The sequence below is a fragment of the Crocodylus siamensis genome, chromosome 13, assembly GCF_052110815.1.
Source record: "Crocodylus siamensis isolate JL-2025a chromosome 13, ASM5211081v1, whole genome shotgun sequence".
In the NCBI taxonomy this organism is placed as follows: domain Eukaryota; kingdom Metazoa; phylum Chordata; order Crocodylia; family Crocodylidae; genus Crocodylus; species Crocodylus siamensis.
In genome coordinates this window covers 34575978-34647586 of record NC_143407.1, presented here as the reverse complement: position 1 = coordinate 34647586, position 71609 = coordinate 34575978, and the positions used below count along the sequence as shown (strand labels likewise).

Genomic DNA, 71609 nt, shown 5'->3' with positions numbered 1-71609 from the left:
TCAATTCCCCTCCTCTCGTCGTCTTAGTTAGGGGGTAGGGAGCATCTTGAATGTACAAACTGTGAATCGACACGCATGATTAAAAACACCTTTTATACAGGGCTCCAGTGTGTAGGGGGTTTTATTGACCCACGAATATTAAGCGTTTGAGAAATAGTAATTTACTGCAGCAAAATTCTCAGGAAAGAAAGAATTGAACCATGCCAAAAAAACCCTGACAATGGTTAAATCAGCAGGAAGTTTCCACCCGTATTTGTATGGGAGGGGGTTTATGGTAAGAGCACGTTTTGTCCCTGCAATGGTTGTTTATGAGGGGACAACTTGCTTGATCAGTGGAAAAACTGCAGTACTGTAATTTGACGGGTCCAGACACAAGCAGCGACCTGATCCGGCAAGCCTTGTTGGGAGACTCCTTGCAAATGCTGTAAGCAAGGGAATAAGTAATTGGTTGCTCGAAGAGGTCCTGATGACATCCTGGTTTGATATTGGAAAACTACTTTGCAAATTGCTCACCTTGGAAAGCAGACCTCCATCAGAATCCTACAGCAGAGAGGCTTCAAAGTGTGAGTAAAGACTGGCCTTTCCTCTTTGTGTTCAACGTGTTCAGGGAAATGGGACTTTGCCCATTCTTTCTAAATGAACTAGACGACCCCAAAGAAATGCTTGATGCCATCACCAGTTTATCCTCCTAACAGAAACAATCTGCAACGCCAGCTTCTAACAAGACCAGATATAAACCTGAAATCCGCAGTTTTCAAATTGTTTCTTGCCTTTTCCTACCTGAGCAGTTAGTGGTGTATTCATGCTAAATTTCTGGTGTCTGAATGGATGTGACAACAAACTGGGTTTTGGTGTTCAGAATTCTTATTTTAAACACCCACCCGACATGGTGAACATCATGGAAAATGACTGGACAAACTCGTATGTGTGAATAGTTTCGTTTTTACGTAGTTGTTTCAGTTTCAAACTCTTTTAAGTTTCAGTCAAGCATTATCAAAGACTGACTATCTGGATGGACCAGGTGCATTAGAGACTTTCAACCTCTTCCTGAAGCCACTGCTAAAAACCCTCCGAATCTAAATCCACCGTTCCACCAGCTTACTGTTGCTTATCCTGTGGCATTTATTTGCTTCAGCTTAGAGTTAATACTTCATACCAAAAAGTATATGTCAGGATTTTTGGCATATGAGATGCTGAAATAATTATTGTATACAGTAACACCTTTATAGAAATCAAAGGAGGATCACTTTAAAACCAACTGCCAGGGTGGGAGGAAATGATTATAAAGTGACCTCTGAACATCAAAGACCTCTCCACCACAGCCAAGTGCACTGCCAATAGTTAATAGACTTAGGTAGCTAACAAGCATGCCCAGCACTGGGCATCTTTAACACACTCATCCCAGGGTGTGTTTGTGGGATTAAATATGATTTTATAAAGGAAAAGAAACAATTAATAAATGACAGTAAGATAGAATTGTGAGGCAGCACGGAAGGAAATTCAGATAATGAAGGCACTAGCCTGGGACTCTGGACCTCTGGGTTCAGTTCCCATCATTGGTAGATCTAACTTCAAATCCTGCTGTTGTCAGGGTTATTTTGTACAACCTTGAGCAACTAGTGATAATGAAGACCTTTCCTGCCTACTAGGGATGTTGTGAGGATACATATACTGCCCTACTACTTGGGAGATCCTTGGCTGTGAACTTAAAATTGAGTCCAAAACTGCCATGGGATTTTTACCAGTGGAGACTGTACAGAAGAAACACTCACCCCTGGTGACTTCTTTGGAGTCCCTGGGTGATATTTCTGAGATCTCAGAATTACTCACCATTCACCCTTTTGCTTTCATTATGCCTTCCAGACTGCTCTTGAAGTCCTCCAGTGGATGTAGAAGTTAATAAGATTGTATGTAGACATATAAGTCCACCTACATGGATGCATCATAGGCTTGTTGCAGGAGTTACTGGTGACATTCGATGGTCTGTATCACAAAAGGGGGCAGACTGAGATGTTTTCTTCTGGACACCTTTTACATCTATTACTTTTTGCAAAATTTAGGATCTTAGGAAGACTTTAAGTCTGAATTCCTACATTGGCTGTCTAATCCTGCCTACATTTATTATCTCCCCTTTGACCAGAGTATTCCCTTATTTCCATGCATTTCTCCCTTCTGTGCTTGTCCAGAACTGCCACGGGCTGAGGCATCTGGTTCCCTCTGTCTGTTTGTCCTTACCTCCCGGTCCCATCTGGATTCAGAAATGAGGTCCCCTGAGGGGGTCTGCTCCAGCTGGTGTGCTCTGAGCATATCTAAGACATGCCTACAGCGTTGAGTCCAGCACCATACACAATAGCCATGGCCACTTCCATTCCAGGCTATAGGCCAGAGTTACTGGGAGCATCCTCCAGCCTTTCTGTTGAAGCTGGCCAATGTGTAAGCCATGAATGCAAGATTGGGAGGTGGGTTTAGAAGGAAATTGGGAAAGGGGAAGCCTGATGCTATAACCCAGGGTGGGGAAAGTCCTGTGCCCCAGGTCTCTGCTTTCAGGAGTGTTTCCAGTTTTAATTCAAGGTCTGCTTCTTGTAAAATCCATAAATTTTCCAGGGAGGGAGAAGTGGGTTTTTGGACTCCCCATTCCCCATGGAGTCTCGTCACTAAGCAGCTCAATGGCGGCGGTGAGAGATGTGGACTGGAGGGCCTCTTCCCCAGACCAGGTGTGGCCCCCCCAAAAGGGGCCTAGTGCTCCCCTCTTCCCAGACTTCTCTGAGAAGGGAGTGAAGCATAAATTGACAGCCTGTCCCCTTCCCAGGCTGCCAATTTGGGAGAGGACAAGCTGCCAAGTAATGGACTCCCTGAAGTTGGGGGTGGCCCAGGGAGCAGCTGTTTAGTGTCCCCTGCCTGCGAGGCTGGCCCCCTGCAAGGTATAGTTTTGGGGGCCCTGACACAAAGTAGTTGGCAGTGGGGGGGATGGCAAGTGGCTGAAGAAGCCGGTGGTGACGGGGGCATGGTTAGTGGCTGGATGTGAGGCTGGCAATGGCAGTGATGCGCAGTGCTCAAGGCCGCAGGGGTCCCTTGACTGCGGGGTCCCCTGTGATTGCAGGTTTTGCAGGATAGGGCGGGCTGGCCCTGCTTGGCTGGAGAGCTTGCCTGCATAGCTGTGCAGCCAGGGGTCTTTTCCATGGGTAAGAAATTCTTACCAGCAGGAATGAACGCCTGCCCGTGGCCTCATTCTTTCATTGGGCCTGGCCCTTGATGACTAACGGGCCGTTCCTGCAAGTGCTGAGCACTCTCAACTCTCTCCTACTTTGCAAACTGAGATCTTGGATTGGGAGCGAAGAGGAGGTGTGAGGACCGCCTTATTTGTTTGTCATACATTTAGCCCATAGGAAAGCCCACACATTTTACTCATTTGAAGGATATTTTCACACGTTTTGAGTATTTGATAGAATCACATTTGTAAAAATGTCTTTCAATGAATAGAGCTCTTTATGTACAAAGGCAGGGCTTCCCCCCCCCACTAAGTACAGTCGTTTTAAAATACTTTTTCTTTTGTAGGTCTGGCTACTTCCATCATCTGTTCATTATTGCTTACTGCTACAGATCCCTCAAGAACTGAAAACAGGCTATTTAGATTACAATATATCTTAAAAGAGTTTGCTGATCCATACCACGTGTTTACCAGGACTGCTGGAAAAGAGACGTAAAAAATTTTATCTTTAATATCAACTCAAATAGGGCTATTTTTCAGTGCCATTGTAAAGACTATTTTTTTTTTTTTACTTATGTGAAATAGAGGGAAGCCACTATCTGGTTAAAAATTCTAAGCCATTTTAATCGGGGAATTACGGTATTGTACTGACTTCAAGAAACAAAGATTTCACCCCATATTTAGAAAGAAATCTTTTCTTCTTTTTTTTTCCCCTCCTGGAAAAAAAACATTCCTGGAAGCGTTGGTAGAAATGCATATAAAAAAGTACTTTTCTTTTCATCATCTGGCAGTCTATTTACTTGTGGGCACTTCAGAACATTTCCTTGTTGTTTATCGTTAATTTTGAGAGAGCTTTATGTTCTGGTTCTCAAGTTTTTGCAGGCCCTGCATTGCAATGCTTTGGCTATGAACACTATAGAGGAATGTTCAAACACTTTGTACTGCTGGCATTTAAACTGATATATATATATATATATATATAAAATGCTGATGCATTTTAAACCTTTTTTGCATTTGTCATTTTGGGCCCAAACTGAGAGTCCCTTAAAGGATAAGCAAACTTTCAGTCCTTTTTGTGAGCATGCCATATATGGATATGTGTCCATGTCATTTCTGCCATATCAGTGTCATTTTAGAGTATGCTAAAAAAAACAACAACTCTATTTGTCTTAGGAAATATCGAACTTTTATAGGGAATTTGGAAAATATTTCTGGCTAGCATGAAAGGTAAAATCCTGCAGCACAAAGTACAGACATGGGCACAGAGACTGAACAGATGGGCTGCTGTAAAACAACCATTTAATAAGGCATTAAAATGCCATCGACTTGGACACATAAAAAAAGCTATGAAAACAAATGCCTTTCAAATAATTAGGATCTTATGCTTGAGACCAGCATTGATCTACACAGAGATTTTCCTGCTGAAATCAGACCAGTCTAAGTCTGATTGTCTAAGGAAGGAATTAGCAGTGTGTAAATCGACTGCTGCTTGAGATTTTTAGTTCTGTTTCTGCCATAGAGAGCCAGTCATGTAAACTATCATTTTTAAATGCTTTATCTCCATCTCCCTGTTTCCTGCTGTGTTTTGAAAGACTTTGGGGTTATTATGCCAAAATATTTTTTTTTTAATTGAATCCCATATTTTTATCGTGAATATGTGAGAGGGTCGAATCGCTCGCGTTTATTCCCTGGGTATAAGTGAGTGTGAGCCAGTCGAGCAGATGGATTCAGAACAGCAGCCGAGCCCATTTCTGTCCTAGGAAATGCAGTGTGATTTTACTTTCACTTCAAGTAATGACAAACATTGATTTTAATACTTAACAATAGTTTGCAAATGTAGTTGCTGTGTAAAATGCATCATTTACTTGTATAAATTTACCTCTTGTAATGCAATAATATTTATTCAGGAGCCATTTTCAGCAGCTCTAATGCCTGCAAGTACAAAAGTAATGATTATATAACTGCCCATTCATGCCCAAGTAGTTAACGCTGGGTAACTGTTGCTGTTAAATCCCCAGTTTGTACAGCTCAGAAAGGCTCCGATATTCAAAACAAAGCAAAATTGTGGAAAGCAGGAAGTCTACAATATTTTAATTAATTCCACAGTGTGTGAACAGGCCAAAATTAAAAACGTTCAGACAATGACCATAGTACGAGAATATTTTGTAGAGGAAGTTGAATTCACAAAACATTCAAGTAAGAGTGAGGTTGCAAGACGGAGTAACACAAAATTGAAGAACACAAAATTGAAGAAATGTCTCAAACTGTCACCTTTTACTTCAGTTTCGTGGATTTGTCCATTTTTATCGCAAATATAGACTTAAATTGGTATTGTTCTTATTATGTGATGTGTTCCGTTTCCCATACGTTAGCTTTAAGAATATGGAAGAAATGACTGAATATGTCTTTCAGAACTTGTCTTATTGCTCGTGTGTGTTGGCATTCAGTAACCTAGAAGAAAAGTATGTATGTTTTAAATGTCAAGTTCCAAGCTGTTCCTTTCAGAAATGTTCTTGCAGATGCCCACTTTCAGAAACATTCACAAACTTTGGTTTTTAACGCACAGTATTGGGTCAGGTGATCCGGGTCCTGTGACTTAATTTAGTAACTGGTCAGAATATAAGATTTTGGTCTTTAGGGTGCAATGTCTTTTATTAATCAGGTGTGATGTAGCTTTGCTGCTAGCAGTGTTTTTAAAGGTATGAAAAAATTGCATGGCAGAGGCATTTTGTAAATGGCAGTCATCATTTTTGGAGTTCATCAGTCACTGCTCTGGTTGTAAAGCTTAGGGCAGAATTTTTTAAGGTCCAGTGAACTTAGGTGAAAGCTGTTGTTGCCATTTGGCTAGGAGTACTTCAGACCAGTAGCGGTGTATAGTGTGGAAGTTGTTTTTTTTTCTTTCTTTTTGGAGTCTGTTGTAAATGATTAGTCCAAAAGAGTAGCATAAAACGTGGAACTAGTCCCCTGCAGGAGTCGGCTGGAGGAAATTAAAGGATCAACAACATAAGGGAAGCACTGAGGTAGGATTGTTCCAGGCTGCAGCCACAGGCTTTCACGTGCACTCAGGAAATTGGCTTCATCAAAAACTGAGGATGCAGGAATGAGGATGAGGATGATAAGGCAGGTGATGATTCTAAATCATGTCTCAACATCACAGAAATTTTGAGGGTCCCCCCCCGCCCCCCCCTTAAGCAGCATGTTTTCGATAGAAAGGTTGAACCTCATCCTTAGAAATTAACAGCTCTGCCCAAGCATGAGCAAAGTTTTGCAAGGTGGCTTAATGAATGGAGACGGCTCAATTTCTCCCTAGAGACATGGACATAAATAATGAGGGCTTTAAATTTTTGCCTCTTTCCAAAGCATTGGGTGCTCTGTCCATCTGCACCATGGAGGACTGGCCTACTGGAGCTTGTGTTTTTAATTCAGGCAGAATATTTTCTTGAATGTTCATACATCAAAAACTGAGTGACCACTCTTTGGGGCTGAGACTTTAACAGTGGAGCTTGAAAAAACTTCTGAGAAGAAATGCCTGAGCCAAGCAGGGGTCTAAGCAGGCTAATGAGGAAAGATGGGAGAAGTCCCAGAGCTGGTGCCCTTGTTTCCGGGGCAGATGGGAATATGTTCGGCTTTGCCCCCCTTTTAGCTTCCAACTTTCTGATTCTCGTAACTTCTGTTACAAGAATGAGATGTATGATCATCAACGAGCAAGAACGATCCAAGTAGGAAGCAAAAATAAAGAACTTAAAAATCACACAGAACAAGGTTTTCCCCACAAAGCAGCTGGCATCTTTTCTTGCTTTAATCAATGTGAACTAGTGAGTGGCTTCTTTCAGACCAATACTCCCTGCAGTTTCGCCTTCAAAATTAAGTTACAGCCCACCAACCAAGCTATTGTAGAAAGGAAATATATCTTCATACGCCTACATTCAAACACAAAACAAAACTGTATTTATTCTCCGCTTGGAACTGATGCAGGCAAGGTTAATAGAGGGAAATGGATACATTTGAAACCAAGGACAAACACAGAATTTCACCTAGAGTCTCCAGCGCAGGTTTTGGGCATCTTCTGGACTTCAGCCACCTGATAATCATGCAAATGTCCAGGGCAGAAGATTTATGGCACTTATGGCAGCAGATGTCTCTTCACCGGGATCTCCATTTGCGAATGCTTTGGGTTTTCTTGCTTAAAACAGGAGTATTGCTGTTGTAATTCTTTTTTGTGGGGACATCTTCAGTGTCAGAGACATCATACAAAAATGGAGCAGCTTGTGGTGCTTTGCAAGTTGTCAAAAACTCTCTTCAAGGGACTCTGTAGTGGCATCCAAGATATAATAGGAAAAAAAAACTGACTTTGGTATTTCTTTTCCGGGTTGGTTAATCGTTCATCTCAGGTCTTACAGTCAAATTTTTGTGTTTGTTTGTTGCTTCATGCTCTCAGTGTGTGGGGTTGTTTTCTTTTTTCCATTCCAGCTCATCAGCCTGTTCCCTACCATGCTTGTAAATCCTTTATCAAAATGTAGTTTGCAATTAAATCCTCGGATGCATTCAGCTGATGTGTAGTTTGCTCAATATCCACTTCAGCTTCTTGAAGCTTTTACTTGTGAAGTTGACTTCACAAAGCTTGTTATGCTGGCGTACCAGACCGCACGGGAATGTATAGTTTTGTACTCGGCAATTCAGCATCACTTCAAGTTTTGGTCCCCGCCGATCTCTCTTTAGGTTTCCATCATTGGCAATTGAAACTAACAGGTCATAGACTTCTGACACTTGGTACCAAAATATGCAGATTGCATCAATTTTGGCTTTTGCATCTTGTTTCATTTAAAAGGTTTTGGAAACAGGTTGGTCATGTGTTAGTGCATTACAACCTGGAGCTGCAGCGAGGTTGAAAAAAAATTGTTAATTCTTTGATCCACATCCAAAAAAATATCACTGCTTATGTGCGACAACATTTGGCTTCATTGGGTTGAACACTCTTTGAATATGTGTTGCCCAGGACAAAAAATACTGTAGTTAATGTTTGAAATTCTCTTCTGAACTCTGCTTTGTTTGCCCCATTGTGGTAGCCTTGATCTCTGAGAGTTTCACTGAACGAGATTCCCACTTCTCTCACTTGTTTGAGGAGAGCTTCTGTCATTCCCACGACACTTGCAGTGAAAACGGTTTGATCATAATACTGCCCTCGCTCACCTCTTGCTTTGTCTGGAGAAAGAAACCTAAGGATCGTTGTAACCTGCTCTTGTTCACTAATGGCTTGCACGCAGTCAGGTATAATTGAATAACACTTGACAACTTTCAGGGAAGGAATAATTTCCTTCTTGATCTTGTGCCGGAGAATTTGACTAATTTAGTTTGCGATAATTTTGCCCAGGTAATGATCCTTAATTTCCTTTGAGGTCATTTATCAGAGATGATCTTTCGTCACAAAGTCAGGTTTCCCGAGAAACTCCACAAATTATAAAATAAATAAATAAAAAATTCCACTGTGGTGTGAATACAGCCTCTCTGTTGAACCTTGTAGGGGAAAGCTTTCTGTGTTGCACAGTCTCTGGCATTATAGAATTTAAGCCTGAAGGTCCTGCAAGGCAGAAGCCATCAGCTGTATGAATGGTCAGGTCAGAAAGAGGGTTTCATCTCTGGTGCACCCAGATAAAGTAGTGATATGAGGCTGGTAAGACTAAAGTGATTTCAGAGAGGGGCCAAACTGTTGATTAGGGCCAGGGTGGGAATTACACTTGTACTCTTGAAAGAATATTAAACCGTTTCATTGATTAAGTCTACCTAAGTGAAGGCACAATCTATTTGGAGGACACCCCCCCCCCCCGGATTATGATTTTCAAATCTTACAGGGGGGCTCAACCCCTCCTGAGCTCCCTCTTAATTCACACCATCATTAGGACTGAGGTCTGGGACCCAGAGGCAAAACAAAGGCCAGGACCAGCTATAAGGGACCAAAGTTAGTCCAGGCTGGGTCATCCAGACATTACTTTGTCAGTAGACTCTAGCCCAAGTTAGCCATAAACTAGACCCAAAATCCTGACAGAGTGCGCATACTCATGGGATTAACCAAATTTGGTGCCTGTTTTTTGCTCCATGATTCTTTCCAATTCTTAGAGTGTTTAGAAAATATCTACGGAAAGAGTTAATTCCCTTTCTCCCCTTCTTGGACATTACGAAGGGAGCAAGGTAGAAATAGTGCAGATCACTCAAACCTTCTTGTAACAAGCGTGTGTTCAGTTTTAACTGTAAAGCATAAATCTGGCCCTCCTTAGTGATACTGTACAGAAATCCCAGTGGAAGTTTTCCCTGCTGCTAACCTGTCTACTTTCCTTTACAATGATAAATGGCTGGGGGGGGCTGGGGAGAAAAGAAAGCTATCTAATCTTCAAACTGGTTGCTTTCTAAAAGGACCGAGAGAAAGAATGCTGATTCATCCAAGACAGAATTTCTGCTATACAGCTGCATCATTGATATACGTTTTGTTTCTCTTTCTGACCTTTGATGCTCTTGTAAGGAAGTCTTGGACAAAGATGTCTGATCAGCTAAGACAGACATGGTTATTTTGGTCTTCTTTTTAAATGTAATTGATTGCCTATCCTCACTTCCATTTTCTTCTGCATGCAGTTGCTTAGTAGCTGTCACCTTTGCTTTTAGTCTAGGTAACCATTCCATGCTGACTGGTTCACATTACTTCTGATGCACAGTGCAAGTTCATCACCTTTTCAGGATATCTGGTGATTGATTCCTTATGCCTCGTGGAGACCTGCACTATATTTGTGGCTGAAAAGAAGTTGCTTGAGGAGATCTGAGATCTAGTTCTCAATGGTCTCTGTGCATTGCATTACTTTTATCGTTGCTCAGGGCCATTCACTTGTACATTAGACTCTGATGTTTATTAAATGTAGTAAAATTAGTTAAACGCAGGCTGTTGCTGGCTAGGTAAATCCCTGCAGCAAAAGTCCCGATACAGTGAGAATGAGATAACCATACACCGCACTGCATGGCTTTGCTACACATCAAAAGCCTTATATCCTGTGCCTCGTATATTAGCTCTGCATTGCACATATGGAGTGTTGCATGTTAGTCTTCTTGACTATGAAAAATAAGGGCCTGGTCATGCCCATGGATTGCAATAGAAACAATATTGGGATTTAAGGGTTTTGTGATTGTTTTTTAAGGCGTGTTTTGGAAATCTTCTGCATCTGAAAAACACTTATGTGGAATATGCACTGCTGTCTGGCTTTTATGTACCAGAAAACTGGTGGGCTGCACCTGTTATTCTCCACTAAGGGGCTGTCTCAAAGGTTTCTCAACTCCACAAGATTTGCTGGTCAGGGGTTGTCTTGCACCAGTTCAGTTAAACTAGTTATATCACCGTATAGTTTCTTCAAGCTCCTTTTTTACTAACTTGTATGCCCCTTGCATCTAGCTTTTCCTCCTGCAGCTTAAAAACAAAACAAGGATGTAAAAATCTACCAGTAAGCATGAGAGAGCAGTCCCCAAAGGAGTCAGGAAGGTATGTTTTGTGCTGATTTTTGGTTCCCAGCTGATTTCTGAGTTTAATTTAAAAAATTGTTCTGTCTGAGAGAGAGGGTATATTGGCGCTGCAGTCATATTGCAGATATAAAGGACTGGCTCAGGCACTGGGCCCAGAACCTGGACTGCCTGGATATTTAGCCTGGATCTTATCAGGCATGTTTTGAAGCCTGTGCCCCGTTTAGTTTAGTTTCATTGCTGCAGGCTAACTTAGCTGTGCCTCCGCTACACTGCAGCAAAGGACACGTTTTAACCTGAAGCTGCCTGGCATAGGCAATTACTGGCATGGCCCTTGATTCTTGTACGAGAGGTTCACCCTGTGATTTATTTGCATGCCTTTTGATTTTGCCCTACGTCTCCTGGTTCTTCTTTCTTTTTTAATTTAAATGTTGAACCTGTCGGTGATGGGAAGAGAAGCCATCCTCTAATCCCTGCTCTCTGCCCCAACAAATGGCCCGTCCATTTGCAAGCACCGTTAGGGCTTCATCCAGCAATAGGCTTATCCCCTTGGTTTGTAATGAATTCACGCTCCCCCACGTCATGGACGGTGCCCAGCACCGCCTGCCGTCAGGCCCCGACTGTCTCAAATTGTGTTTTCTGGCCGTTCAAACAGTGGTGGGGAGCCCTGATTGGCTGCTGCGGAGGTGACTTTTTCTTCGGCTGGAATGTTCCACTATAACCGACCCACCAGGGGAGTTCTCGTCTTCAAAAGAGACATTCTTTCTATACAAGCTGCAAAAAGAATTATTTAATGACATCATAAATTAATACAGAGAGGCACAAATTTTCCAAAATGTGGAGAGACAAAAAACAGCATTTGCCAAAAAACACCCCGGCTCTTCCAGACTCTGGCCTCTCTGGGGCCTGCGGGCTGCCAACGATACCAAATTCGACGGTAGGGAGGAGGGACGGGGGCTTGCATGGATTAATTTTAGCTTGTTTAACTTCTGGCGCATACTAGTATTAGTCACATACTCAGCAAAATGCGGCAAATATTTGTTCTATGTAAAGTAAAAGCCAAATTCAATGTTGGCATGAGCCAGTAGCAAAGTAGTAGAACTGAGCCCACTTGTGCCAATGGTGCATTTGGAAGCACTACCTTTAATTTTATTTTTTTTATGTGGAGATTATTAACATATCAATGGAAAACAGCCTCTGCCCCTTTCCAGCTTTTCTTCCCCTGGTTTTTTCTTTAATTTTTTGGCCTTAATCCCTGCACTTGGATTGTGGAGCCCTGTTACGACTGTGGGGTCAGCATGAGGACTGAGAAACCCCTTTCACAAGTGAGGCGCCTTTCCTTCTTGATGAGAAATAGCTGTTTAAATTGCAGAAAATAAGTACTAGATGGCAGTAAGTGAGCTCAGGCTGTGTCATCACAGGACAGATATTAAGATGTGTTTGAAAAAAAGTCACCTTTTCTCCCCTCCCGAAATAGCGAAGCCTGGACTCTGCAGCTCTGTGGAGTCTCCAGCCACAGGTTAGACATGAGCGTCCCAGGCATGACATGGCAGCAATCAAGACCCAGAGACAAGGCTTGCCAGACCCCTTCAAGCCAAGCTGGGGCCATGTCAGGTAGCCAGGACTGAAATGCAGAGCAAGGGACTGAAGCTGTGGGGCATTACCTGATCAGCGATGCATGCCTCCCTCCTGCTCACAGAGGCTGGCAGCCTGCTAGGTCAGACACCTTTTTCATGAAAAAACACAAAGGTCCAAGCCTGTCCCTTCCCAGCCAGTTGTCCAGTGGGTAGGGCACTCAGCTGAAGATGTGGGTTTAGGTTTGAGTCAATCTTGAGCTAAAATCTCTGAGCAGCGTGCTAGCTAGGAGCTGATACTTAAAGCTAAAAACAGAGGACTGGTTTAATTCCAGGACAAAGACTTTTATGCTAGGATCCTGCAGATGTGCAAGCTCATTGTCCCACTTTAAGTACCTGTGAAGGATCTGAATTAATACTCTGCCCCAGGAAAACCAAGGCTCATTTGAGTTCATTGCCATTCGCCCTGTGTCTCTAAACCATTTTGATGCCACAGTCAGTAAAGTGGTCATCTGTCCAGTTGTCTAATTTTAGCCTGTGTGAATGCTGACCAATGGAAACTGGCACCTATGATGTTAGGTGGCAGCTCATTAGCAACATGGAAAGTATCAGGGATGCCGCAGCAGTGAACTCAGGCACCTAAGTAAGTACTGCAGAGGATCTGGACCTAATGCTGAGCATTCAAAGTATTAGGGCAAGAGGAAGAGTGGTGCATGCACATGCACTTGCTAACTCCATAGTTTGCTTAATAGGTTGTGTTGGTAACTCCTCTAGAGTGTTTTGTAAGAGGAAGAAACAAGGCTTGACATTGGATTTTTTTTCCTGGAGATTTCTCACAGTCTCCAGTAGGTGTCTTATGTATTTATGCTCCTAAACACTCAGTCGGGAAGCATTGCCCCCAGAAGATGCTCATTCTTCAGTACTGTTGGACTTTTAAACCCCAAGTTAATATCCCTAAGGTTGCTGACACAATAGGACATTTTTGGGTTAACTAAGAAGCTGTGCAGCTTCCAGAAATTATGTTAAAACCTATTTTTAAAAAAATAAATCAACCCAGGAGGCATGGAGCTGGTTAAACCTAGAAAGAGCCTCTGTCTTTAAAGAATGCAAAAAGCCATATTTGTAAAACAGGCAAAACAGCTCAGAATAGATGGGCAGAAGTAGGCTTGCGGTCCCATAAATTTTAGGAAGTGGTGGCAGCACCAGTCTCGTCTAGTGTTGACGCAGCGTCACTATGACAAATGGAAACGCACACTTCGGCTTACAGCCTGTGACATCTGGGCACCTTCGCTACCTCTTTTTGCCTCCTTAAGTCTGGAGACGTTTATAACTGATGTTTAAAGAGATAATGCAGCATCATTTTGGGATTTTCACACAACCTTTAGAGTACTGAATTCACCCCTTCCCGTCACATGGTTGCTTTGCACCATTAGTCTATAAAAAGGCTTTGTTTCTAGAAATGGTGTCAATTTAAAAAAAAAAACCCACTTAACCATGAAATAGATGCTTCAAATAAGACAGAGGGGCTGTAGCCTGTTAAAGGTCAAGAACGCATACTAGGAAAGTAAGATTTATGCAACTAGAGGGGGGAGAGAGATGGGAAGATCAGACGTCCAGTGATTCATCACAGAACATTTTATGCTAATTATTGAAATGCACCCAGAGACAGTTTATAGTAGTAAAAGGCTTTATGTTCTGATATGTAAAATAAAATGTTCATGCTATGTAACAAACATTTAAAAATTCCACACCACCTGTATCTAATGTGGTTTCTAATAAAGATTTATCTGTAGTATATATGTTTTTATCTAACCATTCTTAGTTTTTACATCAAAAGTGTGTAATAAAAAAAATCTTAAATAGATGTCTTTCCAAAAAAAAAAAAAAAACCCCTTTGCAACATTTGTTTTTATTAAGTATTTCATTTGTAAAAAGCAAAGCTGAATTGGACACGTGGCCTGCATTTGTGATATATATATTTATATATATTTATATATATATATAGATATGTATAAATAGCTATTCAGCATGCAAGAATTGTAGTGATTTCCCAAATATGATTATAAAATCCACACCAACCACACACACAGTCTGTTGAATGGGTATATATGATGGTCCTGGGTGTAAATACCCTCCACTTAAGTGGCTTTGGGGTTGTCTTAATTTTAAACAACTTTCATTCACCAGCCTCTCTTCATTGGGATGGATTCATCAAAACACTGAAGTATTCTGATCTCTCTTTCTTTTTATGTCCTCCACCCATTTGTTCATTCCTTGAGAAGCAGGAAAAATATACTAATCAAGGCAATGGACTAAATTCTTTGTTCCTTAATGGAACCAAATTCCCATTATTATTGGACCAGTGTCCACAGACTATGTGCTGTACAAACTTATAGGAAGATGCAATCTCTGCCCCTGTTTGTACTACTCTGCTGAAGACAATGGGAGTTTTGTTCCACAGAAAATCCCAGCAGTATCCTTCCCACAGTAATTATATGTAGTGATTTCAGGCTTTACCTGTTCCATTGATATTTGTCTGTCACCCAATGTCAAGAGTGGCTTAAGAATTTTTCTCTGTTTAAAAAAAAAAAATTGTTACATTTTTTAATTTCATTTACATTTTTTAAACGGGATCAGAAAACTTGAGCTGATACAGCCGGAAGCTGGGGGAATAAGCACAGACATTGCATTTCCCTTGGGACAGAGCCTTTTCCCCTGGGAGCCTGCAGAGGTACAGCCCCTTTGCCCTACTTCTAGTACCTGTGAAATGTATGTGAGAGCACTTTTTTCCATCGAGGCTAATTGGCATTTGTTCCAGGGACATGCTGAGTGTCTAAAGGACTGTGCTGCTCCCAGGTTTGACTCGGAACAGTCAGGACTGACTCAAATGCCACATCTGCTTTTACCCAGGGAATCAAAAGACATGAGTTTCTCACTTCACTTTGTTGCCCCAGCTGGAAAAGTGGGGATAATACTTTAGCATAAGAGAAGGGGAAGTACTTTAGCTCTGGGGATGAAAAGAGTTAAAAGCAGACATTGCTGCTGTTACAGCAGACATTGTGAGCTAATAGACCATTTCCATCTCTAAGCCTTATTATTCTGTGACTTTATAAGCACACAACATACAATGAAAGTGAAGGTCATACTTTTCACAAGTAGCCAAGACTTACTATGAGCATACAGTATTTTAATGAAAGGAAAATGATTGGCACGTTTCGCTTCCTTCGTCAACAAGCTGGTTCTTGGCTAAGGGAGGTGGGAGGACTGACTTTATTTAGAAGTTAGTAAGAGATTGATGAATCCAGGCCATTGAGCCAAGGGTTATTTTGAAAAGAATTGTTCTTTCCACTGAACTGTTTGCGTGTGCAAAGATACGAGCCCTTCATACACACACAATCCTTGGAAATGCGCATTTGTGTAGGTTTCACTGAAGTGCAAGTTACCCACAGGTATTAACACTGAATTAACATTGTCCTGGAGCAGGAAAGCTAACTGTTTCATTACTCAGACACCAGAGTCATCCATCAGTCCAGTTTTCCACAGTTCCCATTCCTGAATGATACTGTAATGAAGATTCTCTCGACAGCGAAAAGCTTTGTGAGTACAGAAATTCGTTTGCTGCGTTTAGGTGTGGAGACGGGGGTTTCCTCTCGCACACAGCTGGGTGCACCCTTTCCCGTGGGAAAGATGAAGAAGGAACTCGCTCCCGAACCTGAGACTGAGAGAGTTGATTGTAGACGCTGAAGTGGCTGTTACCTGGTGGTTGCGAGCCTTGACTTGTGATGGAGGGGAGCCGTGGCATCATGGTAGTGGCCGTAAAATGCGCAGGGAAAGGCTGGTAAGGCACAGTTTCCATTGTCTGAACACTGTAGCTGGTGTAAGGTGCAACCGAAGTCCACATATTGCAGCTCAAAGGGGGAGGCGGGGGTGGCAAGTCATCGACTGTGGAGACGCCTGCGATTTCAGCCCCAGAACTAGAGTACATGCATGCTTCCCTAGGCGTCACCTCACTGCAATAGGAAGGGCTTAACATCTGCTGGTCATATGGAGGTGGTGAACGGAAATAATGGTCTTCTCCGACGGAGGAGGTGGCTTCCAGATAGGAGCGCTTGCAGGGCAGGTCGAGATGCCGAGCAGTTTCTATAAACACAGAAATAAGCATTTAGGGAAAAGCTTCCAGCGAAAAAAAAGCATTAATTCCCCCCCCCCCCAAACAACAACAAAAAAACCAAAACAAAAAACAAACCACTGGTCAGGCCACTTGATATTTCTGTGGATTGCCTTTAAAGCCCTATAATTAGTTTGCTAAGTTTCTTGCACTGTTTTTCAGGCTGATCCAATTAATCTACTTAAAAGAGATTTTGGAAAGAAATATTTAATATCAAAAAGGAATTACAGTGCCAATATTAGTCTAAACCAATCAGCCCTAAAGCATTTTTGGCTACATTTTTTTATCAGTTTTTTAAAAAGTGACTTCGGCTACTGCTTTTACATCCCACGATTACTTTTCACTCATCCAGATAACTGAGGACCATGACACGTTTGTAGTGTTCCTCTTGACATACTCAAGAAGTCTTTTAAAATGTCTTATCGCGACCTTTCTTCCTGTCTTAACAAAAATCACTACACATTTACCAGATATTCATGTCAAAGGCTGCAGAAATATTTCAAGATAAAGCGGGGGGGGCCTCCGACTGGTGAATGTTTCTGAATGTGCTAGGGCGATAGGCCCCTTTCCTCTGGCTGCGTTCACCACCATTTTCTCTGGAGGACCAGTTTTAATGTGGAAGATCTTGTAACCCCATTGATCGGTAGTATTAAAGAGTTCATTTTAGTTCTGCACCTTTGCCTTTGGCTTTTTCATTTCCCTGTGAACAGAGGAGTTTCACAGCTGAGATGAATAAGCAGCTAATGAGACATGCCAGTGCTGGGATATTTTTCTGCACAACTTCCATTCAGTGTAAAGCCTGGCATGATCAGATCTCATCTGATATCAGGCTGAAAGGAGTAGTGCCTATTTAAAGCCTGGTCAGCAGGGAAAGAAGGATGTCTATAAATAGCTACTGTAATAATAAAAATGCATAAACATTAAGATAATTAGTAAGGCTCAACCCTGAAAAGTGCTGCTCATGTGCAACCCCCGTTGACCTCAGTGGCAATGACATGAGCCTAGGCCCTGTTTGAACAAACTTTCTGAGTAACTATGCAAATTAACGTAGGCATCTATTTGCAACTGGACCAATATTATTGATGAGACTTAATGAGGAGGCAGATGCTGCTCCACAAGTTGACCTCGTGCACCCATGTGTGCAGAGCAAGCTGCTATGAACTGTGCTGAGAGGATCCTTTCCATACAACTGGCGTTGGTGCCTAGGCAAATGGAAAGTGCATAAAGGCACAGACACAGCCACTTCATGCAGATTTAAAGTACGGGTGTTTGGGCTTGTGGTCTTTATTTTTAGCTCAGATAATTTAATACCTGAAGTCCCTAAAATAATAACACAAATAAGAAAACCTGTGTAGTTGCATCTTGCCTACTGCCCCCCAGGTGTGAACAGCCTGCTCTCTAGGGACCTGGCCAAGCACAAGGCCCTGCTCCCTTAATTCCCCGGCTTGTGCAGGAGCTAGGAATGCTCCCTGTTTTCTGAATGCAAAGGGTCACGTGAAAAACTCCAGCAGCGCTGGCACAGTTTTCTCTACTTTGGGAAGCCCAGAAAAAAGAGATCAGATTTGATTTGGGGTTTAGGGAAGAAGGTTTATTTGCTCTTTTCTGCCCAGTTACCTCTTCTTTTTAGGCAGTGGTAGAAAAGCCCTGAATCCCTCTGAGCTGTGAAGGTGTTGAGAGACAGATCTTGAGTATCTGAAGCTGCAAACTGCATGTGAGCCCCGTTCTCATACTGATAATGTTGAAGGGTCTGGTGATTCCCGTGGAGCGGGTTCACATCAGGCTTTGCTGAAAGCTGCCCATGAGTGGACACCAGCCTCTGCCTCATGATGCTTTTGGAAATGACAGGGTACTCTTTGCTGCAGAAGGTAAGAAAAGTTATTTAGCACTTTGACAGCAGTCTGTATGTGCATGCAAAACTTTGTTATCCTGCTTGGCTAAATCACAGCATCTTTTGTCCACTGATTTCAAGGCGCTTTATACAAAAAGGATTCATCCTCCCACCAGCCTTGTGGAAATAGGTCAGTATTGTTCTGAGACACTAAGAAAATAAGGAATAGATTTTTCAAAGAGAAAAATGGCACGTAAGCACTTGAATGCCCAGTGAAATAGGTAGTTCGGCGTCTGAGTGCCCCTAAAAGACGACTACTATCGATTTGTTGTACATATTTAAGCAAAGTCAGGGTTGGAATTCAGGAGTCCCCTGCTCTAACTACAAAACCACTTTTCCTCTCTCTTCCCAGTCAAACCCAGGTATTACTGTATTAAAGCAAGACATAAATGGCATGGCTTTGACTGCACACTAACTGCCATACGTGGTGATGTGCATCTATAACCACAGTCTGCACTCAGTACATCCACACATGCTGTATCAAAGCCCTTGGAGTGTGAATGGGAGGAGAGATGCTCGAGCCGTTTACTGTATTTTAACCAGCTGACATGTCATTGCTCTTTTTCTCCGCACCTTTGTAGCCGCGCCACACGCAGATCGCTGTCGTCACTTCCCCGGAATCCCTTTGCAAATGGGTTGTTTTCAATTTTCAGCTGGGTTATCTTTAAAAGAATGAAGCAAAACATAAGTCATTTAACAGTGTATCAGAACCATATGTTCAGTGGCCAGACTAGATTTGCAGAGCTCAAAAGATGCTTTTTTTTTTCTTCTTTTACATATAAGATGCATGGTTTCATCCCGAGTCCAGCAGTGGTTCAGCTACTAAGAGCTGTTATAGCAGAGGAGGGGCTTGGTAAATTCAAAGCTGGGGGAGAGGCTCAAGATACAAACTTTAGATCTAGATCTGAACTTCTCCAAAGCTTTTATGTTCACTTACACTCAGCTTGATGGAGCTTCTGAAGCCAAGGTTTTGGCTTTGCCTGTTGTTGAGCTAATTGTGAACTATGCCGTTAGGAGCTGAAAGCCAGCTTCCCAAGGTTAGGACTGTTTGCATGCGGGACCATCATGACTGAAAATGTATCTTCTGTGGTCCTTGCGCAATAATGAAAAGTCCTTCTTATACCTTGATGATAGAGACCTGCAAGATTGTAAATAAATGTCACCCCCGCACCCTTACCACCCAGGCACCATGCTAACAGTCCTTTCCTTCTGCATGAGAAGATGCAAAATTCAGTACTACTGGGTGTGTCTATATGTGCTTAAATTTACTGCGCAGTAAGTAGGAATGGGCTGGTGTCTACACATGCAGGTGTTAAAGCGCATTAATGCTGTGTGTAGACTGACTTGGGACTAAAGTTAGTCCCAAGTCAGTCCACACACACATGCACACAGTGTTACTGCACAGTAAGCTGTCTACATGTGCGTTATGGCACAGAAACTAATTGATACCTGCATCATGCAGGTATCAAATTTACACCCAAGTCAGCATAAGTCACAATATTTACTACACGGTATAGGTGTGCACCTGTAGACAGATGCCTGTACCACGCAGTAATTTCAGTGACTGCGCAGTAAATGTGCACGTGTAGACGCACCCACTGTGTTGTAGGGAGGGAAGCAGTTAAACAACAGTAGACTCTCAGTAGCTTCCCAGAGCTGGTGTGTAGCACAACACTGAAAAAAACCTCAGATTTTTGAATAGTTGAGTGAAATTGTAACCAAGGGCTACAACTGACAATAGAACTGACCCGTGGCTGCAGAATTGAAATAGTGTAGCTAAGCTGATGAACAAAATTGTGTGGGGTAGAGGAAAAATGAATTTTAAAGTGTGTACCGCTTTTACCCTGCTTGAAACACTAGTAAATCTGTGTATGATACCCACACACCCAGACATCAGAGTCCTATGGAAGAGTTTTTGTTGTTAGTTTAGTTGTTTGTCTGTAGTGCTCATTTAGTAATCTTTTAACAAAAGACTTTTATAGACAAATGGGAAGGGAGTGAGAACACAGACGGGGGCGGTCACTGGAAAATTTGGCGTCATGAAGCCAGGCAGAAAGTTACAGCAAGAGTAGCTTATGGAGAAAGACTGTAGTTACCATCGTAAGTTGGGCAACCGGTCATGATTATTACTGCTACCCCAGTGAAAATGCCAAATAGTCTTTGATTAGGAACTAACTCAGTTCTACTTCTCTTCAGAACTAACTGAAAATGGATCCTGGAAAGGAGAAAATGAGTTCATGGTCTTTTCAGGCTGGAGAACTTCAGTTCGAAGTGTGTTCTCTATGCCGATCTATATCTGGTGGTTAACATATTGCTAAATCATTTCATCTAGGCCCGTATCCTCCAGTGATGTCCAGTGTTACAACGCCTGTTGAATCACCAGACCTATCTCCTACTTCAAGGGTCGCAGTCTTACTGATAGTTATGGGACTGGACAACACAATTGCTGCTGCTGAACCTCCATGTGATTTTCCCCACCTAACCTCGTACAAAGAAAGCCCTGTAAATCTTCAGTCCTTTCTGAGCCTATCCAATATAGTCTAAATGCACTGTGTGGGGGGCTGGGGAGAGAGCGGGGAAACACCCCAATCCAGGTACGTCCGATGTCTCAGGCAGGAGTGCTGCAAATGCACGCTGGCCCAAAGCCAGTAAGGTGGCTAAGTGGCATTTAGGGCTGGTTATGCAGACGTTGGAGCCTTGTATCCGTCCTGTCCTTCTGTGTGATCTGCTCTGCCCCTATACCTCTCTCGTGTTCTTGTTCTCTCCAGGAAGGCTGTAATCCCATGCAAGCCTTGGAAAAAAAAGGAGAGGAGCAAACAGAAGCAGGACAGGTCAGTGGTCTCATGCTTGGTGCATTTGCCCAGGAGGTGAATGTCAAGCCCAAGGTGTTTATTCACATTTTCTACTTGAACCCTTCTCTCTTGCTTCTCAGAGCAGTGCTAAGTAGGCATAGGACCTAACAGCCACGTAACTGGCCCTAAATGCCACTTAGGCTGCTTTTAGCAGACTTTTTGCTGCTTACTCTCCTGAAGGGGCAGCTGGATTGGGGCCATTGAGCTGGTGGGGTTCTTCACCGAAGCACAACAACCCTGAAAAGCACAGCCCTTAGCAAGTAGCTGATGGCTTTTTCAGTTCACTAAGTCATACTTCACATGTCCATGGCAACAAAGGCAAGCACATAGCCTGGATTCACAAAAATCTTAGCTATTAATGAGCCTGCCAGTATTTCTGGTGTAGAGACTGGGCTAGACTCTCGGATGTTCCTTAGGCATATATGGAAAGGGACATTATTCATGTCCGTGGATTTACTCCAAACTCACTGAGGGCACGACTGCAGCCAGGTCACTTGTGGGGAAGAAGCCGGGGCTGGCTTCGGCTCACCCTCATCACCTGGGGCCAAGTTCAGGTTCCTACCCAGCAAAGGAGGGTGCTAGACATGGGGTGTGAGGGAACATTAAAAAACTACCCTCTTCTGTTTAAAGCTGCTTGTCTGCCCCTGGACTTCAAACTGCACGTGTGTCTTGGCATCCTTCTCCGGGCGCTTTCATGGTTTTCTGAAGACAGGCGAAGAGGTAGAAGAAAATCGGTCTCAAAGCCAGTTTGTAAAGCATTGCTATGCACTTGGACACCTGCCTTTGACTGACTGCAGTGGTGCCGCTCGTGTGCTTTTTCAGGGTTAATCACTGCCTCCTCAACCTCATCTTGTTTTTTGCATGCGACACAATGCAAAGAAAAGAAAAAATAGGTAAGAAATGTAGATTCAATGATAAGCAAAGAAGTGACTTGCAAGTGTTAGTGACATCCGGCTGGCTCTAGGGCGCTCGCTTCACACGCGGGTGGGTGTTGGCTGGTCTGGGTTGGATGCGCTTACCTATTGTTTCCATACTCCTTCAGTTTTTCTCCTCACTGCTTCCCATCATCTACAGCTTTGGATTCTCTGGCTATTTACTGCTGTTTCTCGCTCATAAAAAATTCAGTTTCTTCAACAAATCTCCATGCAGTTCCATCTCCACATAAATCCCTGCACTTCTTTCCTCTCCCCACCTCTGCCTTAAGCTTTTCTCAGTTTTTGCTTTTTAGTGCAGCCTTTATTTCTTCCTGTTATTTACCCTGAATCTCACCTGGCCTGCGTGCCAAGTGACATGTTCCTCTTTTAACAGTAAGTTCTTGTGTCTCTCCTTCCAACGCTGGTCTTTTCTCAAGTGGTGTCTGCTTTTGTGCTTGCTTTAAATGTTTGCCTTCCAGTGGGGCAGGGCCCTGCCTATTGTTAAACTTGTCAAGTCCAGCAGACACCTCTAACGTTTTGGCCAGGAGGAGCCATTTTGGTGGACTCTCCATGTTGCCCTTAAATTGGAAGCACAGCTCTTGAAAGGCTACTGCTGTTCTTATAGTTTCATAGATGTTAGGGGCTGGAAGAGACCTTACACATCACCAGGTCCAGCCCCCCTGCACTTGGGCAGGAAAGACGGCTGGGGGCAGATGACCCCAGCAAGGTGGGCATCAAGAGATTTCTTGAAGATTACCAGGGTGGGTGACTGCACCGCCTCTGGGAGGGAGCCTGTTCCAAACCCTCAGCACGCGACTTGTAAAGAAGTATTTCTTTATGTCTAGCCTGAAGCGATCTTCAATCAGATTATTTCTTGTCCTCCCCGGGGGGCCTTGGTTGTAGATGCTCCCCCAAGCCCTTGATATACTTCTAGGCTGCCATCAAGTCCTCTGAGTCTTCTCTTCTCCAGTCTTTCAGTGTCTCCTCGTACGACCTGTTCTCCAGAGGCCTCTAATCATGCGTGTGGCCCTCCTTTGGACTCTCTGAAGCTTCTTGATGGCTGCTCCCACTGGCACTCAGCTTCTGTAGCCTCTTCTGTCTTTCCCATCTCCCCTTCCAGCAGCCCCCTTCCTTCCCTACTTCCTTCCCTCTGTTTGGAGAACAGCAGTGGTTCATTCCTGGGGCAGAGTGTCCACAAATCTGCTTCTCCTCCTTCTTGGGCCCCTGCTCACTTGGTAGTAGATTATGAGCTGCTCTCACACCAGATCATTTGGGACTAAAACACTAGGCTTGTCCCTGAGAATGTCCCTCAGATCCTTTCCAAATGGGCACATCATACATACACCCCTACACACTTAAGCTGCTAAGGCCCTTTGGCAGCAAGGGTATATATATATAAAGGTTTAAGAAATACCATAGATAGAACAAACCAGACAGAAGGCAAGACATACACTCTTGCAGAGTAGTTGCAGTGCATAAAAGGGCAAAAAACGTGGCATGTACATATGCCCTGTGTCCCTGGACTCTTAGGCCTACCTCTGTGACATGGGCAGAGGCAGAATATGGGTGGCCAGCTCGCAGCTTCAGTCCTGCTGCTTCCTGGCCTGGGCTTGCTGGTAGGTACTTCCACCATCCAGCATTTTTGGCCTCTGGGGCTCTCTCTTTCCAAGGACTTACAAGAATGTTGTTATAAACAGCACCTGCACTATCCTTTTGGATATAAATATATCCTTTACTCAAACAAACGAATGAATGAGAAAGCTCCTGTCATACTAATATATGCGATCGGGTGATGTACGTGATTGGAGACACGTGAATTTAACGAGCCGTGGGGGGCTGCTTTTAACAGGGGTGTCAAGATCTACTCTAGGCAGATTGTAAACACAGCCTGGGACTGATGCTCCTGGCTCTGTTTTGGATGGAGCTGGTATTTTTTCTCCTTTGATTCCACAGTGGATTCTGTGGTAGCCTAACAATCATCTGATGAACCGCAAGGAGCTTAGGGGTTTTGCCCAACCCCCCACCCACAAACCAACGTGCAGCCAGGCAAGTTTTAATTTCATGTCTTTATTTAGTAACTCTGTAGCCTGCACTTGGGTTTGGTTCTAGTTCAGTCACAACATAGCTTCAGCGAGCCCTTTCTTGCCAGAGAAATGCAACATTTTTTTTCCCACAGCATTCCACCTCTTCTCTCCTTTTTTTAAAGTCATTTGCAATTTCCTTGTGGGCAGAGAGATGTCAGAACTCAACTATTTCTGCTTTTGGGGTGAAAATTCTGCCCTTCACTATAAAATTTTTGCTCTGAAGTGAAATCCTGACTCCTTTAAGGTTGACTTCAGTAGAACCAGATTTTGGTCTTTGATAGTACGTTATGAGTTGCTCATACGGTTTCATCCAACCCAGAAAAGAAATATGGGGGCAATGTGCCAGGACATAAGCCTTCATGCAGGGGGAATTTTACCCATGTTATACCCTCATTTTTGGGGGGCTTCATAATAAACAAGAGCTTGAGTTAAACAGTTTCTCTTAGGAAGTGCCTCTCTCCCTACCTGAATACTCCTTCCATAGAAGCGTTTGGCTTTCTGCTGAAATCCAGGAGACCACACCCTTTCAACTACGAGTGGGGGCTTTGTGTATTTCTATCTGAAAGAATGGATGTATACTGGAAAGCTCACTGAGCTCAGGGCTGCTGGGTGGGTGCAAGGCTGCAAGCCCTTGCTGCGAGGCCTCTAGCTGAGGCTGGTTCCCTCGGGAGCTGCAGTCTCCAGCCCCAGGCAGCACCGAGTTAAAATCCAAGCAATAGCCAAAAGCCCTTTATCCATTTAGGTTAAATTGAGTGCCATTCTTTTTTTTTTTGTAGGGATGCTTTGGAGGAGACGTTAACAAAGCCATTTGCTGCTGAACGGACAGATTTCCAGGAAACCTCAAGTCTAAAATGCCATGTTTTCTACAGGACTTGTCAGCCCCGGCTGCTGCTCTCCTGACACCTGCAGAGTGCCCCTGAGTCCTATCGAAAAGCTGACCCAAAAGATCCTTTGTCCCTCTTCATAAGACCAAGCGTTTGTCCTCCTGGATCTACCCTCAGCCTCCCTGCTGCACACCACTTCCCTACCGGCCTCCACCTCCGAGGCAGCTGCACATCAATGACTTTGGAAATATAAAGTTTAGGAAACACTTTGGGATCTTTCGGGATGAAAGGTCCTATTGACATGTAAGAATTACAGGCAGCTAATAAATATGCTCTTCCGTCCCTTCTTGGTTAACCATGTTGGTCACCTGACACTTAATAACTACAACTTTGCAAGGAGGACTCACATTAGTGTTTGGCCCGTTTCATTTTGAACACAGATCTGTGTTTCCCCTGCACTTCTACCTGGCTCCCTAAATGCATAACTTGCACAGGCTTCTGCCATTCAAATGTCAAAGCAGAACTGAACCTACTTCTGTGAGGAGGCCCATCAAACAGACCAGACGGGACCAGGATGTCTACATTTGCAATGTGTAGAGGAGGAGTTGGTCTGGGAACATGCTGTGTAGCTTTTACCCTTCGCCAAAGCAGCCTCCAGCTACAACGCCTGGCCTTTTGTTCAAGGGTCTCCACACAGTTTCCAAACCTGCTTAGCATTACATGTTCGGGTACACGGGATGGCAGATGTCAGAGACAATTGCTGGGAGTTACGGGACGGTGGCACCTAAGCTGCGACAGTACCATCTGTCCAGCCTGCTTGGAAATGCTGACGATTATAAGATGCCCCCATGTCCCCAAGTCCATGGCCCCTTTCCTTTCGTGGGCGTGGTATGTGGTGGGGAGAGGCAGGAGCTTAATGCTACATATTACATCCCTGCCCCACCACTGCTCCGCCACAAGCACCCAGGGCTGTAGGCAAACGGACCTGTTAGAACCAATTTGCTAATGAACGTGAGACTGCCGGAGGAGTCGGGGAGGTCTAGGACCCTACCCTCAAAACGGGGCCAACCTCTGGACAGCTTCAGCTTACACCAACAGTTCCTCTAAGGATTAAATACATTAAAAAAAAAAGCCACAAAGAGGAAAAGAACGTCCATTACTTTATGGGTCAAGTTCCTCTTTCTTTTTTCTACCTCCAGCTCTCCCTTTACATTCTCCCCTCCACTTATACTGTCCACATCGCCCATGATACACATGCCCTTTCAGATAAACCCTACCAAATTTGGCTACTCCCTACCTGCTCAAGAACAAACAGCAAGTTCAATGTTGTGCGATCTATGACAACCCCTAACATATATCCAAAGACACCGCTGAGTCCTGTGTATTTTATGTTCCCCCCAAAAAACAAAACACACAAAACCCCCTCCTTCCTCCTTGGTTTAACCACAAGGAAAAGCTCTTAACTACCCTTTTTTGGGGTCACATTCCTTGTATGTCTCACTGAATACATATACCATAATTACTTTTCACTGCAGATTTATGAGCAAGCTTTACTCGTCATTATTAGATCTGCATGCTATTTTGAATGACAGCTTAAAGTTTATGAGTGCTCCGATTCATTAGTTTCTGTATTAGCTGAGGCTGCCAAGTATTTTTACCCAATACATTTTTTTTTTTCTTATTTCTCCTGAGCTACATCCTCTGCCTCTGGCCTAACAGGCGCTGTGCTTGGAAGGGCACTTACTCAGCTGGAAGAGTTCATTTTCCTGCACAATAGCAATATGTAAAATAAATATGCTATGCTTTGAAGTGCAATACCCACACTGATGGTTACATACCTGTGCCTGTAAAAAAAAAAAATCACAGTCCATTTTGGTCTGGGTTAGGAAGACTGCAAACTTCAAAAGCAACAACCAAAATAAAGCAGATTTTGTTACAAAAAAAGCCATACCTTATGATTCTGATAGGAGGTCACTGATATAAAGGATGTTTCAGGAAACACATGTGTGCAGAAGGCTGTGTTCTTCGACCCAAAGGCATTGTTTTCATCTGCCTTCACGATGTGCAGCCGCGGCTGGTATTTATGCATTGAATTGAGAATGATCTGAAATGCAATTAATAAAAATGATATATCTTTTAAACTAATTGTCATGCGTCAATAGAATTAAAAATGAGAAATGCAAGTGTTAATAAAAATGTCACAACAAAGTATGAGCTTTGATTGCAAATAAGGGCAGGAAGAGAGCGACAGAGAGAGAACTGAGCTCTGTAAGTTGCCACTTGGATTTTTTTTCTTGGCTGTGTCTCTAGTTCATATGCATCATAATTTACAGGGGGCAGCTTGGTGGGTTTTTTTTTTTCCTTCGTTTTTTAATATTCTCATCTCGGCACATGTTGAGGGTGCACGATGTGTTTGCCAACAGCTTAGCGTGGGATCCATAAACAGGCATTACAGATCCATTACCATCCTCAGTAACTTACAGCATAACGCAAGCATTGGTCCTGGCAGCTGTAGGTGCAAAAACAACGTCTGCCTGTCACATGCGACTTGAACACAGGAGATCGGGCACCACGTTGGTGCGTTCGGACCATGTGTGCGGTGCACGAGGGACTGCATGCAGGGACCGGGGGAGCTGAGTCTAGCTCCTGTTTGCATGCATCTCAGAGGTCAAGCCCCCCTCGTTCCCCCGACACAGTGTTGGCACTGATGCCTAAAGCTGGCCTCTGGCTTGGCGTGGAAAGTTGGCGGTGGCGGTGGCGGTGTAGCGGCAGGAGGCGCAGAGCAGGCTGGAGGGCAGTAAGGGCAGTGCCTGGGAGATCACAGTACTGGAAGACCAAGGTAGCAGAAATGGGCCGAGTCGAGGTGTTGGGGCGCAGGGCAGGGCTGAAGGATTGCAGTAGGATTGAGCTGCACTCACAACCCCTTGGGGAAGACAAAACTGGGCCGCTCAGTCGCCTGTATAGTCTCACACGCATTCATTTTGCTCATGTTACAAAAATAAATGCGTTGGTGCCTTTATTACTAGCGAAAAAGCCCTTCTCCGTCTTCTCCTTATCTCCTTCCTGTCTTCCTGGCATGAGGTTTAGTCCCTTTATCTGCTCTTTTCCCCTGTACTCTGATTTCATTCTGCCCTTCTCCCTGGGGACTCATTCATCTCGACATGGGAGCGTGAGGCTTTTTTCCCAACCAGTCTTTTCAAAACCCCAACTCCTTCCCACAGCCGCTCATGCCCCAAGCTCCCCCCAGTCAGCGGGGAAACTAGTCATGTCATTCTCTGAGGGGGAAGAGCCAGCAAGGTAAATGGAGTGGGATGTAACGGGCCAAATCTTCAGCTGGTGGAAACAGAGGCTGCTCCCTTGAAGTCCGTGAAGCTGGGCGGGCGTACGGAGGTGGAGGAGCTGTTTTAAACAAGCGTTGCAATAGAAATGAAAGGGCCCAACCCTATGCGCTGCCTTCGCGTGCTGCCGCAGTTCAGTTGTTCTGCGTTTCACAAGGCGGAGCAGGTACTGGACAGCAGCGTCTGCACGCTTAAACCTCCTCCTCTGGCTGTCTGTACGGTAACTCTGCCCACAGTAGCTGGCTGCATTATATACCGTATAAATGCAATTTTTATTGTTGACATTTTCCAGACACCCCCCCCCCCTTCCCCAAGAGGAAGAATGAGGAATTTTTGGCATTTTATCAGCGTCGCATCGTTTCTCTTAACCATTTCGCTGCTGTTTTAGTGCAAGGCTCGGCCCTTGGGTGCTTGCCTAGTACTCCTCTCCGTCCCTTCAAGAGCCAAGCCCTGGTAAAACAAGTCCACAGCAGAACAGAGTCAGAGCGCCAAGGCTTTCATTAATTCTTAATAAGAGTTGAGTCAGTTAAGCAGTTCAGGGCAGTGCGAACTTTCACTACCCGCTTTTTGCAGTCAAGGGAGCACTCAGGGATGAAATGCCTTGCCCAAGGTCCCACAGCAAGTCAGTGGCAGAGCCAAGACTAGCAACTTGCCTTGAGACTGCTCAATCTTCAGAACAAGGACTCCACTGCCCAGCACAAGGCTGAACACCCTGGCCAGAGTCCCCCGATTCCCACTCCACCCATCCTATAAATCATGCTTTGATGTTCACTTGAAAAGATGCTACGGCAATGGCCAAAGCTAAGACTGAGAAGGCGGCTGTACTGTAAAGGATATTTTACAGGGTTTCAGAAGGAGACAGCTGTGCCTCACACGCGTCAGCTAGCTCATTTCTGAACTGTCCAACGGAGCTTCCTGGGGGCAAACTCCATGCCTGCCTGAGCCATCCCAAGGCTTTGCATTTGTTGCCCTTGGTGCATAAAGCTGGACATTCACAGCTGCTCCAGGAAGGGAGCCTGCATATTGCAAGGTTAACGCTAAGTACTTAACGGACAGTGCAGTTTTCTTCTAGTGCGGCAACCATGAAAGGAAACAGCTTGAGATTTGCCAGATCAAAGTTGACCAGCGATCGCTTAACATGAAATGTGATTAATATATGAGAAATGCAGAGTGTTGAGTTAACTTGATTTAGTCAATGTCCACGGACGTGAATGGGGAGCGGCTTTCATCAGAGCGCAGAGGCACAGGATCCAACAGCACAGGAGGGAAATTTACTGCTTTCATTGCGGGGGGGGGGGGGAAGCTTTTTGTGGGAAAAGATCATTTTCCACCTGAAAAGTTGCCATCTCTTTTTGCCAAATAATCAATGCTAAAATGAACACACACACACATGTGTATATGCACACACACACATAGATAAACACACACACTATATCTCTAATGGTAAATACACGTGTGTATATGTACATATACACACATACATATACGTGTGTGCATATATGTATTCATGTACATATATACACACACACGTACCATACAGATACATATACACGTGTGTGTGTGTGTATAAAAACAACACACACGTATGTATACACGTGTGTGTGTGTGTATAAAAACAACACACACGTATGTATACACGTGTGTGTGTGTGTGTATAAAAACAACACACGTATGTATACACGTGTGTGTGTATAAAAACAACACACACATATGTATACACGTGTGTGTGTATAAAAACAACACACACATATGTATACACGTGTGTGTGTATAAAAACACACGTATGTATACACGTGTGTGTGTGTATAAAAACAACACACACATGTATACACGTGTGTGTGTGTGTATAAAAACAACACACACATGTATACACGTGTGTGTGTGTGTGTGTGTATAAAAACAACACACACATGTATACACGTGTGTGTGTGTGTGTGTATAAAAACAACACACACATGTATACACGTGTGTGTGTGTGTGTGTATAAAAACAACACACACACACACACACACCCCTAATGGTACATACATGTGTGCGTATGCATATGTGTGTATCTGTGTATATACATATATGTATGTGTGTATATATGTACGTGTGTGCATATATGTATTCATTACATATATGCACATACACATGTGCATGCGTGCGCGCACACGTATATGTACCATACAGATACACACACATACATATGCATCTTTACACATACGCATATATAAACATACACACTCTCTCTCTAATGGTACATACACATACATGTGTGTGTATGTGTACATATATATGCACACATACACATATGTATATATGTACATACATACACACACGTGCATGCGTACACACACACACACGTATATGTACCATACAGATACATATGTATATGTGTGTGCACATGTACACACACACACACACACACACACACACACACACACACACCAGCAAAAAAATAAAATAAATAAAACCATTTCACTTCTAACTCTGGCCATAATCACGTTTATTAAATATCACCTAATAGGTTACCATGCATCACAAGCTATCCTATGTGATTAGAGAATTCCCAGTAGTACTTCATATTGAGTTATAAGGTACTGGAAAAGGATCAGGAGTGTAAAATGAACGATTGCCTGGCTGGAGCACGAATGCAGTTAACCCTGCCCTTTGGAATCAGATCCCTTTAAAACCGGCGGGTTGACGTTTGTGTTTACTACTTTACCGTTCTCCGGTAACTACACAATACTACGATCCAACAGCTCCCTCTACAAGCATTTACAAAGTGCTGTACACACAGCCAGTTGATACGGATGACTTGCTCTTAATAACTCTCATGCTATCCTTGTCAATCAAAGGTTTTATGCCAGAGATTTTGTTGTGCTTATATACCAGATTTCCAACCAACGTCTCCTGTGGTTAAAAGAATACAGTCACGAACAGGCTATGACACAGGGTATAGCAGGAAAGTCAGATTTCCAGTGACAGTGGAAAAAAGGAAAATCATCATTACAGCTCTCTCTATTTTCAGTGACAGACACATGTGCACACAGGCAGACATACAAGCGACTCATTCTCTCCCGTATATATACATACACATACATATGTATATGTACACATATACACACACATACATATACACATACGTATACACATATATACACACACACACACACACACACACACACACACAAATATAAATCTAGAGAGATGCACACAGAGAGAATGAATGCACCTGTGTGATGGAGCTTGTGTGTGTGTGGGTGTGTGCGCACGCACGCGTCTGTGAAAGAGCAAGAGCCCCAGACCACACTGATGCTGCTACGTCATAATCTCCTGCCGATGCCTTTAGCTACGTGCTGAAATGGGCGTCTGACACATGCATCTGTATCAAGAGCTGCATCAAATTTACAGTCTCCCAGCCTCGCATGCAGACAGGAATTCATGAGAGAGACGTTTCCACGCTTAACTCAAATATGCGCTTAAGCCACTGTTTTTTTTTTTTTTTCCTTCCCTACACTGAGCACATGGGTAACAGCTGGAATTTAAATTTTAACATGGCCTAATTCATCTGTTTCTTGCATTGCCCAGCTAGCAACACATGGCAAAAACTGACTGGTGGCATTTGTTCCTTTCCTTTTATGTAGGCGAACCTCTTGCTTTACCATCTATTGTTGCAAGTATCTGCTCCGAGTCTGGCACATTCCAGGATCAGGCCCTCAACTCAGCCATGCATGCGGCCTGCGCGCTGTAATGCAAACATTCCCTGAAATCATTGTAAAATGTATTCATTTTCACATGAAATTTGGGGGCTTGATTTAAGAGCACTTGCTGTTTCTCTGCGGTATCGTATATCGTATGATGCAGAAGTTGTCATGGTAGCAACCCTCTTTACATTGAATACTAAATGGCTACAAAAAAGTCACATAATTTTATGGTTGCTCCCAGGGGATTGCATAACTAATGTAAAAAATCCTTCATTTTAATATATCTTTCTTCCGTCTATTCTTTTTAAGCTGAAAGAGCATTAAAGCAAAGCAGGGGGCCCACTCTTGAAAAGTTCTATCCACTCCTGCTCTTGGACCTGTGACGGGGGTATAATAATAACAGTAAGAATAAAAAATACACAAACTCTGATCATTTATGCATAAAGACAACCGGTGTTCTTGTGGTTACAACAAGGGTCATCCAATAAATGTATAGCACGGCTCGCAAGAAGCTGGGCCACAGCTCCACACCGAAGTCATCATAATCAGAGGAAGGCTGGGATTTACTGGTATATACTTCTCCTTCCCAGCATGACGGGACGGACAGACAGACTATTGCTTGCCCCAGCAGCTGGTCACCCCGTTTTGCAAATCAAGTAATGGGAGCCCTGTCTGAGTCACAGACTTCAACTTAGGCCAAAGGCTGAGACCCATCCTTTGGCTAGATGGGGCTGGCTACAATTGAGAAAGCTTGAATACTTTAAAAAAAATGCTGATATTAAATGAATCCATGCCTGTTTTTTAGGCATAGAGATCAGATTGGTCATTTGCTGGATGCTGCACATCTAAGTGACCTTGCTAGTGTTTATCTGAGCAGTGACCGAAGAGGATCAGCTCCAGAGTATCAGGCTCTGCTCAGCTTCTGGGGCTGCTTTCTTCAATCCTATCCTTAGTAGCGGCTACTAGTGCAGCTTATCTCCTTTGGCTTTTATAGCACCTGAGTCAGCATGGCACAGCGAGCCAGGCGGTCCCCTGGGAGCCCTCTGGAATCACTCAGGACATGAGATATCCCAGGGTGAAACCAGGAGCCCCCGCAAGAAGACCAGCTGTGCCACTCAGGAAAAGAAAGAGCTGTAGTTAAAGTGAGAGCAATTGGAAATTAAGAGCCATCCTGCTCGGGAGACATGCAGGTCTGAAACAGGCCTAAGCAAACGGCCCAATGATGAAAACACTACATTTCTGGTCTTTTCAAAAAAAATCGCCCTAAAATTAACTAAACCAGCTTGCAATCCCACGCCTTGTCAGTTGACCGCTCGTCTCCTAATCTGAGCCTGCCCACCCTGCCTGGCTGCTTGGGGTATTATTGTTGCTGTTGCTCAACCACATGTTTCCACTGCAGCACCTTTGATCACCTTTTAAGTCCTATGAAAAAAAAGAATCACCTGCTTTACCCCTGAACTGTGCTCCCTCAACAGTCCTGTTCTCTTTTGTTCAGCTCTTTCTAAGTCCTTCTAAGTTTCCCGGGACTGCTGTACACGTCACGGGGATTGTTAAACCGCCTTGAGAGGTCAGCTAGGAGAAAAGCTCCAGGATAAAGGTCTTACAGGCTCCATGTGCTCAGAGACTGGAGCCCTTGTTGCAGTGATAGCGGGGGCCTAAATCCTTGAAGTTTTCTCCTCTGCAAAACCCAAGTCTCAAAGCCTTTTCCCATGTAAAGATTCCACAGGAGAGCAGGCAAACTGTTCCTTCCAGTTGGCTAAACCCAAAGGCCAAGTCGGCGTTTACTCAGTCCTTCTGCCATCTAATGTCCGTGATTTTTGTTGAAGGAAAACTGAGTAAAGTACCCAAAATAGGAGGTGGGGGACCTTAAACTCTCCAACAAGCCTGTTTTTCATGATGGCAATGAACAAACGAAATGCTGAGGCCCCCACCCCCATAAACCTGCTCCTGAAGTCCACGATTCTTGAATTTTTCTTACACTTGTTTGCAAACCCTGATCTCTTTACTCATCTATATTCAGGCCAGCTGCCCACTGCAGACTGCATGAGGTCTTCAGGGTTAGGTTGAAAATAACTAGATTTCCTTTGGCTGATATAAGACTGCAAAGATGTAACGCCGCAAAGATCTTGTACATCCCCGAGAAGGAACCTCACGAGGAGCCACGTTAACCTCAGTGGGACACAACTCGACTCCTTTGCACGTGAACAAGGCAGACAATAGAAAAGGTCAAGCTGACCCTTCTACTTGGATTGCAGCGTGCCCCCACGATCAGATCAGTTATGCTTCCTAGAAAGGATGGTCCAAAATAAAAATCCCTCAATGCAGCTCCTCTGTGGACAGACTCAGACCTTATAAGACTGGGAAGTCCGTCCAGACTCAGTGTGCACAGCATTGAAAGCAAGGGGAATGAACCCATTAACATGGGAGGTCTGCACTGTGTTACCAAAGAGAACAGTCCCTCTTACTAAGGCGCGTGGAAGACAGCAGTGATGTAAGTGGTTTTAAGGCCACCGAAACCTGGAAGCACTGGTCTTGGCCAACAGTCTTCATGTCCTTGTCAATGGGCCTGAAAAAATCCTGACTGGTGCACAGGTTGTTTCTCTGCAAAGGGCCACGTGGAGGTGGCTCGTAAGACACCCCCATAAATTCACATACCAAGCCCTGGCTAGAAAACGTCTTTTGACCACAAGTCATAACATAAGCAAATGCACTGCAAACGTTATCTGCCTACATAAGATGTCGGGCTCCTTAAGATTAATAGGGCAGCAACATGATTAAATGACACAAGGGCTCCAGGCAGCAGAGATAGAAACATTCAACAATAAAATTAATAGAAAAAAAATGAGGGGGCATAAATAAATACAGCCTTGCAGTGCTAATTCAAGAACCACAGGTAGACATCACCGACATGGTCAGAACCAAACCAAAGCAAGACCACTCAAACCAAGAGAAACAGGGCATTCATTCACTCCTTAAATGCAGTGAATGGCTCACCAAGATGCCCCACAACTTCACACTGCAACAGCTTCCTTCTTGCACAATAAAATACACGTAAAGACAGGCAACGATGCAGTGACAAGACTGAAAAGGCTAGAAGCCACCAGCACGTACAACCATCTATCTCTACTTTTATTCTTAATAAAACTCAGAAGCCGGTTACGATGGAGCAACCTAACTTGAGCGGAAGTCGAGGCTCTGCCAAAGGGGAACTCTCGGTCTGGGTAAAGCAGCGACTCTCTCCGCAGAGAAATGGATGTTGCAGGGAAACAGTCATTCACCCTGGGCCTGAGCTAAGGTCTGCTGCAAATCAATGAGCACCTGTCTGTTGTCTTCAACAGGCTTCAATCAGATCCTGTAAAAGATGCCTCTGTAATACATGCTCTGTAGCACACACACAGACAGATGCACATGCACAGACACACACATGCACAGACACACACATGCATGCATGTCTATCACTACAGAATTAATAGGCGCATTACTAAGTAACGGGTACTGTTCCTGAACTAAGCTTGTGAATGAAATATGAATCACATATTTTAAACACTGCTCTATATTTTTCAAGATCTACCAGGAGATTACAGATGCGACGCACTGAATTTATTAAGTGATCGCCCCGATCAGTGCTCTGAAGGAGCAAGCAGTTCTCATATTTTTGTCTGGAGCAAGCATGTTATCCCAGGCTGAATAAATCTGGTAGCTGACATGAATACATCGCTGTCCTGACAGCATACGGCCTCTCCCTACGTTTAGAAAATATTTTCCCCTTTCAGAGCAACGTTACATTACTACCAATCATTTACACGGCATTAGGAAGTCAAGCCCCAAATCTTTCTCCATCATTAGCTTGTTATATCACAAACCAGGCTCAGCACACCTGCGTAAATCAGGGCTTCTGTCTGCCTGACGGTCTGGGCATGTAAAGATGTTGAACAACACAAACTAAGGGGAGGGCTTTTACTTTTAAGCGTAAGCAGCTTAAAATAATTTCTCCGGGATCTGATAAGCTTCTTTAGAGCCAATTGTCACAGGGACTGTCGCCATCCACCTCCAGCATAGCTGCCTACTGGCTGTCCAGCCTGGTTAAGGCACGACCGAAAGAGGCACAAACTATGAACGGGCTTTTTGGACGCTGAGCTGAAGTCGCACATTTACCGTCTGCGCCGCTTACAATGCCCCCGTGCGCCTGCTCCTCTCCCTCCAGCACACGGCCTGCCTTGAAGGCTGAGCGAGGACGGGACTTACTTGCAAACTCCGAGGACAAACATTAGCCACCGCCTCCCGTAAACGGCTAAATGCAGCAACCTCCTCCCCTACGGACCCCAACAAGCACGTTAGCGAGGGCTCTGCCAGGCACCCCCGCCTGTTTCCTCCCTCCTCATCCAATAAATATTGCAGCACCCAAAGAGCCAACACGCCAAGAAAAGGCTGGTGGGAATAATTAAGGCGCATTCACTTAACATCTACGCTCAGGTTCATTTTCTTCGCTCCCCCGACCACTTGTGTGAAGCCTCGTCTGCAGGGAAACTCTGCCCCAATTTAACAACAGGCTAAATGATGTTAACCTGGTGCAAGCCCCTGTGTGGACACTTCGCTCGAGTTATTTTGGATGAGCTTCAGTTGCTTGCGATTCAGGGCCAACTTGGCTATCACCAACCGCACTTAAAAAGAAGCAAGGGTGTCTGCTGGTTTCACTTAAATGGGTACCTTGTTCTCATGCAGACGCTTCCTTCTGAGACAATCGGTTGATAATAGAAAATTGGCAAGTAAAAAAATGTATTAAAAAGGACCCAATTGTAAACGTGACAGCGGTGGATTTTAAACCGCAAAGGCCTTCTGTCCATGAACGGCTCAGCATCAGCCAGAAGGTTTTCAGACTCAGGCTCCAAATGTTTCCAAACCTTTTCATCCTGCCTCATGCACCACTGATTTTTAGAGGCAATACGGCTTGGCAGGATTGAGCGCCAAATCTGTCATGGTTGATACTGTTATTATTTAATGGATTCACTTCACATCTCAGTCCTGCATACACTTCATTTTATGAACTCCCCGTCACAAAGCTGCGTGATGTTATATGCCAGGCATGAGCATTTGCAAGATCGAGGAGGTGCATACAGAGAATTAGGGAGTGGATTGAATGACTGAGGAACTACTTGAAGCAATCCTTACTCTAAATTAGCATCAATTTCTGTTTTAAACACTGCCTGACTTGGCTAACTATCTCAGTGGTCACCAACCCCGGGATCCCAATCGGCCGGTCAATCCCCGAGCCTTTTTAGGGCTGGGGGCACAGCTGGGTGCATGTGCTCACAGACACATATTTGCTGATGGGGGTGTCTTAAACAATTACCAAGGGACATCAGGGATGGGAGGAGACACCCTCAACCAAGTGTCCGTGCTTCACAAGTTTCTGCTCTGTAAGATTAAGTACCACTGGCACGCACTTAGGAGAGCAATATAATGCCGTACCTGCTCTGAGCCTGAAGAAAAATCAAAATGTTAAGTGCTGGGTGAATAGACAAGGGAGCTGTAAGTACGTTTTTTCAACCGCTGTGTCTGCCAAAAGACGTTGCTGCTGAAACGCAGTGTGTAGAGTTGGTGCTACTTTGCAGTAGGGTGGGAGGGTAGTTGTGAGAGCTAGTGGTATTTTGCCCCATCCTCCTCCCATCAGCAACATTATCTGTCTGCAAAGCACCTAGAAGAGTTGTGCACACTAGAGCAGGGCACACATCAAAAAGCTGCAGCTAGGCCAGACGGTAAATAATATTCTGCTGCAAATCATGGACTGCCGTGCGGATAAGCTCAATTCACCATTTGCTCTCAACGTCGCTCAGGTTTGGTGGAACGGGCCACAGCAATGCCTGCAAGCGCTAACCGATGTGCCAGTGGGGGCAGAGGGCAAACCCTCTTTCTGGGCAGACCCCCCGTGCACTGAGAAAGAAAATACCTGGGGCTCAAGAAAATGGCTTGCAGGGGTGCTGACATTTTTGGACATCAAAGACAAAAGGAAATGGCAGAGAAGCTGAATGGAGCGGGGCGAGCAGGTGAGCAAGCAGCGTGTGGCATGGCCCAGCTTCCAAGTTTGCAAATCATCTGAAAGCAATCCCTAGAAATCAAAAGCTGTGCTTATTAATAGGTTAATAGCTACGTCGCAGTAACAGGCAGAGGCCCCAGGCAGGGGCGACGTCTCCCTGGTGCTGGGCACAGTACCAGCACATGCAAAACCAGAGCGCTCACATGGGAGCTAGCACCAGCGGGAAGGCAACAGATGCCCTGAAGAGCAAATTCTTCTCTTGGTTTCCTGCAGTATTACAAGAAGTTGACTCACCCATGGTTATTGTCCGGGCTTCCCCCAGGACCATATCCAAAGACAAAACAGCCTTCAAAGCAACCTGTTGGTTTGGAGCCTAAGAGTAAAATGTTCAGAGGCACTTAAATCCCATTTTCAAAAGCGATTTGGGCTCTTAAGTGCCTAAGTCCCATTGGGACTTGGATGGTTTTGAAATTTAACCCCAGACTTTTTCCTCTCTCTCTCAAGACTGGGCTACGGTAGGAAAAAAAGCAGTCCTGGCTGGCAGATCCTTCGCAGGTGCCAATCGCAGCTGGAGTCGATGGCATTATTTATATGTCCAGCAGCTACAGATGTAGTCCAGTGAGTCTAAATGGAGCGCCTTTCAAATGGCTAAGAGTGCAGGGTGAAGGAGGTGTTTAATATTAATGCAAAAGGAAGCCTTCCCTGTTAAAATGCAGTGTTAAAACTGCACAGTTCAAAATGACAAAGTCAGGAAAAGCAAATGCTGAAAGATCCAGCACCAACACTGCATGTCCTGTTTGCTTTACGGCCACCTTGAACATCCTGTACATTATACGGTACACGTTTTGCAACATAAACAGTAATATATTAAGCTACGCAGTTAAGCTGAGCGGGCAGGGAGGCAGAACCGGAGACAAAACTTGACATACAAAGCAATTAAGCTTGCAAGTGCTGCTGAGACCGTAACGTGTCATGCTACAGATTTTTTAGCTGTGCGTTCTTTAATGTAGTTTGCATTTAATTTCCTTGGTGTATTTTTTTCCCCTGAAGAAGAGAGGAGGGGAGAGGAGAGCTTGCCTGTGCTTAATAACATAAGCATTTAAATGGTCCTGATGAGGCTTTGAAGTTCACACACATTTCATTGGGGTCAATAGGTTGGAGAAGGGGGTCAGGTCCCAACTCTGCCTGCTAGTTTTCTGCAAAGCTGGGTTATCAAAGCATCACATTATGATGGCTGGGTCTTTGCAACATTGAACTTTAGAGACCTGAAGATCATTTTAAAATGAAACACTTGGAATTTGCAGAAAAATCGCAAAATGCAGCAAAATGCCTGGCTCTGGGCAATAGTTCTTGGAGATGCCTCATTCTCCCTTGTGGCGATGCAAACTTGGCTCCTTTGCCTGTTCTGCCTTTATGAGGACATTGCTCTGTTTCTGTTTGACTTTTATACTCTTCCCCCCATGCACGGCCTGCCCTCAGCACCTCTGTCTGCTCCACTCGGTCTGGAGAAAGTGCAGTACAATGTCACAAAAGGCTTTGTTAGTCCCTGCTAAAACAACACAGGCCCGAGGGCTTTGATAAACTGTTTACTTGGATGTCTGCACAAAGGACAGAGCCTCCTTCAGCACCACTAATCAATGCCCCGGTGGGAGAACGCCAGAATTACACACGGGTTACACCAGAGGACGATCCATCTGTTAGAGGTTTGTTGCACGCTCATGTTGAGCGAGGCTGATACGTGCTGCCCATTCAAGCACCCCGATTGAAAATCATAAGAGTATTACACAAAAAGACATTCCCTTACCTGTATGGGTAAGACTGCTTGAGGCCACTACAAATCAAAAGAAGTCTACAAATCTACCTTTGCTTCCTCCCACCAACCTGCACATCTCATTCAATATAAATGGAGAAAACTGGACAGGTCAGTATGTTTTTACACATGCATTATATAAGCATTCATTTGGCTGGCAGTCTGGAAAGGCCCATGTTCTAGGCTATTAAATATATTATAGTAGATAACTGCGTACTTCCCCGTCCTACATCTGCAATACATATGAATTAAGATTTTCCAAATAAAATCCTCCATCTTTTATAGGGCAGTCAAAGCCAGCTTGGAAAATAATGAGCTTATGCAACCTGTTTCTGTGCACTCAACATACTGGGTGCATCAAAGGCTTCCCTGAACAATCTGAAACCACTGACTTCCATCGCCCCACATAAAAGGCAGACGGTACCGCGCATGTGAGTAACTCAGCAAGCCAGGCACCGCGGTGCAAGTGGCCAGTGAAGAGCACGGAAGCATTCAACAGTGGGTGCTTCATGCTGGTGCACTGCACATGCCTGTTCTCAGTTGCAATCATAGAAAAAAAACAACTATTTTTGTGGTCACCAGACTGATTAGAGCATCACCTAGCTCTCTTGAATGTTGGGAAAACTCAAACCCAGCAGCAACCTCAAGAGCTTGCATCCACCTCTACCCATAGCATTCCCAGAACTTCTCTCTTACATGTCCAAAGGGATCAAGGTGATTATTAGTGAGCTTCAGCTTCTGAAATGACACCAGCTGCCGCATCCAGTGAGCTCCTGTGGCAGGCGAGTCCGGGTGAACATACAGCCGTCCGGGCATTGCAGGCTCCGCCTTTCCAGCCACCATCCTGTGAACAAAACAGTTAGGGATTGTGTCAACTTGGCAGATGCTACTACAATTGCCTCGTCGTATCAGTATGCTAGTGAAATCAGTATGCGCGTACAATTGCCTCAGCATATCAGTATCCTACTACAATCAGCATGCTAGTGCAATTGCCTCGTTGAACCTAATACCCATCCTGCTAGTCCTGACTTAGAGTCTGCCTTCTAGTGCAGGCTGGATCTGGGCCGGTTGGCCACTTGGAGTTGCACAAACAGCTTTACATTTGCTGCCACTGCTTCCTGGCTCAGAATAAGATGAAGCAAAATGGGAGCGGGGAACAGAGAGGCCACTGTTCTTATTTTTTATGGACCGCAGCAGAGGAGAGCTGTCATCACCTGGGCAGGATTTTATCCAGATACACAGCACCAGGCTCTGAGTGATACTGCGTGGCAGCCGTATTAGGACTGGCTAAGGAGTAAATCCTGTCTTTGCCATCTGGAGGGAGCAGAGCAAGACAGAAGCAGCGTGAGTCCACCCAGCGGAGAGGCGGGATCCAACTTACCGCCCTGGGGACTCTACTCTTGCAAAGAGGAAGATATTTGGGGAAAGAGCAAGCTTGGGGCTGGATGCAACCTAGCAGAGGCTTGGAGCCCCACGGCTGCAATACCAGCTGCTGCCCGTCCAGCCCGATGGCAGCCCTGACATGAGGCGGTGCACTGGCACATGGGCCTGTCCCTCATGTTTCTCCTGCCAGCCCCCTTTGCTCACACATCAAAAGCACCATTAATTTGCACAGATTTACCATCAAGCTGTAATACATCACGTAATGGCAATGCTCCCCATTACTGTGTATTGTTCTTGTGCTATAAAACACTAATAAAAGTAATATTACCAAAACCAGCAGAGACTTTCCAGCAGCCATAAAATGAAAAGGGGAAACAATTCTAGTGCTGGCCAAAGTTAAATTAAACAGAGCTAGTGACGATCCATCATCTAGGACTTCATGGTTAAAATGCCAAATGGCCCATGGTTTGTGCATGGTTCCCAGCGAATCCCACTCCCGTCCTACAGGCAATCCAGAGACAAGAACTAGCTCAAAGAGAAGGAAGAGGGGGGAGAAAACCAAGCCAAAGCTAGAACAGTCCCCAAAAAGGAACATGTAAATCACTATGTTTTTGTAGGGTGTAACTAGGAAGGGGCCAGCTGCCCTCCCTCCCATCAAAATCAATGGGATTTTTCCCATGGTTGATCCCAATCCCACGCGTGAAGTCCTGCGTTTGCAGAGTAGATGAAGCTTTGTAACAAAGGGCTGGGAGGGTTCTTGGAAGAGCAGGGCACGCTTGCAATAAGGAGGTATTATTAGTCTGAGTCCACGCAGGAAAACCCAAAATGCATGAGATCCCCATTGACAGGAGAGTAAAATATTAAGCCTAGCTTCCTGCTGACTAATTGCACTGTCAGTGAGACAGGGTGGGAGAAGAAATGGAATGGGGCAATCTGCAGAAAGAGCAACAAATAAATATATAAATTAATAAAGACAAGGACAAAACACTTTGTATTCAACATTTCTGAATGCCCTCCCTGTTTAGGTGACCACAAGGAAGGAAACGAGGTTCCCTATTCATCCTCAATGGTGCTGTGAATGTACATGTGGGGGTTGGTGGATTAAATCCGGTGGGACCCTTCTGTCCCGGTAAGTGCAAAATCCCTGTCACGCATGTTTGCAAAACGGCAGGCGGAGGAGAGACCAGGCACGGAGGAAACTCCCGGGTGGTGCGGGGTATTTATATGTAAATGCAGAATGAAGATGCATATTTCCAACAGACAGTGAAGCCACAAACATTTTCACTTGAAAGAAGTAAACCCAAATGGCCACAATAACCAGTTCTACTGAGCATTGCCGTACATGGAGCCAAGAAGAGCTGCTGGGGAAGTGAAGATTCGCCTACTCTGGCCACACGCAGCTCTTTCCCATGGCGTGAAACAGCATTAGGAAAAAGAAAATAGCATTCAGATGACTCTCAGCCCACCACAAGTGGAAGGCCTCATGGATACTCAGATATTATGGCCAAAAGGGACCCTCAGATCATCTAGTCTGACTTCCTAAATAACACAGACCATGGGGTTTCATCCATGGGATCAATAGGTTGGATTTATCTAGAGCACCTTCTTGGAAAAGGCATCCAATCTCAGACAGCCCCAAGACAGAAAATCCACCACTTCCCTTAGTAGTTTGTTCCAACAGTTAACCACCCTCATCACTCATTTTAAATCTGCCTAGCTTTAACCTCCATCCACAAATCCCTATTATAGCTACATGCACTAAGTTAAAGACTCTGCTAGGACCCTGCGTGAAGTCCTGCGTTGCTATTTCCTGAGGGCTGATTGCAAACCGTTGAGAGACACAGGTGTGAAAAAAGTACAAATATCCTCTTACCATTTGTTGTCGCAGAATTTATATCGATGATCGTCAGCTGGGACAATGTCGATCAACAGGATGTACTTGGTTTTGGGGTTCATTCCGGTCACTTTAACCTTGTAACTAGGAAACATCCTCCTTAGGAAAAGCAAAGGATGAAGATGTTAGCAAGCAAGTTGAAACGCAGCATAAGGTAAGAGAACAGGAGAGGGGAGACCCAACAGAATTGCCACTGACAAAGTGCAAAAGCCCAAGGGTGACATTCAAATCGGGTACAGGAGATCTGTGAAAGATCAGGCATGTCTACATGTTCATTAATGTGCAGTGGTTACTGTGCATTTAGTTAGTACTTGTATAACCAATACTAAATAAATGTGCAGTAACCAGAGTTACTCTGCAGTAGTGCCAGCAAATGCCTTTTTAGTGACATTATACGCAGTAGCCTAATAATACTGCATAATAATTAGCACTGTCCATGCTGTGATGTGTTAGTATGCAGTGTTATTAGGCTCCTGCACAGTGAGTGCCTCATGTAGACATGCCCACTGTGTACCACCCAAGTGCCACCTGGATGAAACCCATCCCTATGCAGAGATCCAGCCCAGAGCTTGCACACAAAGTAATTCCCCCTTCCACTACTAAAATAAAGCAAAAGGGGAACTTCCATGGGGCACTGCCCATTTCCATAGGGGAAGAGACATGCCCAAGGCAGGGGCTGGGCCCTCAGCTGGTGCACATGATGACTCTGTACCAATCTGCTGCCAAGAGGAGGTTGCCTCCCTAAAGGGAGTGTGGCCACTGATTTTAAAAGCTGGTCAGGTTCGTCAAGGAAACAATCAGCCTCTAGCCAGAGGCCACACAGACAGAACCTAATATTACCAGAGACGATGGGTCTGAAAGGAACTAAATACAATCGAACACTATGAAGTCCCAGCAGAAAGGTCTCTTGGCCAAAGTCAAGGCAACAGGGACACTCTTGGGGAACGTCTATGTCACAAACATACCAGACCTAGTAATGGGACCCGCAAAGGTGCCATGCTGCTCAGCCTGTACTACCTGCCCCCCTTCCCCATGCTGGAAGCAGATTATCTGGGTTAACTGGGACTGCCACTCAACCACAGGCATCGTCACACTGCTTCTGGCGGGTTCCCTTTGGTAAGGCCATGCTGTACATCAAAAAGGCACGGAAATGTTTGGTTTCCTATACCTGTAGCACTTGTATGGGAAGCTGATCCCTAGTAAGTGTGCCACTGGGGCATCCGTTGCAGCTGATAAGTTTACAGGACGACCTTATAGCACTTCTTATTCAGGAGCACGGCCTCTGAATAGGGTGAAATTCATCTTTTTTAAACAAGCTACGTGAGCTCCTCTGCACACAGTATCTGCCTTATGAATCATGGAGGAAGAGCCATATAGGCCAGCTCAGAAAAGTGCAGCCAAAAAGCAATGGGGAAGGGGTTCCCATCTCCTATCTCCCAGCGAGGCTCCAGCAGTCATTGCATTCGCCTAAAGCTGACCAGGAGCCCTGGAGAGGCTGAACTGAGCTCTGACGGACTGGGGAAGGGATTTAACCTGCCAGGAGTCAGCAGGAAAAAATAACAAATGCAACTTAATGAGCTTTTAAAATAAGCAAAACAAGCGCCGGGGCACAACTTTCCCATTTACAGGTTCCTGGTATCCATGAAACCGGCCCCTACCTACCCAACCTGCAAAATTAAAAACCTTTTTAATTAAAAAAGGAGGATCTGCAAAAAAAACGAGAGGCGATTAAATTGTCTGCTGGTGTTAGGAGCTGCATCTCCCTGCAGATTAGGCTCCTGCACAGTGAGTGTCTTGTGTAGATGTGCCCACTATGTAACCACCCAAGTGCCACCTGGATGAAACGCATCCTTATGCAGAGATCCAGCTCAGAGCTTGCACACCAAGTAATTCCCCCTTCCACTACTAAAATAAAGCAAAAGGGGGACTTCCATGGGGCACTGCCCATTTCCAAGGCAGGGGCTGGGCCCTCAGCTGGTGCTATAAATGCTCTTTGAGAACTGCATGTCGCAGAGTCAAACCCTCTGCCCGTGAGACCTGGCGTGAGGCTCTTGCAAGCAGTGGAGCTTCATCGATTCGCATCAGCAGAGCATTTAACACAACACTGATTGTGGAGACCTCCGCCTCAACACGTTACATTGTGGAACAGCACTGAGAACAAATGGGGGGGAAAAAATCCAACTGAAGTGATAAAAAGTATTTCACACAGTGTTCATGCCTGATCTTGCAACTCTTATCAGTGCCAGTATCTATCCTCTGTGAAATCCTTTCCAGTATGAACTTTCATTTCTACCCAGGAGAACTACAATCTTTTCTCCTATGCCTAAGGAAGTGTGTTTTTGCCTGAAAGCTTGCAATTAAAGAACTTTTTTTTGCAAAAATCTGGTTGGCATCTCTACTCTGAGTCCTGAGTATCTGTTTGAGTCTTTCCATTGGTTTCAGTGCTTGCTTGGTCTTTTAACCCTGAGAGTTTACAGCATCAGGAAGCTAAAAATCCTACGAGTAGCTTTTCTGTTGGCTCTGTCCCGCAAAAATAAGTCGTTTGAGCAAAGTGACCCACAGCTGCAAAACAAATCCATAATGCATCAATGCGTTGCAAAAGCTGCTTTTCATCAGCAAAAGGGTGAGATGAAAACACTTCTTTCCAGGAACGACTGCAATGACCGTGCCCGGCATGAACAACAACGGACCGAATCTTGATGTCATTCGTCTATTAAAATTCCCTTGAAATTCATTGAGATTTTAGCCTCAGTTACAAATTTGGCCAAGCCAAGAGAGTCCTGCCCCCCAAGATGAAGCTGATATCTTCAGCATATTTTTCTTCTGTGCTCCTTATCCTTCGCGAGCAATTTTCTGCTGGCTAATACAGAGGAAGGTTGTATCTGGGGTCAGGAAAACGGTGCGCTGTAGTGATCGGTGAACAGTATCAGCCTGTGAAGGGAGCAGTAGCCGTCTGCACCACCATTTTGTAACTGCTTGGGGAGAAGGCAACAAAATGGGCCCTGTTCAAATTCATTTGAATTGACTCTTTTCACGCCCTGCATAAATCCCAGATGTTTACCATGTAATTAGCTGGGACTAAAAAGGGGTGGTTTACCAATGTCCATATTTGATTTTCATTCATAACTACGCACTCCTCTTAACCTTGTCCTTGCACAGGTAAGCACCTGTATAAATACAGTAGGACATTTCAATTTGCGAATACACAGCCCGATTCACACGTTTAAAAAAATGGCACAAGGAATCCAACCTGAATGCCAAGACTTTAAAAAAAAAAAAAAAAATTAAAAAAAAATTTTCAGACCTTCAAAATTACACAGGGGTGGGGAGGATTACTTTAAAAATTTAGATCAATATTGTTTGACAGTTATTGAGCTCACCAGCAGAGACTTCTACACCGGACATTTTTATAACTTGCAGCTTCTGAACATCTTTTTCCTTCAATCATTTCGCATACTGCACTGCATCCAAGCTGCTAAAGTAGCCGGACTGATATACAGTAAATGTTAAGTGCTTTTTTAATGGCATTTAAAATTAAGCTTCAGCATATGGAGTTCATATAGAGTAGACATGCCTGAGTTTATAATGTTCTTTAGTATAGACCTCTAAAATAAATACAAAGAGGCAAAGTACTACTATAATATATACAGCTCAAATTCTTTGCAGATAACAAATGGGAACATGCATCTGATCGAAGGTGTTGCTTAACTTGCAAACTGCTCGGGATCTTGCAGTGGTCGCATTACGTTTAGCAAGTCAACAGCCTGAGATGCAATCAGATCTGCCAACTCTCTGCAGTCTTTTCCAGGAAAGCATTGGGTAGAATTTAGTAATTTTGGCCACGCAGAGACATTTCATCATTATTATTAGCTGCTGCATTTTGGCCTTAAAAAAATATGCGACTAATGTGCTGTCCAGGGACTTGTCAGATTAATTTTTCTTAATGAAAACATATTTCTCAACTTCTTGGCAAAGTCTGGCTCAGTAAATATCTCTGCGCAATACACTACAAACAGGGGTCGTTTGTTTTTAGTGAAGATGCATGACAAATCAAGGGTCTGGGCCCCAAAAAATGCAGCAGTAAAGTGCTGATTCAAAAGCCAGAGCAAGCGAGTGTGAATATTGTATATTTTTGTCCCAGCTTTTATTGGCCTGTCCAGCTCTAGAAAGAGAAGACAAAGCACATCGGCAGGGCTGCGCGAGCCGTGCACATCCTGGGGAGAGTGCCTCCAGTGGATGCGAGTCCTGGGAAGCATCCAGGAGTCTGCAGGCTTATCCAGACTTATTGCTGCTCAGTGGGACTAGTTATAGGGACTGGCTTTCTCAGAAGATATTTTCTGGGAGGCTCTGGGCTGGAAATGGCTTCACAAGAGCTGGGCTTGTGCCTTTCAGCTCCTGTCCTCTCTGAAGAGGACACAACCATCATACATGTAAAACTGATCAACACTTTTCCACCTCTGTGAAAGTTCAATCCAGTTTGGTATGAGATCTGGATGAAGATCTAGACACGTTATTTCCCCCGTACAGTATACTATAGTCCTATAGTGCTTAGCACCAAGAAAATGCTTAGCAGTTTGAAAACTATAATAAAAGCTTAATTCAGCAGGGCACAATCAGGATCACTGGCAGTGTTTTCCAAAGTCAGGCTGCAGCCAAGACCCGTTAACTAGCCCCGTGAGCACCCCCTTTGGAGATGGGAGTAGGTAAAATGAGTCCTGGCTTCCAGATGAGGAAACTGAGGCACAGAGGTTACGTGCAGGGTAAATTTATAGCGGTGCATTAATGCTGCTAAGCAATAATTTGCCTGCGGTGGCAGACTGAGTCGCTATCTGAGCGGGGATTAACACCTCCCATTCCTGGTTGCATGGTCCCATGTTCAGATCAACTACATTGCTTCAACTCACTGAGGATTTTTTTGCTCTATAATGTTGTGCAGAGGTGGGAGGAAGTCCCCAAGAAAGAAGGAAATGCAGAAGTGCCAAGCGGCTGCCCTTCATGCCTGTGCATCATGACATCTGAAAGAGAGGAACTAAAATGCTGCTTCTCTCCCCTTTCCTCTTGCAAAGCTATTCCCTAAAGGCCTTGCTGCTGGGCCGCCTGTCCAGGATGAGATACTGCCCTGGTGCAACCTTGGGCAGGTGTCCCTGTTACATGGGCAACTGCAGCATCGTGTGTTCACTGGACCAGTGCACTCTGCAAACTGAAGCGATGACAGCTCTGCCTCCTGCTTCAGCCCCAGCCCCGAGCAGCGTGTCGCGCCTACAGCCCTGCGACTTCCAGCATCCCAAATCTTGCCGTGTGAGCGTAGGAGGACAGCACGCGCCGTTTCGCAGCCGCTGCAAAGCAACTCCTTCAGCCCAGGGAAAACTGTCATCTCAGACGCTTTCCAGCTGTCCCTGGCGTGCACCACACTCCTGCTCCTCCGAAAACCCCTAATGCTCGGCTGCTCATCCCCCAGGAGGACAGAGATACAAAAGGAGGAGATGAGTAAGGAGGGAAACGGGCGCCAACTCCTGTGCTTGCTTACAAAAGAAGTAGAGATGAACAGATTCTGCAACACTTGCAAGTCTCATCTGCCTCCTGGGAGCCCAGAGATCGCTACTGCAGGGGAAGGTGCTATTTGCCAAGCGCAGAGATGGCTGCAAGGACCACCGATTGTGTTAGTCCCTTTTTTCGACTGTCCCTTTTTTCCTTGCCACCCTCCATCACAGAGGACACTAAAAAGTGGTGGGGCCGCAGGGATGACAGATGAGAACGGAGGACAGACACCTTGCAGGCCGCTCTGTAGGGATGCATCCTGCCTTTCTCTATGAGTTTTTCTGGCCCCGCATCCCCTCCTCTCTGTCGACTCAGGCAGAGGCAGGGGAAATGGCAGGAGAGAAAAAGGCACCTACACAGAGGCCCAGTGCTGTAGGAGCCAAGGGTTTCTAGGACTAATTTGTTCCCCCTTTGCACTGTTTTAAAAGCAAATCGGGGGTGGACATAACCCTCCGGTCAGCACTTCCTATGCATCCCGCTCTGGGCCTGATCCAAGTCGTTCGGGCCCCCACCGACACAGACTGGCTCCTCACCTTAAGCTGAAGTGTGGGTTGAATTTTGGATGGCTCCAATTCAAGGCGGGCGGTGTTTGCCAAAACGACAACCGTACATAAGTGCCCTATCAATAGTGTATACCTAGACCTGGGCCTAAGCAAAAAGCCTGTAGCAAATACTCTAAACTCTGCAGCTGACCCCCGACAACAGCCCGCCTTCCAAATCCCAGATCCCACCAGCTCCAGAATGGAAATATTTAGATCCTCTCCGGGCCTTGAGTGTAGGTCTTCCGGACACAATATTGACTGCTTCCTCTCTCCACCTCCTCCAAAATCCTTCCTAGATTTAAACGGATTTTGAATGCAAATTCCTGGTTTTCTCCCCCAAATTTTCCAGCATGAGTAGATGCACAGACAGTTCTGTTTGCACTGACTGCGGCTCTCATAGGGCTTAGTAGTAAAAAGATAAACGAGTCTTTATGTTCACATGCCATAGGCATCCACTGCGGAAGATGCCGTGATGCCATAAGGTTCTGTCTTTTCCTTGGCAAAGTCTGAAAGCTAGGATCTTAAATTAAAATACTGCACCTTGATCAGCGCTGCCAGGAAGTGATCTGCAGGCTAGTGCTCTTTGGAGAGGTCTAGATGGCAGAAAAATATGGTTGGCGCAGCTTGTTGGAGCTGAGCATAAGGACTGGTGTGGAGGTGGGAAGCAGAACCCACATCAAAAAGCCCCAGCTAAATTCCCCCCCATGGCACCGTACAGATGAGATGTAACAACGGCAGGGAAAGCAAGGAAAATAAACAAGCGGCAACATTTTGTAGCCCTCCCAAGCTTCAAAGATGATGTGCCAGTGAAAGATTCGCTCTGATAATGATGCAGTCATTGCTCAGCTCAGTTTATGCTATGCACATTTTATCTCTACTTGCTATTTACAAATTGTTTTAAAATGAACTGTTAGAATAAGCGTCTTTTATTTATTTATTCTCCTACCATCCAGGCCCCCTAAGCAGGCATCAGGCGGTGACATGGAGCCAATACTTCTAATGCTCAGAAAAAAAACATTGAATCGGCGGATTGGTTTTACAGAAGACTGAGGAGAAGGAGAGATGTAGGCTCATCTACGGCAGGGAGTTCCCAGCCTTGCAGGCTTCTCAACCAGCATACAGGATTAAAACCTGGGTAGGACAAACAAGGGACCCACAGGCAACTTATTCAGCCTTAACCCACAAAATAATCTGTCTCGAAGACCGGGCCTTGGAACAAGCTCATCTGGGTACTAGAGAGGAGCAGCTGCAGTGTCCCAGCCTCCCGCGAGGAACGAGGACCCCAACGCGCCCATCATGACAGCAATGCTGATCCAAGGCTTGCCTGCATGCCAAGGGCCTCGAGATTGTGGCTTGGCCCAGGCAGGGTCATGTGTAGGGCTTCTACACATCCCTTTGCTCTTGTTTTTTAAATCTGCGAGAGGCCTGGTCTAACTCTTCTCACCACTTTTGTGCTATTCATCGCCCACACTTGAGTTGGGAAGATGCACGGTGGCATGGTAGATGGGATGCTTTAGGACAAATACCTCTCTTTCTCCCGGATAAAACTAACCGAAAGCAAGAGCCCTCAGTCCTGTAGGTCAGGTCTAACTCCCTTGCTCACCAAAACCCTGATCCAAAGCCCTCGACTTGTGGGAGCCTTACTGCTGACTTCCCCGTTTTTGATTAAGCCCTAATAACCTGATGGGTGGGTTTACAGGATGGTCCAGTTATCATGAAACATTTCAGTCTGTCCTTTATAACTCGAAGCACTAAAGGGACTGGGGAGCCCAGGTCTCATTTTCAAAAACACTATCAATAAGGCCAATGTCGTCAGAAGCAGCATGTGATTCAAGAGCCCTCCATTTGCAGACCCCCTCGAATGGGGCCTGGTTTTGAGATGGCTGGCACTCAGGACTCCCCCCCCCCCCCCCCCCAGAAAAAAAAAAAAAAATCAAAGTGCATGAAATGCATCTCTGGCTGGACAGGCTCATTTTGAGGAAGCCAAAAATCAATTGCATGTGGAAAGCTTGGCCTTACCCTCTTAAAAGCTGGAGGGGGGTCACCTGCAGAGTTCAGAGTATTTGCCTGTGGGCTTTTTGTTCAGACCCAGGTTTTCAAAGGCTGTTGAAAATGCAAAGGGGAACGGGTAGGTGCTTTTGAAACGCCCAAACTGCCACCGCGAGGAGAATCCAGCCCTACGTTCCTCTTGAAAATGATGTGCAGCCACTTTTGGAAAAATATTACCTGCTTAGAAGAAAAACTCAAGGGCAGATGCATCAAGAGCAAAACTCCTGTTTTAACAACATTTTCTTATTTTTGATAAAATGTCTCCCATCGATTTACAGAACTTTTTCAAACTAATATTCCCTGGGGTAAACTGATACCAATCTGGGGATGTCAACTATTTCTTTTTTTTTTGCTTTTTTGCTTTTTTTTTTTGGTGGTGGTATTTCCTTTTTGATAGATTCTTGCTTTCAGAAAATACTTTCAAGAGATCAAAGAGCTTTTCAACAGGGTCCCATTTTCCCAGTGTATCCGAACCCTCCAGTCCCTTATTTCTCTTATCACCCGCGCCACTCCGCTATGACGCTCTGTATACAAAGTAAAAGCAGTTAACTTTGAAGTGCTGGATTAGCCCATGCCAGATCCTTGCCTCAGAATAACAAACAATACAGGTTCAACAGGAGTTCTCATCAGTAGTTCATTTTTCAGCCCCAAATTCACTGTCACTAACACAAGCAACATTGAACTCACAGTCTATGGACAGATAGGAGAGATTTATCTGGTGGCAAGACCATGACCTAATGATGAAAAGGTCAGACAGTTAGGGGAATTTTTATATTTTGGCAGGGGGAGGTTATATTTAAATTTTTCTGGCCAGCTCATCCAATTTTAAAAGAAAGCCTTGCTTCTCACGCGCTTGAGAACGGAGCTAGCGGCAAGACGGCTTTAATGATCTAGTATCATTTCCTCCCCTTGCCCCACTGGAAATTAAACTATGGACAAACTCCTTGCAATAAGATGCTTTGCCTCCGGTTCGGTTTTCCCCTCTGAAAGCTCAAAAATTTACGACGGTCCGTTATAAAAGGTCCAAAGCGTAACAGAGGATGGACGAGCTAAATTTAGATGAAGTTTACTGAAGCATAAATATCAAAGTACAAAGGTACCCTATAAAGAAGTTGCACAAGAGCGATCGCAGTGAGCTTTGTTCTGGTTCAGGACGAATTTGGTCTTTATAAGGCAGCCGGCTCCATCTTTGGTGGGGCTCCAGACGCGTGACACGCTCTGCAGGAGTAGGGATAGGTTCGGTCCGTAAAGTTAAATATTCCAGGATTTGATACTGGTCCCCAACAGGGACTGGTCTCTCACTGGTTCGGTCTGAGGGAGTCTGGCGCTTCTGTGCCGCCTTTCAAGGCAAAGGCAAACAAGCCACGTATGTGCTGGAGACCTGCCCTATTTGGTTTTGCTTAATCAAATCTTTTCTCTGCAAGCTTGCCTAGCTAGCACTGCCATGGGTTACTAGCACGAGAGCTGCATCAAAGTAGCCTGGAAAGGCTTCAGCAATACAGTCACAGCCCAAGTCATTAGCAGACTATAAGGAGAGACTTCAAACAATTGTTGTCATTTGAAGATAAAAGTACATGAAAATCAGTTCTTCCTTCATTGCCCTGGCTTTTCCCAAGTTCAAGAAGCTGTTTGTTCCCTGCCAGAGCTGGTGACATGTGCAGCAACACAGCCAAAAGTCAGTGGACCCAGCTTCTGCCCCTTCGGAGGTTGCTGTCGGGAGCACGAGTCTCGCCCATGCAGTGGAAATGCAAACCTCCAAATTTAGGACGAGGCACTTTAGTCTGAATCAATGGCTCACATTCCCAATTGCCCTGGGGTATTAAATAGGTGGGTTTGCTTTTTTGAAAAACTGACAGCTTTTGGCTGAGATTTTTTTCAAAACCTTCTTAAGGGATTCTTTAATCGAATGAGAAATGGGTATCCCTTTCCCCCAAGTGACGTTGAACCATCTCAGCCGTTCAGGGGTTGTCTGTCTGAGCAAGCTGCACCAACATAACCCAAGGTGCGAATTTAAACGGGTGCAAACCTCCGTGACCTTAAACTGGCTTGATTTGGGTTTCTCTCAACTCGACTGGAACAGGATTAAGCCAATCTAAAAAATTAAATCTAAAAATCACAGAGTGGTTTGCAACGTTTCCACATACCGAAGTTGGGATCTGTCTTAGCTGAAAGATTTTCTGTACAATACGTAGCATAAAGATCCTCAGAGGACCTTAAAAGCAACAACCTCCATCTCCACACAGCTCTGATCAGCAGATCAAGTGAAAATTGAGGCTGGCTTTGTTGCCATGTATGCTTTAAATCGTGATTGCAACCTTTTAGCCGGTGTCACAAACCCCCGGTTGCTCAGCATTACGGTAGAAAAGGCTGCATATCGTTTTAGGGTCAGGCATCTATAGGAAGGTGGGCAGATGCTCTGTTGACTGGCACTCCCTACTGAGTAGCCAGGCAGTTGTGTTAAGGACAGCGCAGAAGCCTCTGTGCCCGTTCCTGTGCCCACCTGAATAAAAATGGCACAAGGGGTTGGTTTCTGAGGGGCAAAAGAAACAGTTTGGAGGAAATGTAATGCTGAAAAAATGGGAAAAAAGGGGGAAAAAGAAATACTGATAGGCAAAGACGTTTCTTCTGTGAGCAAGGACTGCTTGAGCAAGTAAAGTGGGGAAGATCAAGAAAATTCGAAGACAGAGAATGATTTTTGCCATAAAATTGCTAAAACTCTGGGACTTGCTTAATTCAAGTGTACATGAAAGCATGGAGATAAAACTGAATAGAAAAGCAGCATATTAGGATGATCTATAATTTGTTTTTTTCCTGCTATCATATGGTATTTGTAGCTATTACACCGCTTTCTTTTTTTTTGGTTAAAGGAATGACCCTAAAGCGAAGGGGGTAAATTCATCTGGATCGAGCAGTGTAGAGCAAGCGTATACAACGATGGGAAAACTGCACATGCACACTCAGTATTTGCCTTTATTTAAATTCCAAACATGCAGCGTTGCCTTTATGATCTCATCTTGATTTATTTTATTAAGGTAACTTAAAAGGACCTCTCCATTTAGAGAACTGCTTTTATAGTAAAGGGGACTTTTCTGGAAAATTGTATCATTATCTCTCTGTATGAACTTCTAAATTTGTCATTAAGAGTTGCATGCCTGGCTTATAATATTTCACAAGGAGGAATGCACCTATATGCCACGATCCTACAAAGAGAACAGGCAGACCCCTGTGGAGCCCCCTCCTCCCACCTCCCCCCACAACTTCATTTGGGCTCCAGGCAGTTAAAACATTTCCACTTATGTGGACCTCTTTGCGGGACCCAGGTCATACTTAGGACCTGGGGTCCCCATGTAAAGATAAAGGCAGTGTTTGACCCAGGATGCCCTTATTAAAATCCATTTAAAATAATGTCTTAATTTTTTGTATGCTTAAAAAAAGAATGATTTTTTGTCTTTAATTTTCCATCCTTTTTTGTAGCTTCATTCCTACAACTCCTAAGAACTGGGAGAGGGCAGGGAGCGCAGACTTAAGTGCTCAATGAATTGTGGCATTTTGTTTAATGTAGACTAGAAAATACATAAAGTAAAATAAAATTATTCTGGGTGAAAATTAAAACCCCCCCCCAAAATGCACACAGAACAAACCAAAAAAAAGGGAGGAACGTGACACAGGCACTGATTTATATACCACCGGGCGCCGTGTCCAGTATACTGCAACGCACGGTGTTTTATATATGAAGGAGGCGAGCAGTTTTATGCAAAGTTCAGGGAACTTTGCTAACATAAACTTTTTATCTGTTGATGAGCCTTTTAATATAAAATAATCTCTTTCCCCCCCCTACGATGGAGCAGTCAAACATTAAAAAGATAGCGAGTGCATTTTAAAGATGTTTCCACTTTATAAATCAAGCGTTCTTGGCAACAACATCACTCCGTTTCAATGCGGAGTTCGCTGTGTTCTCCTAACGTCTCCTAACGATCAGCCCTACGAGGGAGGAATTATCCCCCAAAGCTGTTCTCAGCCCTAAATTCCTGGTAATTTATAGCGGACTTGCTCAGTGGAGTTTTACAAAGAATTAAAACTCAGCCCTCCAGAGTTATCAATATTTGGCTTATTACTACAGAAAGGCAATTTTACACGATCACCATAGAGGTAGTGCTTCCCCTTACTCTCCTTGGAGTGCACAAAAGACCCCATTTCAACCTTAAAGATGCAAATGAGGCTCCTCTTTTTCTTTAAAGGAGGCAGACGTTTGTGTGAGCTGATCCTTCTCACAACCCGCACGGGGGTGGGGGAGAATCACGGTACCCACTTAGCCCCGGCATCAAGACAATCCCGGGATCAGGGTCATAAACAGTGCTTAAAATCAGCTGGAGCCGTATTTTTTTATTTTATTTTTGCTGACAGAAAAATGAAAACCCACTCTAACTCCCCTTGAAATATCAGACTCTGGTCGCTGGAAGGATTGCTGCTGCTACCGCTGTTTATTTAAACGGCTTGGGTGCGCTAAGGTTTGAAATAAGGACTCCAAACTGCACACTTCTGCTGCGGGACTTTTCAGTTTCCGGAACTGGTGCTGCAGGGTTTGACTCATGGCTCAGCTACGAGCTATATTAGTCCTATCTGCCCAGAGCTTAACATGGTTCATGCTTAACGCTTTTATTAACTATTTTATTTTTAGGGCTGGCAAGAATTGCTGGAGTGATGGGCCCAGAGGAGACTGAAGTCCCCTGTTTACTGCACTGCAGGTAAAGGCACAGGCAATGGTAGCTTATACACATGTGCGTACAAAGCCCCCAGCACACCCCATCGCTGACCTGCCAGTCCGTAGGTGGATCAAACCGAGTTTCCAGGCCCAGTCCATTGCTGCCTTCTCTGCTGAGGCTCCCCGAGTTGCCAGTTTCCATTTAGGTTGACGGTGATTATTACCGCCCGTAAGGAACAGAAGTGAAGTCACTGACTCACTTTCTGTTATTCAGCAATTAGTCCTTGCAGACGAATGGCATTTCATCCATACCGACTCGGGCCCCCGCTTCAAGCCCAGGGCCACATTCTCCGCTGTGGTCAATCTGAACCACCCCGTTGACTTTAATAGAGGTGCACTGATTTTCCCCAGCAGAGAATCTGGATGTGGTAATCAGGAAATGAAGGGCCTCATATCCTGGGGTCAATCCCCAGAGCCACTCTGTCCCATCATGAAGCATGAACCGGACGTCCCAGGTCGCTCCAAGCGAACGAAGAATGTAGGACCAAGCCCTACCCATATGGACTTGTTCAAACAAGCGACACTGAGACTGACACAGAGATAACAAATGCATGGGAGAGGTGTAATATCTAGAATGTGGTTAAGGACTACTACTTCTCACACAATACTATAAATTTAGGGCTAAACAGCCGAGACTCTGATCCTGCTGCCTTTGTTTCCATGAGCAGTAAGTAGTCCTCTTGGAGGGAATGGGACTGATCACTTCAGCTAAGGGTTAAACAGCAAGCCCTAAGACCATACAAAGGCAAGCACGAATGGAGGATGAGTCCTTCCCTACACCACAACCAACAAACTGGGCCATCCGGCCAACTGTACATCACCAGGAATTTAAAGGAGCTGACCTGGATATACAAATACAGTTTTGCCTCATCCCCTTGTGATTCATGGGAAGGTTCAGTTTGCTGGAACGAGATCCTAGCACACCTTGCCACCGCTGCCAGTAGTTACGGAGCTGCATTTTTGTGGGCATGGGGAAAGGGGAAAACAGCCCTTGAAGTGCTCAGAGGAGAGCAACAATGCAGACAGGCTGCCAGTTAGGAAACGCACTCACTGGTTTCTTGTCGGCCATGAGCAGGGCACGGCTGCCCTCGGGAGCCAGCCCCGGGTAGCAGAGTCCTAGGAGTCCCGTGGGTCGCAACCCAGAAGTGGGTCACAAGAATACACGAAAGGGGCGCAAATTTAAAAATGGAGTAACAAACTTTAAAAAGTGATTTTCTTTGAAGGAAGAAAAATGTGGGAAACCACAGCTTTTCCTTTGCTGGCCATCGAAGTTTACAAATGGGTCCCGATACAAAAAAAGGTTGAGAACCACTGTCCTAGCGTACGGATCTCAGGGTTGGATTTAGCCCTAATCATTTCCCACCATTCCTGACGGCTTCCTTTACCCTTTGATTCTCCGAGCACAATTTTGCACAAAAACAGCAGCTGCCATAGAAAGATGGTACTGAACTGAGCTGTCTTTGACTTTAAAGGCCTTGAAGTAATTTTTAATTTTCAGTAACAAGACCAAGGGCAGACTTGCCACTGACTTCAGTAGGATCATATAAGATCCGAGCAATCTGACTGTCAGACTGGTGCCCGGCAAGGTCTCCTATTCATGCTGCGGCGTGGATTCACAATGCCACCGTGTGCAAAGTTTAAAATGGGTTTGGGATTAAAATGGGGTTTAGTCCTACAATATACTGAGGGCCACCTCACCGGCTGAGCATCCTCAAATCCCACCAATTTATCTGAGCGTGCCCTTCATTCAGCAAGCGCACGGAGGTGTTTCCAGTCTAAGGCACAGCCAGGCTGATTCCTACCTGGCTATCCGCACGCAGAAAATGGCAACTTCTACCCGCCGCTCGATAAAGGCTTAAAAACAGGATTATCAGGAGATGTCTCGTTCTAAGTTTCCCTTCTTTTCACAAATCCACACTGTTTCCTACTGCACCCTCCAGAGGAGGTTTCTTCCTGCTTTCATGCAAAAAGGACTGAGAAATTATAAAATGAAGTTTCGTCACAAACGAATAAAACAAATCCGGGTTTTTCAGGCAATCAAAGCCCATTGTCCAAAGCAGTATTTTCTGCTTCTCTTAAAATGGCACACTCACTTCTAGCCACATCCAGACCGTGCTTAGACTACATGCAGAATTCGAACCATGCGACTAACCCAAATGAATTTGCAATCACAGTTTCTTCAAATTCAAAGATCAACCCTATCATTCCCATATCATTTCTACCCAGGAGAACTTTTAGTCTTTTCTCCAATGCCTCATGGAGGGTGTTTGCGCCCAAAAGCTTGCAATTAAAGAATTTTTTTTTTTTTTGGCAAAAATCCAGTTGGTCTAATAAAAGAGATCACCTCTACCACCAGTGCTGATTGCTTTTGCCTCTAGACCAATACAGATACCCATTATCAACGCCAAGTCTCTCAGTACTTCGAAAACTTAATTTACGATCAGCAAACGGGCACATTTAATACCAAATAACAGCAAAAAAACCCACATACAAATATTTTTACTAACCTGCCTGCTTTGGTTATGATCATTTCAGTGCCGGCTTCATGAAATTTCTTCCATAGTTCTTTTTCATGGAGATAAACTTTGATGTTTTCGATTGTCTAACCGAAAGAAAAATTAAAAAAAGAAAAAGGAAAAAAAAAGAAAAAAAGAAATGACCAAAGGGAACATTTTTAAAAAAAAAGAAAAGATAACGATGCCATCAGAAAGGGCCCTGATGGTCCACCGTCCTTCACCTCAGAATAAAGCGCTTTGGAAGAGGAAAGCAAACCCTGTACCGAGCGCGCGGGCAGGAGAACGGGGCCCAAAAATTCCACTGCCCCATGCCAAAAATAAGAGCGATGCCGAATCCATTTTAATTGCAGCGCGGGTCCCGTCCAGCCAGCGTGTTTCGGCCAAACGGACTTTTGGAAAGCAACAGCAACACCAACAAAAAGCAACGCGGCTCCGGACACCGGCCGGTCCCACGCGCGGCCGCACAGCTCCCGTTTTTTCAACAGAAGCAGAGGGGACGGTGGGGACGGAGGGTGGGGGGCTGGAAACGCCAACCAGCAAACAAACAAACAAACCAACCAAAAATCCAGCCTTGAATCTCCCTCTCTTCCGCCCGGGCCGGGAGGGGGGGGAAACGAAAAACAACCCACTTGTCCCGATTCTGCAATGTTTGACCAAAGCTGGCGGGTTTAATTTGACTTTCTGAGACTGGAAAGAGCGGAAAACTCCTGGCAATTCAGCGCGGGGCAGGAGCTACCCCCACGCCGCAGCGCTGCCCCGGCGGGAGCGCCCCCCCCTCAGAAAGCCCCCGAGGGGCCCTGGCCCGACGGTTGGGCCGGGCGCCGCCGGCCAGCACCCACCTGCTCCGGGTCGGGGCCCTGCGGGCTGCCGCCGCCGCCCGCCCCGGCCAGCAGCGGGGACCCGGCGGGCGGCTGGGCTGCAAACCCCTCCTCGGTGTCAGGCAGGCTTTTCTCCTGGAGCATCTCCTGCGGGGAGAGAGGCAGAGCGAGGGGCAGAGAGGGGCGCGGGTGAGCGCGGCCGGGACCCCCGCCCCGTCCCGTCCCGTGCAGCCCCGACGGACCCGGAGCGGCTGCGGCCGGAGCGGGGCCGCCCTCGGGCCGCGCTTTTGAAGGCCGGGCTGGCGCGGGCTGCCGCCTCGGCCCCGCCACGCTCCACCCCCGCCCGGGCCCCGGGGCGCCTCTGAGGGCAGGGACAACCCCCCCCCCAACCGCCCCCGGGACACGGCGGCACCCCGCGGGCCCGGGCAGGCCGCGTGCGGGGCCGCTCACCCCGACGGGCTGCGGCCGGGCGCCGTCCCGCTCAGGGCTGCAGCCGCCTCGCCGGCATCGCCTCAGCACTGCGCCCCCGCGCCCCCGCCCGCGGCCTCCCCCGCCCGCGCTGACGTTGCCCGTGTCACCCCGGCGGGTGGGTCCTGCGGGGGCGGCCCACGGGCCACAGGCGCCACAGGCGCGGGCCGGGCACACCCGCCTGGGCCCGGACGGCAGCGGGGACTTACCTTCAGGTCCCGCGGGCCGCCGGCCCCGGCCCCGGCCCCTTCCCGCGGGGAAAGCCTGCAGCGGGGAGAGAAAAGCGGCCGCAGGTGAGGGCAGCCCCGGCCCCAGGGCCCAGGGCCCAGGGCGGGCGGGCAGGCCGGCCGGCCGCCAGCCTGGGTTTGCCTCGTGTTGCTTTTTTACCCGTCCATGGTCGGAGCCGGACCCCAGCCGTCCCTTGCTCCCCGCTGCCAGGTCGTGTTTGCAGTCGACCCCGGCAAACCCGGGTTGTTGTTTTTTTACAAACGACAAGATCGGGGCCGATTTCGTTTGTATTTGCGCCGGTTCCTTTTTAGTCGCTGCAGGGACAGCCGTGCACCAGCTGGGTGTTTGCAGAGAGCTCACCCCGAGCCGCCCCATATTTTATTGGGGCCTCCCATGCCGCAGCCCCTCGTTTCAGCCTCCTTCTCTTAGATAGGCGCCAGAAGGGAGAGGAAAAAAAAAAAGCAAAGAAAACCGTTTGCTTCCTCTGCTTGGTATTTAGAGCTGCGTTTGGCACGGTGCAAAGAGCGGCAGTGAGCTGGGATGGCTGGATCCCTTTGGAAACCGGCAGGCTTGTCCTTTAAAGACAGCCCTCGGTCGTGTTGGTGGGCCTCGTCCACACGCACCACGATGCCCGCAGTTTCGTGACACCTCCGGCACGAAATCAAAGCGGTGCTGCTGTCCCGACACCTCGGCTCCTCGCAGTCAGCGTCCTAGTGGGTCGGCGGCCGTGTAGCCGGCTCTCCTCTGAGAAGAGGAGGAATCGCAGCAATGGCCGAGCTACCAACTCCTGCCCAAGGGGCACGCTGCTGGGGCAGGGACCTCCGCAGCACTTCGGCCCTCGGAAAGGTTATTCGTTGCACGTGCTGGAAGGGGGAGCGGGTCCTGCCATCGCTCGGCGCCTGTGCGGTGCCACGTTTGATAGGGGCCATCCGGTGACAGGAGGAAGACCCAGGAAACCTGGAGGTTAAGCTCATGGGATATGGGATGACCCAAGACTTCGTCAACCCAACCAAGTGACAACGTGTCAGTCACTCCTCAACCTCCGTGACGCCTGGGCGGGTTCTCGTGCAGCACAACGCAACACGCCAACACGCCGCAAACCAGGCGATTCGATTGCAGCAACCCCGCTGGCCTGCCGATGGCAGCCACTACAGTATTCGAAGCTTCTCTACGTCCTGCCCCCTCAAGAAATCGGCGCAACGCAGCCGACCTTCTTGTCCGGAGGGACGTGCAAGCCGAAACGAGGCTGGGACAAGCGTGACACCTCCGTACTGTTTGCACCTCGTTCTTATGCAAGGCAATCAAGGGACGCAGGGCCCATTTCTGACCCCAAGCATTATTTCTGTTTGTTTTACAGCAGCTTCATGCTGCGCTCGGCCCTGCCAGGCCCTGCTCTTGAGCAGTTCACGTATGAATCGGGTGAGATGCACACATAGGGGGGAGCGCAAATATGGGGCAGGGTTTCCCAGGGTCACAAGCAGATTTGTGGCAGAGCCAGGAACAGACCCACATTGCACTTCCCTCTTCAGTACTGTGTCTACTGCTGCCACTCAGCTGCCCGGTGAGCCCAGGATTTGGGTATTTGGCCCACAATTTCGGGATCTGGCCCCAGTCACATTCACCCAGCCTTGGCAGTGATTGGGTCAGACCGACGCCACGGTCAATATTTTTAGTTAATTAGCAGTTCATGGGGTTTGTTTTTCTTTCCAATCCTGCTTTTGCTACTCCCGGGCAGGCACGTCTCCGCGCATCATCTCAGTGCCCTATCATCGCTCCGGATCTTGGTGTTCGGACAAGTGTGCAGTGAGAACCACCTTCCAAAAAAGTGCATTTTAAGGCAGTTCTTTAATCTCCAATTCTTGGGTTTTCTCCAGCTTTGACTGCTGCAAAGAGAAACCGGCTCTTTATCCCAGTGGGTGAGCCAGGCACAGACTCCAAATTTTCTTTCCGGGCAGGATTGGCCTCACTGAAGTTAACAGACGTGGTCTCCGTCTGACGAAGCCCTAGAGGATCTCCCTCTAGCTTCGTCATCAGCAGCGCAAAACATGGTAAGAAAACCACGACGGAGAACACTACCGCTGAGCTTTCAGCTGGAAATGACTCCAAGGTATCAAGGAGAGATGTGCTATCAAATCCTGGATGAACAAGACGGGTGGGGGGGACGGAACAGGAAGTGTCCAGAAACATCTGGATTTATCCAAGAGACAAACTGGTTAGGACGGGCGAGTAATGGTGGTTTAATCGTAGGTAAAAAGGAAAACCCTCATGGGGCTTTATTTATGGCCGAGGACGTTCCAGCCCAAAAATAGCACTTAGAAGCTTTTGATGCCCAAATTAAATCAGGAAGCTTCAGAGACTCAGGCTGGGAGAGTCCAGGAGAATCTACGGGTAGTTTGACTTGACGGAGAAAAGAGAGAAAATAAAGGCACGGCATGGAAACTTCCCAACTTCTTCAAGATCCTCATGCAGCCTGAGGGTGTGCGGGGATGTGCAAATGGTCTTCCAGATGCCGAGAGGAGGTGGCCCTCACGACACGGGGGGGCTAGGAAGCAAGACGGACCCGGGAAAGGGGCGGCGGCTGATGAACTGGAAAAGTCAGGAGGGGAGTAAAAGTTCCTAGGGAGGCTGCGAAAGGCAGTGGGCAGTGTTGAACTGGGGATCCAGGGCAGTCGTGTGACAAGACACACATTTGCTCTCCTGACTCAGCTGAGAAAATAAATACCAAAGTACAGCCTGATACAAGCAGCTCCCACCAGGTCTGAATCCAGCTCCAAATCCTCGGTCTCAAGCTGCAGCACAACAGAGCGCTGGGCGCTGCGCTCAGATAGTCATACAAGTCCTAGCCCTCTCCTGGTAGGAACACAAGACCCAGATGTTTCCCGTGAAGCCAAGAGCAAAATCAGTTCCTATTGACCTTAATGGTGCAGGGTCAAGAAGTGCAGTTCTCCGAGTCGGGCTGTTTCTACCATCAGAGCTGGGAGACAGAAGCACAAGGGTTCATTTTAGGGAGACGAGCCGAATTCCCGAGGACTTGGAGAGCAAAGGCATCTGACACCCGAGCATCCTGCTGTCTTCCACTGCGTTTGGGGTGCACGTCCACGGGCAGGATTGAGCCGGGGAGCTGGGAATTTTCTCCTGACAAAAGAGGATTTAGTTGTGGGTTTGCATCCAAAACTCCCTGTCGGGAGTGGGAGGGGAAGGAATGGGAAAACCAGAGAGCGGGGAGATGTCTGTGCTGGAAAAGAGCATGCATCCGCTCTCACATCTGCCTTCTGTTCTAGAGGGCAAGAAAGGGTGGATGAAATGTGAAGCAAAGAGACAAGTAGGAAAGTCTTGCTCCTAAGAGCTATCTGGGAAAGGGGCCATTTCAGGCCCACTGTGCATAACAGCCATGCATTTCAGTCCTGGACAGACCAGTGCTGAATGCTCCTCTGGCCACAGCTGTACAGGGAATTGTTATCTCACATCCATTTAGATAAAGCAGCGGTGAACATAATGTCTTTTTCACCTGGGACAGGGAAACCAAATAAACTGGATGATGAGAAAAGCAGGGACGAGTGGCTTTGCTAACCATCGACTGGCAGCTGACGGTGGCTCACTAGGCATGAAGCAACCCGAAGAAAGTTTCTGGCGGGGAGACTGCAGCTTGTCGGATACCTACCAGACCACAGGGGATGGTGCTCTCAGCTATTGGGATCCTTGCGCCGATAGCCGCTTCACCCCCTACAGGATCCAGCTGTTGTGTTGCTGAGCAATGCAGACAAATCTCTTGCTCCCCATTAAATGCAATCAGTGCCTTCCCAGGTCTTGCCAATCCCTTACTTCCTCTGGAGATAAGTTCTGAAAATAAAATGAAAACTTCGGGTCACAAGGGATTTTGCTCCCTGGAGGTCATTTATTGCATTGGCCTTGGTCAAAACAATCAAAGACCGACAGGTCAAGGCTCTGAGGGCAAGCGCCTTCTTAGCATAGCTCCACTGAGCTCAAAACACCCTCCTACGGTGCTGCTATGGCTTCAGCTCTGGTGGCAGCGCTAAGGGGGCTGGGCCCTTCCATGCAGAGGTAGCTCTGCCAACAGCAGGAGTTTCGCAGCATCCAGACTTCCTCTAACCCCAGTCCCCAAAGAGCTGCAGATCTGTGTCTACACAAGAGATTTTGTTAGCAGAGCCACATCATGCTCCAGCCAACATAGCCCAGTCCACCTTGCAAACTTGTTCCAGAAGAGCTAAGTCCTACATTACCTGTAGGGACCAGATTAATATACCAATGAGCACACTGTCCTGAGGAACATGCCTGGTGCCCATAAAGTTAGAGACTCAGATCCCAGGTTCTCATTTGCAGGTATCAACATGGAAAGCCTGGCTCCCTGATGTAGGTGCCCACATGTCTGCCCCCTCCATAGGTTCAAGGCTGGAAGGGACCTCGGAAGATCATGGGGTTCAGCCCCCTGCACCTTAAACACGCCCGAATTTGACAGAACAAGTGACACACTCGGGCTTTCTGAGACCAAACAACAATATGCAAAGAGCATGCTGCACAGACAGGCCCTGGCAATAACCCTGTGCTAGAAATAGAACAAAGTCCTTTTTTTTTACCAAGCAAGTTGGGAACCAAGCAATGAAGAACCAGACTCTCTGGGAGCAAAACTGTACTAGAAATTATACTCGGAGGCAGCTTGCTAGAAGGGCTGGGTGCCTCTGCCTCATCCCAAGTAGCTGGAGAGCAGGGATTTGAAACCAGGAGTCCCAAGATCAGCTCTTTGTTCTGCCCCTGGCTCACTGTGCCCCCCCAGACACGCCAGTTATGTGCTTCAGCTTCCTGGGCAGTACAACAGCGATCATATTTACTGATCAAGCATCTTTTGTCTAAGCACAATGATCGTCTCTAGGGACTTTACCTGCACTTTATTCTCAGGCCCCAAGCAGTGGTTTTCCATCTTTTTTCATATGCAGACCCCTAAAAAATTTCCAGCAGAGGCGTGGGCCCCTTTGAATTGTAAGTGTGCGCTTTCACATACAGTTGATTGATCACAGTCACCTTTCGTGGACCTCTTAAGACACAATCTGTGGACCCCTCAGGGCCCACAGGTTGAAAACCACAGGTTGATCTTCCTGTCCGTTCCCAGCAAAACTCCCAGTGACCTCGGCGGGATATCGCAGCACTGGGACCTTGCACAGAAAAAAACCCTAGGCGCTCCAGACTAATGCAAGGCAACTGATTAGCTAAACCATGTACACCCGATATGGATTTCCACAGGGTTACTGCAGAGGTTGAGAAACGAAGGAAGTGCTGCACTGGCACGCTGGCAGCAAATCAAACAAAATGACATTAATTAAAGCATATGTTAGGAATAGGAAATTAAGCTAAAACAACATTTCATCTATGGCGTCTTCCTTGGGCACTTTAGCGACGGTTTAAGTTTACTGCAGAGAAAGAGAAATGAGGAGGCTGGAGCAGAGGAGAGATGTGTGGGGAGTGAAAGGAATCCAAGCTTTAAAAGCTCTAGATTACACTCCTGAGGTCACCCTGTGTCTTTTTATTTTTAACTGCGAGCCAGTTCTGCACTCCTGAAAAAGCAGGGGCTGGCACCAGGCATCAGTCTGGGTCAGCATTGTGCAACCTTGTCCTTATGGCAGCTCAGTCTGGCACTGAAAACAAGCCCCCTACCCTGCACAGCCGGGCAAACTGCACCCAGGCATCTGCTCACAGAGGATTTTGCAAGAACAGGAGGCATTGCCTCCCACCTGTCGACCAGGGGACTAGCTGACAGCCAAATCCTATCCAAGCAACACTGGGTTGCACTATATGGTGGTCCCCAAAGCACACCCTGCCCCCAAAGGTCTCCAGCTTACCAGTCTCCTGCTGGAAGCAAAGACCAGGGTCTGTAGGGCATCCTTTGGTTAGTGGCCATCCCAGTTGACTCTGCAGAGGCTGAAGATGGGGAGAGCCTGGACCAGAGTAGCGGCCCCTTTTCAACAGCAAGCTGCCAAAGAGCCAGGGGATTCACAATGTACCGCAGTCCTTGGAAGTGTTTGGATACTGGCATTAGGGGAGTTACACCAGGAGATGGATTCAGCTGCTTAAGTTACACAGCCTTGTAAAATCCAGTGGAAATGTTTAGCTGTTCTGCATACCTACCCTTGGGCATCAGAAACACAGGCTTTGCCTTGGCACAAGAGGCAGCCACCATCTTCTGCCCCTAAGTCATTCTTGGACCGTGCACCTTGGCACTTGGCTGCCACGTTACTGGCATGTCCTGGCGCAGAACAAGAGCTGCTTGCTTTTGTACTGGGCATGATCCTCACATGCTGGGAGTGGTGCAGCTGAGGAGCAGAGGGGTGCAGGCGTGCGTGTGCGTGCACGTGCATGTGTGTGCGTGCACAAGCACGCACCTGTCTTGCATCCCTTCACACTCTCCGAGGGGCTGCTCTTGCATGGGCCCTCGTGCACCCCATGTGCTACAAGCCAGGAAAGAACGGATCCCCTAGTGCTACAGCCCTGGGGGCTTCACCTTACTCCAGACCAACCCATAGGCTGCTGGTTTGCAGCCACCTTGTGCCTCCACAAGCAAGGCAAAGTAGCAGGTAAAGCACCGTATGATCTGCCCCATAAGATCTCGCGTACAGCCTAGAGGTTGTGCGGCCTCTCACTGAGGTGTAGCCTTCTTTAGGATGGAGCGCAGCCAGGATGCGACAGCGCCCAGCTAGGCAGGGTGCTCGGGCTGCCGAGAGATGCAAACACCAAACTGGTTTTAAAGAGCTTCGGCTTGGGAGTACACCACAGCTGAACCAAGGTAACCACACTCGGCCTGCTTCTGTTCCAGCAGAGAAGAGGTTAACCAGTGTGAGCCCTAGCCCAGGACAAAACAGGTTTAAGGTTGCAATGGTTTATCTTCCGCTTAGAGCGGACGGATGAAACGGTTGCAGCGGGTCAGCTGCAAAGCGCGATCATTTGAAAGCATGTTCGGTTGCTCGGCTGTCCGCACCCTTGGATGGGGATTTAAAGCAACCGGACAGCTGGATGGGAATTGCTGCCAGTGGGAGAAGTTGCCTGTGACAGCAGAGTTAGCGTGGCTAATCTGCTGAAGGGTGCCCTGGGATCCATAACAAACGTGCACGCAGCCTCCTTCCTTCTCCCCTCACCTGGAAACACTGCACAAGGTGCAAACCCTGACCCGCTTAGAGGAGGTGACGCAAGGCAGGAGCCGGAGGCCGCCTGCCCTAGCGTTCGGCGGCACTGAGACCGCGTCTTGCTTGTTGATGGGCTTGCTACGGTGCACGGAGCAGAACCGCGAGCACTGCTCGAGAAAGCAGCTCACGGAGATAAAAATGGGAAACAGACCTGCCCCGTGCACGCTGCGCCCGCGTGCCCCCTGCTCCGGAGCCGGCCTGGTTCTTAAACTAAGAGCTATAAATTCTCCCCAGGCACCAGCAGCGCCTCTCTCAGTCGCCTGCATGCTTCCCTCCAGCCGGGGTGTCCCTTCGATGAGTTACGAGGAGTGAGGCGCTGCAGCGCAGGGGTTTACTGAGCGGCCACGACATGGAAAAGGCCGTTCTGCTCCTTTCCCTTCCCAGCCCCACGCAGCAAATAGCAGGAAGCTCTCGTCTCCCTTGTTTTCCTCCGTTCGTGGAGTCCTAACCTTGGCAGCTACGTTTGCCATTGCTCCGGGCTCTTCAGCACGCTGCATACAGGAGAAGTCACTGCTGGGCCTGGGGCCAGGCTTCTCCGGCTCACCCCGGCCCGCTCGGTGCGCTTCGAAAGGCACGGCGGTGGCTGCCTGCTATCCCGCAGTTATTTACCTATGGGCAGGAGGCAGATGGTTTGATGACAGCTTCAGAAACACCTTGTAGCAGTTGTGGTGATTCTTTAGATCCAGTGCTTCCCCTTTCATTTCACACGTTGTGATTTCTCACCCTTAGCCCATACCTGCTCAGCGGAGTCCCCTGCCTCCGAGCCCCAGCTCCGGGCTCCATCCTGCCGGCTGGAGAGGGATGGAGAAGGGGCGGGGGTTCGCAGTCTGTGAACGGGACAGGATGGACACCGACTCCCCTCTGTGGCCTGTGGCTCTGACACCGACTCCCCTCTGTGGCCTGGGGCAGATCACCTGAGCTGCGGACGGGAAAACAGGGCTGAGAAGTGCTGCCTGAAAACATAAAGCTACGCAAGGGCTTTCCTGACACTGTCAGTTGTCCCCCTTTACCTTCTTCATCTGAATTATGAATGGCATTAAATATGCATTTACATTAAATACTGCAACATCCTGGCTTATGTAGCATGTATGAGCATGTGTGGCTGTATACGCCTGAGTGCATGTAACATGGTGTCAGGTATCCGGGTGGTAGCCGTATGGAATATGAACTTGCATTTCTACCTGGGAGAACTTTTGCAAACTTTTCTCTTGTGCCTGAGGAACAGCACTTGTGCCTGAAAGCTTGCAATTCCAGACTTTGCAAAATAATAAAAGATATCACTTCTTTTTTGTCACCTCTGCCACGAGTTCTGACTCCTCTCTTGCATGTGAGCTTACGCCCATAAACATGCAGATAGAGCATCCTCTGCTGTCTGAAATCAGGACCACTAGACTGTGTGTCATAGCCTTGCCCCTGCAAGTTTGCAGGGACTCTCTTTGCACTCAGCTGGGAGGATGCTGGGAGTCCAAGCGGGAGGATTCACGTGCTTTCCCCGGTGGCTGTGCACCGCAGAGACAAACATGAGGTTCGTGGGCAGCCGTCGGTGTGCAGCTGCTGAGAGCCTGACCTATAGTCCCAAGCAACGCAGGGCTCCTCCAGCCTATGCCGTTTTACAGGTCGAGAGGGATCTCACCTGAGGCGCTCTCCAGACCTCCTCCATCCCCCTTTCCACCACTGGGAGGGATGCTGCTGCCTCTCTCTGTCCTCCGCGGTTCCCCTCTCGGGATCTTGCACCTCGGCTCTCCAGCTGGGCTTTCCGGTCCTGACACAGGCTAGGAGGTGTGGGCCGTGGGCCACTCCTGCACACTCCCCTCCCATCTTGCGGTTGTACCTCGGCGGAAGAAGGGAGGGCTTGAAGAGGAGAGGATGAGTTGGAGGCAGCGCTCTGAGCTTTCTAAAGAGGACAGCCCTGGTTTGTATTACTCCTGAGGACGATAAGCCAATTAGCTGACTGGCTGCATGTCCTCTCTCCTACCCACCTTGCCTCGCCCAGCTGTGCTCCTTCCTTTTTCCTCCCTGTTCCCTACCCTTTGTACTCTAAGCCCTGCTTTCTATCTCACAGCTCTGCTTCCTGCAGTCCTTTTGCAGCATCCTCTGCTTACCAAAACGTATGCATCTCTGATGTAGTTAGTCTCTAAGGTGCAAATCTACCCTGCCTTATGCATGCCCTTATTGCTGCACAAAAGGCCTGGTGAAACCCTGGGCAGCAGAAAAGCAAAAAAAAAAAAAAAAAACAGAGAGAAAAGGGTTCGCTCTCCTCTCTGGACGTGCCTCACTCGTGTGCGTGTTCACACCAAGCCCCTCATGCAATCTGAATCATGGCACCTTGCACTTTTATGCTTTTTCACTGGATCCCCGCAGTGTACCACGCTCCTGTTCTCCGGAGTCCCGCGGGCTCAGGGAGATAAAAAGAGTGTGTTTTGCCAGTGAAAAAACCCCAAACAAATGCACTTCCCTGCCAATATTCAGTACAGACTAATGTGCCATGTCGACATTGCAACCTTAAAGAAGCCTCTAGCGACACTGAAAAAGAAATCAATAGGTAGCCCCTGCACTGGAAAACAGCCCCCCGACAGAGCAACTTCAAACCAGGTTTTCTGCTTACTGTACAAAGCCTCCCCTGTTGGCTGTCCCTACAAACCACTGCCTCGAAAAATCAAACCCAAGCTGCTGAAGTAGCGATCCCAGCACGGCGTCTCGGCACACGGCGGGATCGCGTTCACAATGCAGGTGTCGGCCAATTCTCTCCTGACCTCGGCAGTGGTGTTGGGATTCACGTGCGATGTCAAACAGCGAAGTGGCCGAGAGCGCTCGGTGTAGTCGGCACGGCTGGGGTTGCAGGCAGAATTTGCATCTAAGCTCTCACTCAAACACTCCTCTTTCCACGACTGACCAGACTGTCCCAAACCAACAAGGGTCCCCCAGGGCCGCAGGACAATTTTGCCCGAGTAACAGCCTTCAACTTGTTCCATCCGTAACTGAAGCGATGTCCCTTTCCAAGACCTTTCACAGATCAAGCCCTCCTCCAGCCTGGGGCTCAATCCCACTGGCCGTCCAGGCTGGGGACTCAGAGGCGCCCAGATGCAATACTAGCCCCGTCAGACCTGTGCACTGGTGGTGAAAGTTGCTGGAGGGCCTTGTCCAGGCTGGCCCAATGCTTGTGGAGGCCTCTGATTTTTGATGAGACTCCCATGTTGCCCACAGGTGCTGCTTCCTCCTTTCCAGAGCAAGAGTGAGGCAGGAAGGAGCCACCCTCGCACACTTTCACCTCCGCTTTCTTACCAGCCGATCGCACATTGAAACATGCAAACAAGACAAGAACGACAATGGCAAAAGTTGAGCAAACTGGCGACCTCATTCTGCAGCCAGAAGCTTGTTGTAAACCCCTGCGCGGAGCTGTATAGCGCAGCGGGGATGATAGCTTGCCACAGACCACAAATGCAAACTCCGGGATGCCTGAGGGACTCTGCATCCTGCCAAGTACCCCAGGGAATTCAGGGAGACACGTCACATGTTCCTAAACCATCCCCGACAGATGTCTCTCCAACCTTCCCTCGGACACCTGCAGCGGAAAGGAAGCTCACAACTTCCCGAAACAGCTTAGCCCCTTGCCCCGCTATCCTTACAGTTGAGAGTTTTTTCCGAAGATTTCCTCTAGATTAATGACAGAATCATAGAAAATAAGGGTTGGGAAGGGACCTCAGGAGGTCACATCTAGTCCAACCCCCTGCTCCAACAGGACAATCCCGAACTTTCCAGATCCACTGTAGCAATTTATAATTAAACACCGAGGCATACTTTGCACCATGCCGTATAAAGATCTCACATGTGCCTGGTTTGGATGAACATGTATGCAATGCATGGCTGATGGTTTTCATATGTGGGAGCAGGTCTCTGTAGCTCAGTAGTAACAAACACTGATGCGCACGGCTCTGTGTACGTGCACGCATGAATATGGATCCACTGGGTATGGACATGGCCAGGTGGTGGTTCCAGGTATGAATCTACCTGCCGTGCAAAATGGCACAGGTTGAAATACATGCAAGTGCGGGGTGACGGCTGGGGAGAAGGGTTAGGACCTGATACAAGAAATCTAGTAATTTGCTGTATACGCTAATAACCTAACTTGAAGTGAGCACAAGGACATGCACAGGTTGAACACAGGCAATGGGAAACAGGTTGATTCACCTTCAACGCTACGTTCAGCTATTTAGAGCCCCACTTCTCTGGGTTGTTGAGTCCAGGGCAGCAGCGCTCCAAACTCATTGCTGGTGGCATATGTGACCTGGGTCTGATGCTTTCAGCTAATTCCCAAGGGACAGATGTTCACACAGCCGCAAACAC

The 71609-nt window shown here is 46.6% G+C and overlaps 1 protein-coding gene and 1 long non-coding RNA gene across 5 annotated transcripts; one reads left to right on the top strand and one right to left on the bottom strand.

Annotated features, from left to right (window-relative positions):
- Positions 1–14075: 14075 nt before the first annotated feature.
- TBX4 (T-box transcription factor 4) lies at positions 14076–61386 on the bottom strand. 4 transcript variants are annotated; one of them, XM_090026686.1, is made up of 10 exons: positions 60235–61386; positions 60057–60111; positions 59401–59526; positions 58553–58647; positions 43134–43253; positions 40574–40721; positions 26958–27110; positions 18906–18994; positions 18059–18300; positions 14076–16416 (listed from the first exon to the last, which is right to left on the bottom strand). In XM_090026686.1, the coding sequence occupies exons 1-10, from the start codon at positions 60240–60242 to the stop codon at positions 15794–15796; spliced, it is 1659 nt and encodes a 552-aa protein (XP_089882812.1). In that variant the 5' UTR covers positions 60243–61386; the 3' UTR covers positions 14076–15793. The 4 variants fall into 4 exon arrangements, with proteins under 4 accessions (XP_089882812.1, XP_089882814.1, XP_089882815.1 ...); XM_090026688.1 differs by lacking the exons at positions 60057–60111; positions 60235–61386 and adding an exon at positions 59830–59899; XM_090026689.1 differs by lacking the exons at positions 60057–60111; positions 60235–61386 and adding an exon at positions 59622–59752.
- Positions 51200–68672, top strand: LOC149854234 (uncharacterized). The gene is made up of 3 exons (XR_016439057.1): positions 51200–55314; positions 55962–56028; positions 67995–68672. It is a non-coding gene; the product is annotated as an uncharacterized LOC149854234 (long non-coding RNA).
- Positions 68673–71609: the final 2937 nt, after the last annotated feature.

What these genes read in the sequence shown, in the direction of transcription:
- TBX4 (XM_090026686.1), bottom strand. An exon ending in AAATTCTGCGACAACAAATG is followed by an intron (nt 40,722 to 43,133) that starts GTAAGAGGATAT and finishes TTTTGTTCACAG; the next exon opens with GATGGTGGCTGGAAAGGCGG. An exon ending in CCTCCTATCAGAATCATAAG is followed by an intron (nt 18,995 to 26,957) that starts GTATGGCTTTTT and finishes ATTCTTTTAAAG; the next exon opens with ATAACCCAGCTGAAAATTGA.